At 40.2% G+C, this 72089-nt stretch overlaps 2 protein-coding genes and 1 long non-coding RNA gene across 5 annotated transcripts in view; all 3 read right to left on the minus strand.

Moving 5' to 3' along the window:
- Positions 1-1119, minus strand: part of LOC118455436 (CMP-N-acetylneuraminate-beta-galactosamide-alpha-2,3-sialyltransferase 1-like) — a 3648-nt gene extending 2529 nt beyond the window's left edge. Inside the window, exons 1-3 of the mRNA XM_087834810.1 lie at positions 663-1119; positions 380-576; positions 101-280 (exon numbers count right to left, since the gene is read on the minus strand). Of these exons, the coding sequence (XP_087690936.1) occupies positions 101-280; positions 380-576; positions 663-917 (632 nt within the window). The 5' untranslated portion in view covers positions 918-1119. The remainder of the gene's footprint in view (positions 1-100; positions 281-379; positions 577-662) is intronic.
- Positions 1120-37344: 36225 nt separating this feature from the next.
- LOC148096800 (CMP-N-acetylneuraminate-beta-galactosamide-alpha-2,3-sialyltransferase 1-like) lies at positions 37345-40459 on the minus strand. 2 transcript variants are annotated; one of them, XM_087834870.1, is made up of 7 exons: positions 40356-40459; positions 39874-40135; positions 39587-39783; positions 39308-39487; positions 38283-38328; positions 38074-38193; positions 37345-37532 (listed from the first exon to the last, which is right to left on the minus strand). In XM_087834870.1, the coding sequence occupies exons 2-7, from the start codon at positions 40126-40128 to the stop codon at positions 37353-37355; spliced, it is 978 nt and encodes a 325-aa protein (XP_087690996.1). In that variant the 5' UTR covers positions 40129-40135; positions 40356-40459; the 3' UTR covers positions 37345-37352. The 2 variants fall into 2 exon arrangements, with proteins under 2 accessions (XP_087690996.1, XP_087690997.1); XM_087834871.1 differs by having other exon boundaries at positions 39874-40451.
- A 6223-nt stretch (positions 40460-46682) lies between these two features.
- Positions 46683-49721, minus strand: LOC102795408 (uncharacterized). Of its 2 annotated transcripts, none has more exons than XR_015717089.1 (6): positions 49668-49721; positions 48440-48513; positions 48114-48232; positions 47894-48021; positions 47713-47807; positions 46683-47088 (listed from the first exon to the last, which is right to left on the minus strand). It is a non-coding gene; the product is annotated as an uncharacterized LOC102795408 (long non-coding RNA). The 2 variants fall into 2 exon arrangements; XR_015717088.1 differs by having other exon boundaries at positions 46683-47091.
- Positions 49722-72089: the final 22368 nt, after the last annotated feature.

Consider the following 72089-nt stretch of genomic DNA (forward strand, 5'->3'; position numbering starts at 1 on the left):
TATGTTTGTCTAAAACAGGTCTCTCTTGTAAATGAGACACTGAGTCTCGTTAAATAAATGTCAAATACATGTGCATGTAGCCCTGAAAAATAGAACTCACCTTCCAGTAAACCCTGTTGTAGAGGCATTAATGAGCCACTCCAAGTCCTGTATCTTAAAGGGAAACAGTACAAAATGGGTGTTGTCATCCAAATCCACAGCACTCTCTGGATACATGACACGATGAGTTGTCTTGTTTCCAACGTCTTTTTCAAAGCCTCTGGTAATACCAGTGTTCATTCTAAACAGCACAAAGGGATATATTTCACATCAGTTTGGATCTTTAGTGTAGGAGGGGACATTTAATGGTAAAGAAAATTTGCTTTAGCTTAGAAAGTACCTTATGACAACTTCATGTAAATCTATCAGCGGTCCATAATGCGATCTCCTTAAATTACCAGAATTACCCACCACAGCACAAGTCCTGCAGTGGTCATATTTGGGTTGTATAACATCTGGATTCTGTGGGAAGATCTGAAACAAGTTGGCCACCGTTGTTTCATAAACTCTGAAGCTACGGCTTTCAGCCTGCAAATCCTGTCAGACATTTAAAATAAACTTTGTTGTTAGACCAAATGAGCTGGGGGGAGTAAAAATGTCATCCTTTCCTGGTGACTACTTACCTTCCACCAGTTGAATTCATTCTGTGAGAGGTTTAAGTTTGCAGTCAAAAATGGTTGAACACTTCTATTCGATTGATCCAGAAGCAACTGCTTATCCTCTGATAAACATTTTGTGCAAGCACACAGCTTTTGGTCCACAGCATAATGAGTCAAATGGTAGCCCGTTTTGAAATACACACCAATACCAGTGTAAAACAGCAGGAAAACCAGCACCTTTGATTTTGAAATCATTCTAGATGTTTGACTGGGAAACATTAACAATCTGCAGACAGAGTGTGTGGAGATATAATCAGCAAAGTATAACAAGTTATAGTTTAGAAAGTCATCATATATAAAGCAACATTACAACACACTTAGCCATGTCTCTTTTGTGATAACATTTCTATTCACTTATAAGATAATAAAGAAAATAACATCAGCGAAGATTAAGCTGTTTTTACCGCATCATCTGGTAAAATATGATACTTTTATAAATGACTTACCCGATCTACGAGGAAATCGCTTTCTGGTTCAGTTTCATATAATACACGTACAAACGATGCGTAGACTCTATCGGTGAGAGCTTTTTCACCGTTTCACTCACAGGTAACAAGCGTGATATACTCGTTTGCTACCAGGGGACGTGATACCGTCATCTCTGATAAAGATGTGGAGAGGTGTGGTTTGCGCGGATTTCCTGACGTACCCATGTTCGCGTTTGGAAACCACCCATTTCGAAATCAGTCACACCAGGAACAAGCTTGTTTATTGCATCATAGACTACAGATTACACAATTTAAGAAAATACATTTTCTCTGTGGATCATTTGGTTTCCATACCATCTAAAGTGTGAGTAACCCTCGGATGAGCTATATTTAAATCATTTTTATTGAACAACGGGAGGGCTGTTAGTTCCGCTCTCTGTCACTTATTAATGTGGACATACCCCGATTATGATCTTCCCTGATTAGGAATCTTTTCCTTATAAATGTGACTTACACAGTAAGCCACCAAGTTCATGTATAGATAGAAGTAGCATGTTTGTTAAGAGAGGAAAATAATCTAGCAATATTTAAATAGCTTTACAGAGCTCAGGTGATGATATTACGTCTCATAAAGACATGATCCAAATTAGATTTTCTGACCGGCTGGAGCAGCATCTAATAACCACCTCGCAAAATAAAACAAAATAAAAACAAACCAACAAACACGAAAACACCAGACATCATGATACAGACTTATAATTTGCACCGATGTTTTTTCGAAATTCTATACACGAAAAGTGAGCGCGAGAGCCCTCGGTGCACCTGCTCGCTGCTGAAGTCAAAGTAAACTTTATTGTCATCTCCGCTACATACAGTCGAGTAGAGAGACGAGACGACGAGGCTCCAGTTACAGCAGTGCAAATAAACAAACAATAAATATAAGAAGAGTAAGAAAATAAATATACACTTTAGGACTCGGGGTAAAGGGATCAATAACAATTTAAAATTTAAAATTTACAGTTTGATGATTTAAAGTCTCACACACAAGCCGTCGAAAAGGGAGGGGGGCCCTGCTGCTTCCAAATAGAGCACATTTCATTTATAATGTTGTAAATCCAAGCTCATTATGTATTCATGATCTGAATCCTGGGTTGTGTCTCAGAAATGCACCTTAGACAAAGTGAATCTGTGAACTAAGGTGTAGGTGTGTTAGGTTATGTTGTGGTGATCCTCGGGTTGAGGGATGGGTGTTCCTATTGGAGTGCAAAATTAAAACCAATGGAAGATGGACAAGAAAAGTTCAAAGCCATCAGGTCCTCAGTTTAGAAAAAAGAGAAAAGAAGAGGAGGAGAAACAAAAGATACAGGTAAGCAGATGTGTGATTGGATAATGGCAGGTCATCCTGAAACAATCAGAATACTTTATTAATCTCTAAGGAAATTATGTGGGTTACAGTTGCTCCAAGAAGGAATGGTAAAAATAGCAACAGTAACAGACTAAACTCCAAACAATACATTATGTTACAGATTTTAATATTAATTAGTCATTGTCAGTTGTTGATTTGTCCTGTTCTCATTGTATGAGGAATTATGATGGCTGTTTAGCCATTTGCATACTATGCATACTCTGTCTCTCTTCATATGTGTGTGTACAACAATTTTATGTTAATGTACAATCCTTAATATGTTTTGTCTGTGTGTGTGTGTGTGTGGGGGGGGCGCGCCAGAGGGAGTGTTCGCCCAGGGCGCCAAACAGGCTAGGACCGCCACTGTCTCTCATTCTCTCCCCCTCCCTCTCCTGTTGATACTTCAATCATGAAACTGATAAATGATCAGCTGATCGCTTTTCTCTCTTGTTTGTTTATTTCCCACTTTGCCCAGAAAGAGGAAACCAGCGGATAAATAACAGTAGCACGTTTAAGCTTGATAAGCTGTTGTTAGAATGTATTTAATATTCATTTCTAGTATCAGCTGATGTTTGCTGGAGCCAAAGCCTTAAAAGCTGCTGGTCATGATATTGTTTGGATATCTGGAGAGAGGGAAACATGAAGATGAAACCAGGAGATGTCCTTACTGAATCATCAGAGCTGAACAGGTGATGGAGAAACAGGTTTACCTTTTAGGTGACACGAATGAGTTGAAGGGAAGTTATGAACTGTTTCTGAGAGACAAATAACACAAAGATCCTTTTCTAAGTAGCTGACAGCTGGTAACTGTGCAGGGGCGGGTCTAATAAAGTTTTGCCAGGGGGGCCAGGTAGGGCATTAACAGGGAAAAGGGGACAGAAAATATATTTTTCTTTCTTATTCTCATTTAAACTGTTTGGCTTTTAATAAATCATTATCTGAATCTTACAACCAAAGTCATGTTATGTCACTTTTTAAAGGTTGCCATGATAGAAAAAATATTTTGCCCTGCCATGCTGTTTATTGATGTGGTAAATGAACAGTTTATAAAAATATCACAAAATCTGTCATTTATTATTTTTAATATTCAGTAATATTCATGTCTCACCTTTAGTTTTCTCTGTCTTAATGTCAGGTTTCCACCATGTGTTGTAGATAGTTTAGGAGGTTAACTCGACCAAGCAGTCTTTTGGTTTCTGCTAAGTACGATTTAGAATACCAGAATAGGGAGGATGGTGTAGGTTTAAGTTTATTAGACTTATGCATATATACCAACAAGACAGTGTACATCATTGTCACAACAACGTTTGTTTTCATTCAAAGGCTTTATGGTTTTTCCTATAATGCCTGGTGGGCCGATCTCTAGTCAAAATGCCCGGGTCAATTTTGTGTCCCAGTCCAGCCCTGGTAGTGAGTAATTATCATTACTATAATTAATAGCCAAATTAACTGGATTTGAGGTTCCTGGGCAAAATTCTTCTTTTGGGCTCCTCATCTGATGCTTATGAAATAATAATAAAATACAAGTTAATTTAGCAATATCTAACACATCTATCTATGTGGACACAGATGTCACCTTAATGCATTTTAGACCATTTCAAATAGCTTCAGTAAAAATTAATGTTTCATACAATGATTGCCTCTTTCTCTCAGTGTGGCAAACAAAAAAGAAAACTAAATAAATAAAAATTACAATACAGGTCAGTGCTACTTTTTTCTCTTGTTTTGGATTGGGCTCAGACTATCTGAACACTACAATGACTCACTATCTCATTCCAAGATCCAAATTTGTATGGAAAGGTGGCTTTAATTTTCTTTTAGGTTTTAAGTTACTGTCTTTTTATGTTCTCTGAGGTCTTTACAGTTTGCTGTTTAAATTTGACTTTATTATGTGTGGGGTTTTTTTGTATTTTCTGAAATTACCAGTTTTCGCTCTTTAATATGTTGTGTTTTCCTTTTGTAAAGTTCACCCATGTTCAGTACATCAGATGTGGTTATAATTAATTTCCTGTTTTGTTTTATTGGTAAGTTGTCTCCTGTGTCTTGGGTCCTGTTTACCTTCCCCTGCCTTTTGAGTTTTTGCTTTAAGCAATCAGGCTCTGAGGATGATGGTACCCTGTTTTCACCACAGAGAAAGAAATCAGTCAGATTAAGTGGCTAATTCTTTTTTCTTGTGGATTTCTGCATGATTTTCTGAAAGACTATTGAATTCACATTCTCACTGCTACTGGCCAGCCCTTTGTTCCTGCGGCACCCGGTCAGCTCCTATTAAAAACGGTTCTTTTAGATTCTTAGGGCCAAAAAGACACAAGGCTCAAAGTGGTCAAACTCAAAAAATGATCTTTATTTTACATATCCGGATATGGAGACCTTTCTCATAACACACAACCCAAGGTCTGAAGCACAAAACAGGGAGGCTAGTCATTTATATAGACGTCACACACACTTTAAGTTTCGATCAAACACTCTGCTTAGTTTCACTTTTCGCCTGCAAAAGCATGTAATTTCCTGTCAGTCCTGTCGGCACAAACTGTACTAAGAGTTGGGCTTCTCTTATCCAGAAAACAATATAATAGCAGATAAGCGTTCAGATTATATTTTTAAATTCCAACAGTTTTCCCTTTTTGTCTTTTTTTAAAAGATGACATAAACCCTAATTTATCCCATTAAGTTTTACTTTCATGTGAGAATAATAGCTAAAATATAACAAAGGAAATCATATCAAAAATGAAACCTTTCAATTGCCCAACCCTTTAGGTCCTCCGACCCCTCAACGAATTGTACCCTTTCAATGTTCCCTTATCACAATGGCATAATTACCGGTATCCACCACAAATAAACCAAACAAATAAATCAATCCCTTATACAGCACCTCGCGTTTACGCTGGGCCGTGAACTATCATTGCTTCTCTTCCTACACCCCCTTTTGACCACAGAGTCACAATTTGACCCCACTTCTGACTTCCCTCAATGCTCACTATAAAACCCAATCATATATAATTAACTTTATCCCCTAAAGGTTCCATATTACTCTTTGAAAACAGTCTCTATAGAGTTAAAATTTAAAATTTACTCCTGGTTTTCACCCCCTCTAGGGGTAACATATATCCGGTCTTAACACTATTCTTGGGCAATTTACATAACATAGAAATCCTGCAAACTATTCCTAAAGTCCTTCTCATTACTCTTCATTACTTTTACGGGCGACCGTGGCTCAGGGAAGCGTATCTGTAACCGGAAGGTCGCCGGTTTGATTCCCGGGCTCTCTGTCCTTGTCGTTGTGTCCTTGGGCAAGACACTTTACCTACCGCCTACTGGTGTTGGCCAGAGGGGCCGATGGCGCGATATGGCAGCCTCGTGCCATCAGCCAGTAAAGCGCTTTGGGTGCCTTGAAAAGCGCTATATAAATCCAATCCATTATTATTTTATGCTCACATTTAACCTTAACAAGCTTTTAATCTCCTAAACAACTAATTTTCTTGAACTGTCGTGCTCTGTGCTTCTTTTGTGGTCCCCCTGTCTCTGGTTGGTTCCTGGATTCTCGCCTCCCTTCAGTCTCGCCACCCCTGTGGTCGCTGTGGTCCTGAAATCTCCTGCAAAGGAAACAAACACCTTTCCCTACAACGCCTTACTTGTCTGCTATGCGTATCAATTGTTCTCTTAATTATTCAAACTTGGTTCAACCTATCATTTTTGAGACTCTCTAATCAAAAGCATTAACCTAATTATGTGTATAAGCGTGTTAGCATTTATCCATCGGCACTCAAGGTCCTCCCTACAATATATCAGTTCAATCAGTCTTGCTGAACGACGTTTTTGACCTTCAGTTGACCGAGTGATGACTCATATCAGCACAATTGCAATGTGTGTATAAAAAAATCATTTATCTATTCATCTATTCAGTGTTACTCATTTCAGTAAACAACATTTTAACACCTTTAACACGCTTTCACGTCCCTCCAGGTGCTTCCTGTTGCTCGCTCTCTTCTCTCTTATCTGATCATCTCAAGCACGTCCTGTACTCAACTTACTTCCTGTTTTAGTCACACGTACATTTACAAGTTGTACATACAAAATGTTTTTCACCTCTACCCCAGAAACTAATCTACGTCATGTCTGTGTCCGTAAGAAAAAAAATTGTTGCAAGTGCACAAGTTTCCAAGCAAAATGTGTCTTAACTCTCACCTACAAATAAACCTTCATGTTATGTATGTCTACAAGCTTTTTGTTTTTACATTGACCCTTGTGTCACCTTTCACAATAGATCATAAGAAAATCATTATAACCGCTTATTCCACTAAAAGATCAAAGAGAAAACAAACATTCTAATCAATTAAGCTTAAGCATACAAGCAATTACTTATGAATAAATTTTATCATAGCTAAATCAAACTCCCAGAAAGTCATAACATGATCATAAAGCCCCTTATTTCAAATTAAACCCCAAATCCCTCCTTCTTGACACACCTCATGTGTCAAATAAGCTAAAACCAGCCACTAAAACTGAAAATACTGAAAATACTTCACCACCCCTTATAAAAATGAAAGGAAAAGCTTAGTCACGTCATTTTACTAAAACTCTCAGCAATTCTCCTCTAGGGTATATTTGCCCCGGGCCTCAAAACCTGTGTTTAGGAATAAAATCAGTCTAATCATCATGTTAAATCTTTTACACCACTGGCTCCATTCAAACCTGCCTAGAAACAACACCTGTGTGTTAACACTAACTTCATTTTAAAACTCACATTTCCTGTGTTATAACATGTTCTTGATACAGCATATTTTGATTTCATTTTGCTCCTCTTAATGTAACGGTAGATTCTAATTATACTTCATCAGACTTAACCAAAATATATGTGCTTTCCTTACTTGTTCCTGCTTTAAAGGAAAAAACCTTGGTCACTTCGTCAAGTGTTTGTTTTTCTATAACTGCATTTTATATGAAAAGTCTAGCAATCCCCTGTGTGACTCATAAATATTACTTTTATTTTAGTTATTTTCCTCTATAAACTTTAATTAACTTCTGCAGTGGCCTATTTTGTTAATGGCATGAGTTATATCAAAAAGTTTCTCCCCTTTAGCATTTGGCATTTTCCCAACAATACAATGTACTGCCATAATCTACACCCAGTCAATACAACAGAATTTTCTCAAAGCAAACATTAGCAACCCAAAATCAGCAGCCAAAATATTAAGTCTGCAAAGCATCCCCTTTCTCTCCCCAACCTAGTCAATTGTTTGTCCCCTTTTATTCATGCTAACCCACATTCACTCATTCACACACATTCACTCAAAAGAAAAAACAATTGTCTATCATTTTTGGTCTGGATTGGCACGCGGCAATCATTTTAAACTGGAACTCCCAGGTTCCCACAGGTGGCCTTTTCCTCAGCCAGTTGTAATCTGGAAAAGGTCACCTTATATTTGCTGTCCTGAAAAAATTTTCAGCGCTGTTAATTCAATCTTGCAGGCCTGCTTACAAAAAATGAGAAAAAAAGAGAGCTGATTATTAGCTCATCAAAACACGACACAACCTGACAGGTTTTCTCTAAGTGCACTGTTACAATTTTAAAGGGCCCAATTCTAGACATGTCCATGTTTAATAAAACTCCCTCCATTAAAATAAGAAAGCAACCCAAACTTCACTGACACAATCAACCCATCACTCAAACAACAACCCCAAAGATCTTAAACACAAAAAATTATGCTTATTAATCTATCGATATGTTATGGAGATTAGAACTTCAGGGCCACAAAGGTTTTGCCCTACTCTCACTTTAATTAATACTTACATAGTCTGAAATCAGACTTAAAATCACTCCCTCTGTTCATTTTTCCCCACATCATATCTCAGTGATTGGCCTCAGATTCCACAGTGTCCTGAGAGTCCGAGGTCAACTGACATAATTTCACCTGCTAAATACACACAAAAAATCTTGTTAAAAGCCACACAGTTTGCACACAGTAATGTCCCCCTTTAAGCGCTTTAACATACTTAGATTTAGCATAAGATATAAGCACGTTATAACAATGTGTCATCACTAAATTATAAATTTCTTGTCCAAATCTGCACTTCTGAACAGACCTGACCACCTTAATTAATTATCCTGTTACTCTACCATTATATTTCACCAAGTAATCCTCCTCAGTCACTGCAGTCACCTTCATTGAAAGCCTCAGTCACACAGCCACACAGGAAGCTTCTTTCTCACCCCTCATTTTAGCTAATTTGCATACAGAGTCATATCTCAGGAAGTTACCGTGACAAGAGAAAGGCATATTTAAATCTTACCACATCATTAAATTATTTGATTTTCATCCTAGAGTAATCACTTGTTTTGCTTAATAGACACAAGAGCACTTCCAATTCACTATTTTTAAATTACTTTTAATCACTTTTCATTTTCACCAACTTGTCTCATGTCATGGAGCTTTCCCGAGCTATTCCTCAACTTCAGGGTTTAAGTGTGTTCACACTATTTTAACACTGATAAACAGACTCACATTCTCAACATGCTGTCTAATCCTCATGAGCTCTCTTGTATTTGTAAGGTTAAGGCATTTTCTGTTTGTGTGTGTGATTTTGTATATGTTTCTTTTTTTCAGTGTTTCAGACTCCTTCACAATTTTCCCACTTAAGCAGTTTTTTCTTTCCCAAATTTGCTAACCCAAATTTTGATTTCCCACCTTAAATAACAGCATCCCTTGTCTTCCACCAGGAGTTAGAGCTCACTTGTCAGGCTTAGTGGTGCATGGCGCTGTAAACCACCAGGCCTGAATGTTTACAGTGATGTTAACCTATAACTTTCTTCCGAATGACGCATGTGGAAAATTGATCCAGGTCTGCTTTGGACCTGAAAATAACAAAACTGAGACATTTTCATTATTATCATGAGTGCTTAAACGACCAACTTCTCTCTCTCCGGCCAGAAATACCAATTTATTTCATGTATTCACCTTGATAAATGTAAGCGTGTTCTTCCTTGCGTTCATGTTATGTGGTCATGTTAATGGAGCGTAAGCTGCTTCTTCATTGCATATGTATTTTATAATCAGGTTTAACTCATGCCTCTTTGCACTGAGCTGTGGATTCAAACTATCTCAATTCTGCTTCTCCCGAGAAATAATTTCACATGTAACCCTTTGTATATGTGTGTTTTCTACTCATTAATCTAATTGTTAGTTAGTTTCTCTCTTTATTTTTGCCTCTTTGTTGTTATGTGGTGGACATTTCTAAACCTACATAAGTTCAGCCTTCAATCCAATTTTTCCATATGCATTCACTATATAATGTCCAGGTTCACCTCTTACTGTTCTCACAGTTTCCTGTGGGGCCTCGCAGATCAACACAGGCCCAAATCAGCTGTTTCTTCTCGCCATTGCTTCTCTCTTGATCTTTTCAGTCTTTTCTTTCAGGATTACTCCAAGCATGGCAAATATGAACTCAGTGTTCAGTGCTTTCACACAGTTATTTATCCCACTGTTCTTCCCAGCCTGTATTTCACAGGGCATGTTCCATCACATGGTTCCTTACATGCTGCTGCTGGAGTCGTCAGTGTTATAGTTCAGTTGCACTGTCTTTTTGCCTGCTGTTAATTCCTCAAGTACACGGTGTTCTGTCTGTCTTCTGTCTTCATCAGGAGATTGACTGTCCTTTAAGCTTCTTCTCAGGATAAGGAGACAATGAGAGGTGAAGCTGTCAAATTTTAAGCCAAAGCCTGGCCTGTTTTCATCCCAATTCTGTTAATCTATGCTTTTGCCGCTGTACTCACGTTTTCAGGTTGAGAAGAGTCCACCTGTATTGACACACTGAAGCATTTAATTAATATCATTCCTTTCATTTCTTTTCTTAAGACATCCATTGGCTTCATCTGCCTAGATTTTAACTTGTCTCTCTCTCTCTCTGGGTGCACACTTCACACACCAGCCAGTTTCCTTTTATGGGCATGCAAAGTTCCTGTCACACACACAGCCACACAGACTCATATTTTTCTGTTTCTCTCTTTCCTGTTTCTACAGACTATTCAAACTCTTGTTTTTTTTGTTTTTTTTAATAATTACAGTCTATAAACCCTCTGTAATTCTGCTAAGTCTTGATCTAAAAACAGTGCACCCTTATTTCACGCACACACACTTTTAAATATACTAAGCTCTTTGGTTTTGCAAGCATTCACATCACAGTCTTCAACGTGCTCAGCAAAGCTCTTTCAGACATCAGGACAATTAACAATTTTCCACACATATCACCAGCTCAGTTTTGTAGCATCATCCACGCAATACTTTCATCAGCATTTTACACACTTCCCTGAACTTCCTTAAAGAAATAAAATAAAATAAATCGTCTCACACACACACCATGCCCTTTTTCTCTCAACACAATGTGCACCTTTAATCATTCATCCAAATAACAATTTTACACTTCACTTATACATTCACACATTTATATATAACAAAGACTGCCACTGCCTGCCAAGATAAATGATTTCCATTACCATATCACATCTTCACTTCATCTTCAAAACCTTAGTACCAGTACACCTAACTTTTCAACCACTTTAAAAGCCTCTAAGGCCCAGGGTCGCCCACCCTACTGGTCAATCAACCCGCTTCGGGAACGCCCTCTCCAATAGCGGTCAAATTTCTAGGCCCTAATTAATTTATAACCGCTTCCCGCGGCTCGACAGGAAGCTCCACCTCCAGCGTCTAAGTATCCCACTTTGGCAATGTCTTACCTGTCAGTCACGTTGAATGGTCACGGCTGGGGCCACGCCCCTGTCGGTCGTGGAGACCTTTCTCATAACACACAACCCAAGGTCTGAAGCACAAAACAGGAAGGCTAGTCATTTATATAGACGTCACACACACTTTAAGTTTCGATCAAACACTCTGCTTAGTTTCACTTTTCGCCTGCAAAAGCATGCTCTGCAAAAGCATGCTCTGCAAAAGCATGTAATTTCCTGTCAGTCCTGTCGGCACAAACTGTACTAAGAGTTGGGCCTCTCTTATCCAGAAAACAATATAATAGCAGATAAGCGTTCAGATTATATTTTTAAATTCCAACACTCCTCACCACGACAGTAGCCCTCACAGTAGTCTTCATCTAATCTCTTGTCAAGATCCCACGTTTTCTCCACACTGCCCTAAATCTTCCGGCATCACTGCTCAGTTGACCTTAATTTGACCAAGGTTGTGGTGCCTGGCCGAGTCTCCATTAGTCCCCCCACATAAAATGAGGGTCTTCAGATCTATTCCAGCCCCTCTGCCTGAGTCCCATAGCGGCAGACCAAATCTGTCCCTGCTCCAAGAGTAAAGGTGCCTAATTCTCAGCCTGTCCCAAGTCTGACGAGAAAGGGTGCTAGACTCCAGCCTGTCCATGCAGCCAGGACTAGGACCCTCCAGCCCTCCACTGCTTTGCCTGAACTCATTGTGTCTCCTGTAACAGTCCCCTAAGACACTGTTGCTCTGTCTGGTTAGCCACCAGAGCAATCAGAGCCGGCTGTCCCAGTGAGTTTTCTGTTCCTGCTTTTAGCTCTCCTGGAGCCTTCAACTAACCTAAACTGGCTAGCTAATTCTGTTCAGTCCCAGCAACAAGAGCAACCAGAGAGGCACAAAAGGAGCATTTAGGTGCCAAGTAGCTAAAGCCTGAACTTGAGTCTTGGGTGCCATATTCCCTGAGCCCGATCTTGTGAGTCATATCTCAGCTGTTTTGTTTTCTCTCCTGTTACTGTTTGTGTATTTATCGCCTCATTCTCTCCTTAGTTATTTGTCTTGTCATACTGTTTCCTGAGTGTGCTTATACCCTGTGTTACGTCCTAGTGTATCTGGTTTCACTTAAGTTTATAACATTTGTTACTGTCTGAATAGTAAATATTTTTAATACTCCTTGAGGGTTTTTTTGTTGTTGTTGTTTTGCTTGTTTTACTATCTTGCTTCTCTTTTGAAACTGAATTTACCTTTCAGAGCCTTGTGTTGTCTTGCTGCTCAAACAACTCATCTGTCAGGCAGGCACTACCACACTTTCATTTATTGTAAGGTTTCTGTAGAAGAGGGAGTATTTCTCAATCACAACAAAACTATAACATCAAGTTGATAAATATTAATACAGATGATTTTACATATGAACCAGGGTCAGGACACTGTTCCAACTTGCCATTTTTCACATGCAGAAACATGCATTCACATAAGACGAGATAATCTGCTTCAGATGCATTCTTACTGCTCAAAATGTTCTAAGTAATTGAGGAAAGCAGGAGGAAGATTACAAGACCACTCAAAAGCTGGGAATTCAGCACTCTTACCATGCACAATTCTCTCAACAGCACATTTGTTGATGGAAGATCATTTAATACCCAATTTTACTGTGTCTGGTATTTGTAATCTCACATGCAACTCGGTTGAGTATTGTCTAAAGCTCAGAGCTACAGTGAATATGTTAAAAAGGCTTAATTAATGACCACAAAATCAAAATGAGCACATTTGAACCAGTAAACCAGACCATGAATACAGAGATGGGTGCTCCACACCAAGTGTGCCAGAATGAAATATTCATAGTTGACAGCGGGGATGAATAGCAAATAGGAGATATATATACAAACACGATACAAACATATGAACAAAAATAAGAGAAAGCCACACATTAGAGGACAACTTGCAAAGTGCTTGAAAGTAGTGCAAAAAAAAAGACTTTGGTCTGAATAGTGTCCGTGTGTGAGTGGCCTAAATAAGGGGGTTACTCAGACCGTGGCTCAGATTGGTGAGGTATGTGGGCAGGGGTGGGATGTGGATGGATAGTGTTTATTGACAGTCCAAATGGCCCAGAGGAAGAAGCTGCTTGTGAGTCTGGAGGTGTGGGACCTGATTGACCTGAGGAGCTGACTGGGGGGCATCAAGTCATGTGGTTGGCAGGATGCGAAGGGGGTGACCCTGTGACAGCCGTGGGTTTCTTGAGACAGGAGAATTTGGCAATGGCCTGATTGAGGCCAGTTGGTGAGGAAGTCTTTGATCCAGAAGCAGGTGGCAGGGGGGATCTGAAGGTGGTCCAGTATGGTTGTGAGGATGTCCGGTATTTTGGTGTTGGACAGCATCCTTACGTAGCTCTACCTGTTCTCCACATTTCGCACCGGTGTGTAATGGGCGATGGTGCTAACATACTGATACGTTCTGTAAGCAAACTGGTGGGAGTTGAGGGGGGGGGGGGGGGGGGGGGGGGTAGACAGTCTCTGATGTTCTGAGAACCTAATCGCTCAAAACACTTCCTGAAAAAATCTAAGATGGCGCCGGTGAGGTCAGCTGCCGTGCTGGATGCTCTGCCCCAACTTTTCCACTTTTTTCTATTTTCATCACTTTTTGCTATATCTGCCATAATCTTGCATGGGCATCATGCAAAACACAAAAATTCGCTACAGTAGAGACACTCTGGTTTCTATTGGTCTACAATACACAAACATTTCAAGGTTCAAGGTTCAATGTTCTTTATTTGTCACATGCATAGTTATACAAGTATAACACACAGTGAAATGTAACCTGACACGCTCCTCGACATGTGCAAAAATGGGGGTGGGGGGTTAGAGGAAGAACATTATATATATATAGTATATACATTGGGTGAATGTGCAGTAGTAGCAGCAAGCAGGTGAATTATGTACATTAATAAGAATAGACATCTATTTTACAGAATAGACAATATAAACATATTTAAAATTAAAGGAATTTGAAATGTACATTGTGCCTGGGTTTAGAGTGTCTGGAAGAGAGTCCTGTCTCAGTCAATTATAGATGATGTGAGAGGTGTGTGTGTGTTTAGGGCCCGGATGGCTTGGGGATAGAATCTCCTCTTGAGTCTCTCTGTCCTTGCCGGGATGATGCGGAACCTTCTACCAGATTGCAGAAGTTGGAACAGTTTGTTGCCAGGATGGGACGGGTCCTTCAGTATCTGCGCTGCTCTAGTCCGGCATCTCCTGGTGTAGGTGTCCTGAAGCGGGGGGAGAGCAATCCTGCAGCAGTGTTCTGCTGTACGGATCACTCTCTGGAGAGCTTTTTGGTCCTTCACACAGCTGTTCCCAAACCACGATGTCATGTTCTCTGTGAGGATGCTCTCCACAGCGCCTGTATAGAAAATCCTGAGGATCTTTGGAGAGACCCTGAACTTCCTCAGTTGTCGTAGGTGATACAGGCGCTGCCTAGCCTTTTTGGTCTAGACCTGAATGTGGGCAGCCCATGTCAGGTCTGAGGAGATGTGGACACCAAGATACTTGAAGGACTGCACCCTCTCCACTGGAGCTCCATTGATGATAATGGACTTGTAGTCTCTGTGCTGACTCCTTCTGAAGTCCACCACCATCTCTTTGGTCTTGCAGACATTCAGCTGGAGGTGGTTGTCCTGGCACCATGATGCCAGATTCTTCACTTCGTCCATGTAGGCCGCCTCATCGTTGTTGGAGATGGCACCCAACACCACTGTGTTTCAGCAAACTTCACCATGGTGTTGGAGCCATGGGTGGTCACACAGTCTGAAGTGTAGAGGGAGTAGAGCAGTGGCGAGAGGACACATCCCTGAGGTGCTCTTGTGGTGATGGTGATGCTGTTAGAGACGCATCTACCCACCCTCACCACCTGAGTTCTGCCAGTGAGGAAGTCAAACACCCATGCACACAGACAGCTGTTGAGTCCCAGATCCCTGAGCTTTGTGAACAGTCTGCAGGGCACTATTGTGTTAAACGCTGAACTGTAATCAACAAACAGCATTCTCACATAGTTACCCTGTTTCTTGTCCACGTGGCTGAGGGTGGTGTGCAGGACGTGGGCGATGGCATTCTCTGGGGATCTGTTGGGTCGGTAGGCAAACTGCAGCGGATCTGTGGTGTCTGGGATGGAGGAGGAGATGATGTTCTTCAGCAGCCTCTCAAACACCTTCATTACTACCGAGGTCAGTGCAACTGGCCGGTAATCGTTCAGGGATGAGGGTTTGCTGTTCTTGGGCACAGGGATGATGGTGGATCTTTTGAAGCATGTGGTGACCACAGACTTCGCCAGGGACTCGTTGAAGATGTAAGTGAACACACCTGCTAGCTGGTCAGCACAGCAGCGCAGCAGATGGCCGGTGATGCCGTCTGGCCCCGCCACTTTCCTTGTGTTCACTCTCCTCAATGCCGCTCGGACGTCATGCTCCGTGATGCTGGTCACCAGTCTCTCGCTGATGACGTCACTGTCCTCGGTAGCCATGTTTAACTCCAGACCCAACCTGGCCAAAGGAGATCCTGAGAGAGAACAAAGGACGCGACCCTAAGCGACGGCCTCGAGGGAAACGAGCCGGCATCAGGAACAGGCTACGGGCTCGCGCACACCACGCACCCATGCCCAGTATCCTCCTAGCCAATGTTCAATCCATCGAGAACAAGCTGGATGACCTCAGAGCCAGAACTAAGTTCCAGAGAGACATTTGGGACTGCAACCTCCCCTGCTTCACCGAGACTTGGCTGAACCCAGCGATACCAGACCACGCTGTGCAGCCGGAGGGGTTCTTTTCGGTTTACCGCATGGACAGGACAATGGAGTTGGGGAAGAAAAGAGGTGGTGGAGTGTGTTTGATGGTACACATGGTGCAACAGCACAAACATATCCGCACTTACACGCTCTTGCTCGCCCAATCTGGAACTTTTGATCGTTAAATGTCACCCTTTCTATGTCCCTCGGGAATTCACTGCAGTCATTGCCTGCACTGTTTACATTCCGCCTCACACGGACTCGGACACTGCCTTATGTGAGCTACATGAGGCTCTCACACATCAACAAACACTTCACCAAGATGCCGCACTCATTGTAATGGGAGATTTTAACAGAGTAAATCTCAAACGGACATTTCACAACCTTCACCAGCACATCAACTGCCCCACCCGGGGCACTAGGACATTAGACCACTGCTACACTCCGTTCAAGAACTGTTAGAGAGCCTGCACTGACCAGTTAGCACTGGCGTTCATGGAGATCTTCAACCTCTCCCTGGCTCTCCCTACCACGTGCTTCAAACAGTCCATCATTGTCCCTGTTCCAAAGAAACAACAGCCCGCTTGCCACAATGACTACCATCCAGTAGCACTGACTTCAATTGTAATGAAGTGTTTTGAAAGACTGATGAAAGATCACATCACTTCTTCACTTCCTGCCACCATCAACTCACTTCAGTTTGCTTACCAGACTAATCGTTCCACAGACGATGCCATATCTCACCTGCGCCACACATCTCTGAGTCACCTGGACACTGGCAGAGGGACTTATGTTAGGATGCTGTTCGTGGACTACAGTTCAGCATTCAACACAATAATTCCCTCTAAGCTTTTCACCAAGATGACGGATCTAGGACTCAGCTCATCACTGTGTCAGTGGATCCTCAACTTCCTCACAGACAGACCCCAATCAGTGACGGTGGGAAAACAAGTCTCCCCCTCCATCTCACTCAGCACTGGAGTGCCTCAGGGCTGTGTTTTAAGCCCCCTGCTGTACGTACTGTACACTTATGACTGTGTAGCCACATCAGACACCACCTCCATTGTCAAGTTTGCTGCCGACACTGTTGTTGTGGGCCTGATCTCCGACAATATCGAGACGGCCTACCTGGAGGAGATTAGGAACCTGGAGACCTGGTGCCAGGAGAACAACCTCCTCCTAAACGTCAGCAAGACTAAGGAGCTGATCGTGGACTTCACTACAAAGCAGGCGAGGAATTACAAGCCCCTCATCATCAGTGGCACGCCAGTGGAGAGAGTGGACAGTTTCCGATACCTGGGTGTCCACATCACACAGGACCTGTCATGGTCCTGTCACATCAACACCCTGGTTAAGAAAGCCCGTCAGCATCTCTTCTTCCTCAGAAGACTTAGAGACTTCCATCTGCCACTGAAGGTGCTCAAGAACTTTTACTCCTGCACCATCGAGAGCATCCTGACGGGAAACATCTGCACCTGGTTTGGGATCTGCAAAGAGTGGTGCGCTCAGCCGAACGCATCATTCAATCAGAGCTCCCTGACCTGCTGTCCATCTACACCAAGCGGTGCAAGACCAAAGCTAGGAAGATTATGATGGACCTCTCCCATCCCAACAATGGACTCTTCTCACTGTTGAGGTCTGGGAAGCGCTTCCGCTCCCTTAAGGCTAAAACAGAGAGAATGAGGAGGAGCTTCTTCCCCCAGGCTATTCGGGCCCTGAACCAGGTGTAGGACTGGACTCTCCCACACACATCACATCACTATAAGACTGGACTCTCACACACATCACATCACCACACGCACTCTGGTTTTCCTTTATGCACACTTCCTATAATTTATAATCTCTTTCTACTATTTGCACATTTTTTTTTACTGTAAATGTCTAAGTTAAATCTGTAAATTTTGTAAATACTGTAAAAGCACTGTCATTTAATGGTCGGGCATTGCATTGTGTAACGGGTGTATTAGAAAATAATTTATATTTCACCAAAGATCCATTCTGCAGTGTTATCTTGCTTTGTCAGTATTGGTTATGTATATGTGTTTATTTATATATGTTTATTTTCTGTATTTATATTTTGGGAACTTTTATTTTGTTTGTGTGACCTTTGACTTCCCGCGAAGTCACTTCCTGTAGCTGCGCGCTATTTTCCTCAGTCGCCTAGAGGCCCCGCTGAGGAGAGGTGAGCGTACGCTAGTGTTCTCAGTTACAGAGTGAATAAACACGGTTAAAGTAACTAAAAGTAATTCAAACACTGCTCGTTCCCTTTGTGCATTTTGTCTCACAGTTCTGTTTGATGTTTTAGTGTAAATTAGTTTTTCTGTCGAGTACAGCACTTTATTGTAACATGCTAGTTAGCCAATCTCAGATGAGAGCATAGGAGCATGCACGTGGCTTCACATGTGGTCCGCTATCCTTCTCTCTCCCTTGAAGGTGTTCATGCAGAAGTCCAGTAGTGAAGTGAAGTCGCTGTACTGTTTTGTTTTTATTTTAAACAGGTATGTGAGCTCCCTCTTTTATTTTTGTGTCATGTGAATTGGTTATATCTTTTGTTTGTGATTTATGTTCACTGTTTCAACTTGCTGTTAGATGCATGTAACTAAAAAAATATGTAAAATTGCCACTGGTAAATGAAGTCTCCCTAAAGTATAATTTTGTTGATGAGGTAATTGTCATTATATGTTCATGATGCAGTGCATTTTCGTTTGTTATATATGATTATAAATATATTTTAGCAGTATTGTTTGTTAATTGGATTTATTGTGATGTTGCACCTCAGTCGCCTAGAGGCCCCGCTGAGGAGAGGTGTTCATGCAGAAGTCCAGTAGTGAAGTGAAGTCGCTGTACTGTTTTGTTTTTATTTTAAACAGTTCTGGGAGAATAAATCCATCCAGCTGGCAAAGTGAGAGCTGACTCCTCTGGTCATTCGCACAACACAACGCAGAGAGCTAACGGCAATAAGAGTTTAAGGCCAGACGGGCTACAGTGGTGCCGTGACCCGGATCCACACCACTTCAGACTTGCTCATCGTGGTTCGTGGAGACGCGATCAACATCAGTTTGGTCACCAGAGGTTGCTGTAATGGACAATGTAATGTAAGCTTTGAACACAAATCCCAAGCGTTCTAGGAAACACTTGCACCTTTTTTTTTTTTTTGGACTGTTGTTTACAAGGTAAAATTAATTCTGCTGTTTGCATTGTACATATGTTAGAACAATGGATGATGAAAAAGTTTCAAGTGACGGGTTCAGCTTTGCCATGGGGAGAGGGAGGGTAATTGAGGGGTTGCCTAGTACACCAGTTCGTAGTGCAGGCTCCCCAGCTTTCTGTTCCACTCGCATACTTGGTTGCACATCTTCCAGTAGTGGTAAAGGTGAATCATTCTCAGACCCTTCAGCCACAGCAGACCCAGCATTAAATGACCTGATAACACACATAGCTCAACAGGTGGGGCAGACCATTAGGGAACAGTTGAAAAAGGAATGTGGGGAAAGGGATGACGGGGCCGCACAAGCTCAGAGCAGTGTAAGCCAGCCACCCAGCGAGCCCACTTACCTTAACCTGACTGGGGCGAAGCTAGTCCTGCAGTCAGATGTGAGAGAGCCTCCAGTCTTCAGAGGAGATGGGTCGGATAAACATACAGTCTGTGAGTGGGAGGAGCTGATGAGAATGTATGTCAAGAAGCGAGCAACACCCCTTCAGGAACAGTACCAAGAAATAATGTTCAAGTTGATGGGCAAAGCTAAGGACATTGTAAGGATAACTCTGAGAAGCACCCCATCGTTAAAACCTTGTGAGAATCCAAATGTTGTATATGACATACTGAGGCAACATTTCAGTGACATGACATATTCGTGTATGCCTATGGCCGATTTCTACAGCACAGTTCCAGTGCCAGGAGAAACTCCTGTAGAATATTGGGTCAGACTGAATAAGGCAGTTGATGCAGCAGAAGAAAGCCTGAAGAGGCTCGGACGGCACATGGAGGATCCCTGCCAGGAGGCAGCTATGATGTTTGTGAAGTACTGCCCTGATCCCACCCTTGCTGCTGTTTTCAAGTTCAAGGCACCAGATAAGTGGACAGCCAGTGAGATTCAGGAGCATGTGAATCGGTACCAGCTTGAGATGAAAGAGCGTATGCTCCCCAGGTCTAAGTGTCTCACACCAGTTAAAGCTAACATCCAGACCCCTGCAGCTGATGGTCTAGCGACATCAATGCACCCGGGAGAAACACAGGTGCAGGTGGGATCAAATGAGACAGTAAAGGCCCCTTGTAACGACAGTTGCCTGAAATTACTAATCAGCCTTTTTGACCATGCTTTGTCGCAGAATAACCAGGTTGCAGACAAGCAGCTTCCTCCAGGTCAGGCCCGACCCAGATGTTGTAGAGTATGCCAGTCCCCTGAACATTCTACCCTTGCGCATTGTAGGCAGAAACACCTATGCCTTGCATGCTTTGAGCCAAACCATATTAAGAGAAACTGCCCTCGTCGCTCACCTATTCAAAGGCACCCTGCCTCCCAACCTCATGACACCCAGCCTTTAAACTAGCTGGCCCGCATTTGGTGAGGGAATGTGTGGGCACAGATGTTGAAACCCTCGGCAGTGATGATGTTGAAAAGCATTACATTAAAGCATGTGCAGCCGCACCAGATGGTGTTAAGGTGGTAGTACAAAACACACAGAGAGTTGGCCCGTTTGACAAACTGTTTTACACTCCTGTCAGCATTAATAACAGACACCACATGCAGGGTATGCTTGACTCTGGTTCCATGGCGTGCACACTCAGTGAGCAAGCAGAACAGAGTATGCTGAGTAAGAATATACTGCCAGAACCCACTCCCCTGCCTCAAGAAATAGTGCTAGTAGGCTGTGGTGGCACACTTACCAAGCCCAAATGCATGTATGAAGTTGAAATGAAACTGTATGGAGAGACCTGTATTGTTCCCATCCTTGTAGTGCCAGGTCAACGTGATGATATAATCATTGGCACAAATGTCATCCGGTTTCTCATGCATCAGTTGAAAATAACCAATGACTATTGGCGCCTCGTATCAGGTGGCGGTTGTCCTCCAGAGTGTGAGCAATTTCTTGACCTCATGGCTAATTCATCCCGATGGAGAGGTGAAGAACTCCCAGACAAGATCGGCACAGTCAAGCTTCAGCAGTCAGTCACCTTGTTAGCAAGACAAGAGCATCTAGTCTGGGGCAAGCTGCCGAGTAATGTTTCTATGTCACCAGGGAGCACAGTGATTGTTGAAGCCACTTCATCAAAGTCCATGCCACGTAACATCATGGTTGGCCGCATCATAATGCCATTGTGGGGTGATAGGTGGGTTCCCATGAAGGTCACTAACCTGTTGGATAAACCAGTCACCCTGAAAAGAAACAGTAAGTTGGCTGACGTGTCCCCTTGTGTTGCTGTTGAGGATTTTGAAGTTTTCCAGGGCACCTGTCGACCCCAGAAATCTGTGCAGGAGGAGGAGAAGGATGATGGCCACCTCACTGATCTTAAACAGAGACTAAAACAGGTTGGGCTCAGTGAAATTGATATTGACCTGTGCCATGTTGGTCAAGGGGGGAAGGAGAAATTGGTTAAAATGCTTGAGAAGTACAATGACATTTTCTCCAAGCATACACATGACTGTGGCAAGGCCGAAGGCTTTGTACACCGCATCAGGCTCACTGATGAGAGGCCATTTCGCCTTCCTTACCGCCGAGTCCCTCCAGCACATTACCAAAAGCTGCGACAAGTTTTGTCTGAAATGGAAGAACAGGAAATCATCAGAAGGTCCGTGAGCGAGTATGCCTCTCCACTGGTGTTAGTGTGGAAAAAGGATGGTAGTTTAAGAATCTGCACTGACTTCAGATGGCTGAATGCAAGGACCCTCAAAGATGCACACCCACTGCCACACCAGTCTGACTGCCTTGCTGCATTGGGTGGAAATACCTACTTCAGCACCATGGATCTGACCTCGGGATTTTATAACATCCCTATGGCAGAGGAAGACAAGAAATACACAGCATTTACAACCCCAATGGGATTGTTTGAGTACAACAGAATGCCCCAAGGACTCTGTAACAGCCCCGCCTCATTTATGCGAATGATGCTCAGTATTTTTGGGGATCTGAACTTCAGTAGTCTGCTGTGCTATCTCGACGATCTGCTTGTATTTGCTCGGACAGAAGAGGAGGCCTTGGAGCGGCTAGAGACTGTGTTTCAGCGCTTGCGCATCCATAACCTCAAACTAAGTCCTAAGAAATGCCACTTAATGAGGTCATCAGTCAAGTTTTTGGGCCACATTATAGATGGCAATGGAGTGGCTGTGGACCCAGCAAAGGTTGAGGTCATAGCAAAGATGACAAAGGCTGAATTGATGGAGGATGATGGCTGCACCCCGTCAGTTAAGAGGATTAAGTCATTCCTGGGGATGATATTCTACTATCAGCATTTCATCCCTAGCTGCTCCTCTATGGCCAAGCCTTTGTTTGCCCTCACTGCTGGACAAAAGAGGAGAGGGAGAGTTAAAACAGGCACCAATGCTGGTGTATACAGAAAGCTGAAGCCCTCTGACTGGACAGATGAATGTGACGCAGCTCTGTCTAATCTGAAAGAGAAGCTGTTGAATTGTGTAGTCCTTACACATCCAGACTTTTCTTTGCCTTTGATATTGTCCATTGATGCTTCATTAGATGGGCTCGGTGCTGTATTGTCACAAATACCAGCTGGACAGCAGAAAGCTCGTCCAATTGCTTTTGCAAGTAAGACCCTGAGCAATTCACAGAAAAAGTACCCGGCCCACAGGCTAGAGTTTTTGGCATTGAAATGGAGTGTGTGTGAGAAGTTCAGTCACTGGCTAAGAGGTCATCCCTTTACAGTGTGGACAGATAACAACCCTCTCACCTACATCATGACAAAACCAAAGCTTGATGCTTGTGAGCAGCGTTGGGTGTCCAAGCTTGCTCCTTACACATTTGATCTGAAGCACATACCTGGTACCAAGAACGTTGTAGCTGATGCTCTCAGCAGAGACCCCTTTGCAACAACAGTCAGCCATAGGCTGATCACAGAGCAGTACAGTCACCTCCTTGCTGAATCTGAGAGTGTCAGTTCTGAGGGAATACAAAATGCATTCCGGTTGAAGGTCCAAGGTCAACGCGTGGACACACCACCTTTCCGCACCACAGGACTGCAGCCGCCCTCGTCTCAGCCTGGGTGTGATGCTATGGATGTTAAGGCAATCCTGGATTTTCACAGTGAGTGGGATCTGGCTGCTGAAACAAGGGCTGTGGAACTGTTCCAGTCAGTTCAGGACCTAGTGTTGCCAGGACAGGAGTCATTTCCTGTGTCCACACTAGAGGAACTCCAGCATAGCCAGGAACTTGATCCCAGTATTTCAAAGATCTTACCATTTGTCACAAGGAGAAGGCGACCTTCCAGGCGTGAAAGGGCAGGATTTGATGCGAAAACCATGGTGTTATTTAAACAGTGGGAAAGGCTTAGGATCCAAAATGGAGTTCTCTATCGGATCACAAAGGACCCCCTGAGTAAACAAAGGAGACATCAGTTTGTTTTGCCTGACAGTCTCAGAGCAAAGGCATTGAATGGTGTCCATGATATTGCAGGACATCAGGGGCAAGCGAAGACTTTATATCTGGCAAGACAACGGTTCTTTTGGCCGAAGATGGAGTCTGATATAAAAGAGTATGTCAAATGTTGTCAAAGATGCATCCTGGCCAAAACACCAGAACCCTCTGCTCGAGCCCCACTTGAGAGCATCAGAACCTCCGCCCCTATGGAGCTGGTGTGTTTGGATTTTTGGAGTGCGGAGGATAGTAAGCAACGCTCAGTAGATGTTCTTGTCCTTACGGATCATTTCACTAAGCTAGCCCATGCCTTCCCTTGCACAAACCAGACTGCAAAGCAGGTGGCTAAGAAACTATGGGACCATGTTTTCTGTGTGTATGGGTTTCCTGAGCGGATTCACTCCGATCAGGGGGCAAATTTTGAAAGTGAGCTCTTGGCAGAACTGCTCAAGTTCTCGGGGGTCTCCAAATCCCATACTACGGCATACCATCCCATGGGAAATGGAGGGACTGAGAGGTTTAATAGGACGCTTGGCAACATGCTTAGGTCCTTGCCCCTCAGAGAAAAGAACAAGTGGCCTCAACAAATACAGAGTCTGACATTTGCATACAATGCAACTGTACATGAGACCACGGGTTTTGCCCCATTTCAGCTCATGTTTGGCCGCATCCCGAGGCTCCCCGTTGATGTGATGTTTAAACAGGTGCTCTGTGATCCTGTAGTTGTGGATCAAAAAAGTTATGTGAAAACACTCATGTCACATCTTCATGAGGCAGCTAAGATTGCCCAGACTCATGCCATCAAGGAACAAGACAAACAGGCAAAAGGATATAACAGAAAAGTAAAGGGCACTCATCTGAAAATAGGAGACAGAGTACTCATTGCAAATAAGGGTGAAAGAGGAAAGAAGAAACTTGCTGACAAGTGGGATGCAACAGTGTACACAGTCAGAGACAGAAATCTGCAGACTCACACATACAAGTTGGAAGATGGCAGAGGCAACATAAAGGTGGTACATCGCAACCTGGTTTTAAATATCAGCTTCCTGCCAGTAGTGACCGCTGAACTGTGTGACACTGGATCAGAGGGAGGGTCATGTGCGTCAGACCAGTTAGATTCCTTGGATGAGGAGACTGCAGAGGAGAGGACCAGTGCTTGGATCAACTCAGATGATGATGAGAGTCAGGAGACCCTGAGTGAGGGACTATCAGGATTGGGCAAGACAAGTCAACAAGCTCCAGAGGTGGTTGCAGGGGATTCAACCCAGTGTTCCCTTGTAGGAGAGGACTGCCCAGACAGAGACACAGACTTGGACAGTTTGGTAGCAGAACCTGACTTAGACTTCCCGTCTGTGTTAGAGGCATTTTCAGAAACTGCACTCACTCACTCGCATCCATCAGACACAGATCGTGATGCACACACCAAGCCCCTACCAGTAGCCCCAGTGCATGTCGCTGACGCGCAGATGCCTCCAACAGATGTGTGTCATGATGTGGGTCCACGAGGACAGCCACGGGCAGGCCCGGACAATGTTGTCATGACGCGAGCCGGCCGAGTCAGTAAAAGAGTTAATCGACTCATTGAGTCCATGGTTCAGAAGCCTTTTGGCTTTAAGCGTTTGGCAAATTCAGTTAGCAGAAGGTCTCAGTCTCTTCTTACGCTGTTTTAAGTAAACCCAGGTGTTTAGAGATCTTTCTGTATTTTGATTCTAGGGGACAGTATCATTATGGCACAATTAAATAGTGTGTTTTTAAGGTATTGATGTGTGTGGATGGCCGGGAATGTGTGTGTGGTGTAAATGGCATCACACTGATCTAAGAAAGGCTGAGGCCTGATCACCCTCATGCTCTTTCTGAACCTATCTGGTAGGTGGCTTATACAGCTGAGACTAGAGCTTATAGCTCGGAGGTTTAAACCCGTGCCCAGGAGCCATAAATTCTGTAGATTTGTCGCTGTGTTCCGATTAGATTGTTCACCTGACTGTTCTGGATTTTGGTGAAATCTAGGAGGGGTGGATGTAACGGGTGTATTAGAAAATAATTTATATTTCACCAAAGATCCATTCTGCAGTGTTATCTTGCTTTGTCAGTATTGGTTATGTATATGTGTTTATTTATATATGTTTATTTTCTGTATTTATATTTTGGGAACTTTTATTTTGTTTGTGTGACCTTTGACTTCCCGCGAAGTCACTTCCTGTAGCTGCGCGCTATTTTCCTCAGTCGCCTAGAGGCCCCGCTGAGGAGAGGTGAGCGTACGCTAGTGTTCTCAGTTACAGAGTGAATAAACACGGTTAAAGTAACTAAAAGTAATTCAAACACTGCTCGTTCCCTTTGTGCATTTTGTCTCACAGTTCTGTTTGATGTTTTAGTGTAAATTAGTTTTTCTGTCGAGTACAGCACTTTATTGTAACATGCTAGTTAGCCAATCTCAGATGAGAGCATAGGAGCATGCACGTGGCTTCACATGTGGTCCGCTATCCTTCTCTCTCCCTTGAAGGTGTTCATGCAGAAGTCCAGTAGTGAAGTGAAGTCGCTGTACTGTTTTGTTTTTATTTTAAACAGGTATGTGAGCTCCCTCTTTTATTTTTGTGTCATGTGAATTGGTTATATCTTTTGTTTGTGATTTATGTTCACTGTTTCAACTTGCTGTTAGATGCATGTAACTAAAAAAATATGTAAAATTGCCACTGGTAAATGAAGTCTCCCTAAAGTATAATTTTGTTGATGAGGTAATTGTCATTATATGTTCATGATGCAGTGCATTTTCGTTTGTTATATATGATTATAAATACATTTTAGCAGTATTGTTTGTTAATTGGATTTATTGTGATGTTGCACCTCAGTCGCCTAGAGGCCCCGCTGAGGAGAGGTGTTCATGCAGAAGTCCAGTAGTGAAGTGAAGTCGCTGTACTGTTTTGTTTTTATTTTAAACAGTTCTGGGAGAATAAATCCATCCAGCTGGCAAAGTGAGAGCTGACTCCTCTGGTCATTCGCACAACACAACGCAGAGAGCTAACGGCAATAAGAGTTTAAGGCCAGACGGGCTACAATTGCACAGCTACAAGCATTTCACCTCATGTCATACTGTGTATGTTTGTGTGTGTGACAAATAAAATTTGGATTTGAATTTGACTATAGGTGTGAGGGCTATGGTCTTTAGTCATTGAGGCTGTCTATTCCAGTCTTTTTGGGGATGGGAACCTGATCCCTTTATACCTCCCAAACAAAGAATGTTTCACAGCAGATCAATTATTAACAAATCAGTCTAGGAACAGTTCCGACCAACCGTCATCTCATCTGCAACAGGATGTCCAGAGCCCTCGAGAGGAAAATGAGTCTGCTGTGAAGGTGCAATAAAACTTGGACCCCACTTTTGATCACATTCCACTTCCACATGCATACAACTGATGTCAAGAGTGAGCTTTCTATACTGAGTACAAACGTGTTACTACTATTACTAAAGTGATTTAATTAATACATAAACTAAAGAAATTTCCAGTACAAGAGTCTGCAGCCAGACTGTCCAATGTTTGCCAATGTCCCATAAAAAGGGAAAAACTGTAGCCTGCTCTTTCAGGCCAGCAGTCTTTGGTCAGACATTAGTTTGCCTCTTCTGACTCAGACTTTTTACTGTTATGCATTATGCTAATTGTTATCTGGCCAAGAACTTCCATGAAAAAGCCAAATACAAGCACTTCTTCAAAAAACAAATGGCAAGTCTAAATATTACCAGTTTACCTCACAAATGCCCTTATTGTGGTTTTTGAGTTCATACTGGGGAGACATTTGCAAAAATCATTTCACTTTATTGTTGTGAAAATATTGAATGACTGATGAATTGGTAGATACATTCATTTATTGATTCATAAATTCATTCCTCATTTAATTTCTGAGCTCTGCTTGAAATACTGCATTTGAAAATACCTGTCACAGCAGAAAACATAATCAACTTCATGTGCTGTGTTTGGTTCTATTCTGTAACTTGATAATGATCACTTACATAATGAGCAAGTTTTAAATATAATAGGTATGGCATCGACTGGGGAGCAGTACCATGGGGTTTTTTCTTTTTGTTTCCATTTTATCTTATTTTTACACTTTATTTTCTCTGTGGAATTGGCTTGAGGAACTGTCCAGTTTCATTTGTACACAAACCTTTTTTTTATTCATTTAATTATTTATTTATTTATTCATATCCAGCTAACAGAAAAAAAACTGTTAAAACCTTTATAGATTTTCAGAAAATTAAGAACTGTCAAGTTAGTCTAAAGAATGACTCAACAAACTATATTATATATATGTTAAAACACACTTTTTTTTTTTGCTTAAGAGCATTTTATTTACCCTTGTTATTCTGTTTGAGTAGGTTTGAATGGGTGATCCTTTTCACACTGATGAGTGGTTAATGAGTTCTTAAGGCCACTAAAACATGAATCCTATATTGCCCTTTACTGAACACAAGGAACATATTGGTGGGTCATAATAAAACTTTGAGATTATTCCTGTAAAAGTTGTAATATTTAAATATTTGGTGACTAAACAAATAAATGGAACATATTGGTGGGTTATTAATTTGACAAGACGTCTGCATTAATTTCATTAAAAAAGATGGGTAATCTTTCTTACATTGCAAACAATTATATACTTAAATGCGAGCAAGCTGCTGCTCACTGTAAAGTACATTGCCAAATTCAGTGATCCCACACCAAACTGATAAAATGACCATTTGCTGTGTGTGCTTCTAAAATACATAAAAAATACAAAGCCAAAAATGTCTTAATACTTTATAATATCCATATATATATATATATATATATATATATATATATATATATATATAGATTTAGATATTGATATAGATATAGATATAGATATATATAGACACAAATCCACCAATAAGTGCTCTTTGGTTTACCCTGTAGAATTTTATTTGATATGGTAGCCATGGCAGTAGTGGTAGGAAGGATATCAGATAATCAGAAAAGTGGTATTTTCCTTCATAACTAAACTTTGAGATTGTTCATGTAAAAATTGTGATATTTAAATATTTGGTGACTGTATTGAAATATTCAGGAGATAATATTACATGACATGTAGCACACTCTCTGTAGTAAGTTACTTTGCTATGAATGTAAAATGTTCCTTTCATGTAAACAGCTTTTTTTAATGAAGAAGAGTACAGCAGAGTACTTTAGCTGAACACAATACACAATGTACACACTGTATGGATCCATATATCATCCATATTTATAGATGCAGTACATAGATTTGCCTTCAAATGTCTTTCTTACTTGCCAGAAGTATTAATTCACCCATCCATCCTAACTTACATGGGGATATAAAATCCATAGGTGTATAAAATCAAGTGGACTGCTTCTATAAATTTGTGAAAGAACAGTCAGTTTCAGGAGCTCAGTGAATTCCACCGTGGTACTATGATAGGATGTATAAAGAGCTACTTGGAATGGGCTTCCATGGCCGAGCAGCTCCATCTAAACCTCACATCAACAAGTGCAATGTAAAACATCAGATGCAGTGTTGTAAAACACACTGCCACTTGCCCCTACAATAGTGGAGACGTCTTCTCCAGAGTGACAAACCATGCTTCTCTATCTGGAAATTTGATAGATGAGTCAGATCAGATGAGCTAATGCTTTTGGCAATGTAGTGCACATTTCTGCTGACCAGCTGTTTATGTCCTACATAATTTTCAAATATTTTTTTAACATAGTTACAAATATCTGATTTCTAAATGCATTTAAATGCTGCTATGTTCAAATGTTAGATCATAAAAGGTAAGCATTTTTTTTCAAATACTATAATATATTATTTCTCCCATAATCATTACAAAAAGCAATAAAGTTACATTATTACAACCCTATATAAAATGTGGCTCTGAAAGGATGCAAATGCCCATTTTAAACAAAATTTGAATTGTGTTATATCATCTTCTTCTTTAATTTTTGCTCTTCCATTATGCCCTCTTTCCATAATTTTCCATAATTTTTAATGCTGGGTATGTATGGATGGATGTATGACTGACCGCCTCTCCTTGGGTGCACTTACATAATATTCAAAGGTAACGTAAAGTCTAAGATTAGTAATGACACTGCCAAAACTGCACATATCAAATTACGTGTTTGAATTGACTCCTTATGAGACAATTATAGTTGTAAATTCAGACGTTTGGCTTCAGATCAGTAGTTTGCCTCCTGTTTCAATCATATCTTCTTCATTATGCCCTCATAAAGCTTAATTTTTTGTTGCTGAGCTAAGCGCTGGTTGATGTCATAGTCATATTTTCCAGGATGTACTCCAGTTCTTAAATTTTTGTTTTTGAGTATTCCCCAGTAGTGACTCCAGTTTCCATTACTGTCAGCTCCATAACCAAACACATCAACCTAGCGAAACAAAAAAGGTGAAAAAAGATATGAGAAAGAGGTGATGAATGATGAACGGAAAAAATGCATTTCAGAAATATTCAAAACGTCACTTTTAAAATCAAACTCGAAAACAAAGGTGGCAACTTCAACATGAAATGAACTGTTAAGCTGCTTAGCTTTGTAAAGTGTAATATATCTTGTTATGTGGTGTGAAATATTTTCACTGTCTCTGGTGACTGTTTATGCATCTGTGTCTCAGTGAGTGCTTTTCATTAAGCTAATGCTGCTTCATCTTAGCTTCTCCTGAGTAAGGGATGAGTGAGTGTTAGGAGAAAGGATATAATTGTTTTTCACCATACACTCCTTCAACAACCTCTTCTTTTCTTCTTGAGATCCATTAAGAGGTACGGATATAAATGTACGCCGGGCTGGATGTGGCCTGCGGGCCATGAGTTTGACACATGTGCTCTACCTAATCACACGACCCAAGGTGTGAAGTTTCAGGTGAGCTCGTCGTGTCGTTGTGTCAAAGATGCCAATGTTCATATTTTGGACAGAGAAGACAGATGGTTTGAAAGAGGAGTAAAAGAAGCCATTTATGTCCACTGTGAGCGACCATCTTTGGTGGTTTACGACGCCAAATGTCTGCCATCTATAATCCAGTTTTGAGATTCTTTACCAGACGCCTGAACGCCCACTCACGTCCTGGGCCATCTGACCTCAGGAAATCACACAATAGGGTGGGGCTAGGTTTCACAATGAGCTCACCCGAAACCTTGGCTCATGTGATTAGGTAGAGGAACATTAGGGCGTCGATTGTCTGTCTTGGGGGGGACACTCCTCCACCATTTGACCCTAGAACTGAAGAACCTTCTTGGATGAGAGGTGAAACGTCTTCAAGCAACTTAAAGAAATCCAGACGCTTTTCTTTCCAAGCTCCTTAGACTATTTAAAAGTGTTTCTTCCAACACTATGAGATTGCAACAAAATCCCTTGTCAATTTAAATTTTATTCTCGAAACACCATTAATTATGATGTTAGGTATGAATAATTAAGATTCTGAAACTCCAACTTCAAACTTGTTTGAAATCCTCGTGACCGTCGTGAGGGTGTCACCGTCGTTTCTCACACTGCGCATGCGCAAACACAAATGTCAGCGAAAAAGATGGTGCAGCACGGCAGTGCAGCGTGTGATCTGGACACAAGCGATGGAGGCACTTGTAGAACTTTGGAAAGCTCATCCGAGCCTCTTCGATGTGGCCTCACAAAATTATCACGACCACAACAACCGTGAAAATAGTTGGATGGACATTGCTGCTCAATCACAGCTGCCTGATCAGTGTTTTTCATTAGCAATTTAGCAAAGTTGATGGTGGTGGTGTGCGTGTTTGTGTGAGTGAAAGACAGAGAGGGAGAGCGAGCGACAGAATTTCTGTTATAACCTTCATTTTATGGACGCACAGTGTGAGCACTCGGGTCGCATCAGAGCATCGGGTCGTATAGTGTGAGACCCTGCATCGTGACCTATAAACTTTTAACCCCTGCGAGTCAATCGTACAGTTTGAGCAGGAGCTGAATCGCGCGACTGACAAAATCGCACAGTGTGAGCCCGGCATAACCCGTTTTTCTGAGGGAAAGACATCACCCTGATCCCTTCATACCTCCCAAACAAAGAATGTTTCACAGCAGATCAATTATTAACAAATCCTTATCTCTTCAGTCTAGGAACAGTTCCGACCAACCGTCATCTCATCTGCAACAGTATGTCCAGAGCCCTCGAGAGGAAAATGAGTCTGCTGTGAAGGTGCAATAAAACTTGGACCTCACTTTTGATCACATTCCACTTCCACATGCATACAACTGATGTCAAGAGTGAGCTTTCTATACTGAGTACAAAAGTGTTACTACTATTACTAAAGTAATTTAATTAATACATAAACTAAAGAAATTTCCAGTACAAGAGTCTGCAGCCAGACTGTCCAATGTTTGCCAATGTCCCATAAAAAGGGAAAAACTGTAGCCTGCTCTTTCAGGCCAGCAGTCTTTGGTCAGACATTAGTTTGCCTCTTCTGACTCAGACTTTTTACTGTTATGCATTATGTTAATTGTTATCTGGCCAAGAACTTCATGAAAAAGCCAAATACAAGCACTTCTTCAAAAAACAAATGGCAAGTCTAAATATTACCAGTTTACCTCACAAATGCCCTTATTGTGGTTTTTGAGTTCATACTGGGGAGACATTTGCAAAAATCATTTCACTTTATTGTTGTGAAAATATTGAATGACTGATGAATTGGTAGATACATTCATTTATTGATTCATAAATTCATTCCTCATTTAATTTCTGAGCTCTGCTTGAAATACTGCATTTGAAAATACCTGTCACAGCAGAAAACATAATCAACTTCATGTGCTGTGTTTGGTTCTATTCTGTAACTTGATAATGATCACTTACATAATGAGCAAGTTTTAAATATAATAGGTATGGCATCGACTGGGGAGCAGTACCATGGGGTTTTTTCTTTTTGTTTCCATTTTATCTTATTTTTACACTTTATTTTCTCTGTGGAATTGGCTTGAGGAACTGTCCAGTTTCATTTGTACACAAACCTTTTTTTTATTCATTTAATTATTTATTTATTTATTCATATCTAGCTAACAGAAAAAAAACTGTTAAAACCTTTATAGATTTTCAGAAAATTAAGAACTGTCAAGTTAGTCTAAAGAATGACTCAACAAACTATATTATATATATGTTAAAACACACTTTTTTTTTGCTTAAGAGCATTTTATTTACCCTTGTTATTCTGTTTGAGTAGGTTTGAATGGGTGATCCTTTTCACACTGATGAGTGGTTAATGAGTTCTTAAGGCCACTAAAACATGAATCCTATATTGCCCCTTACTGAACACAAGGGACATATTGGTGGGTCATAATAAAACTTTGAGATTATTCCTGTAAAAGTTGTAATATTTAAATATTTGGTGACTAAACAAATAAATGGAACATATTGGTGGGTTATTAATTTGACAAGACGTCTGCATTAATTTCATTAAAAAAGATGGGTAATCTTTGTTACATTGCAAACAATTATATACTTAAATGCGAGCAAGCTGCTGCTCACTGTAAAGTACATTGCCAAATTCAGTGATCCCACACCAAACTGATAAAATGACCATTTGCTGTGTGTGCTTGTAAAATACATAAAAAATACAAAGCCAAAAATGTCTTAATACGTTATAATATCCATATATATATATATATAGATATAGATATAGATATATATAGACACAAATTCACCAATAAGTGCTCTTTGGTTTACCCTGTAGAATTTTATTTGATATGGTAGCCATGGCAGTAGTGGTAGGAAGGATATCAGATAATCAGAAAAGTGGTATTTTCCTTCATAACTAAACTTTGAGATTGTTCATGTAAAAATTGTGATATTTAAATATTTGGTGACTGTATTGAAATATTCAGGAGATAATATTACATGACATGTAGCACACTCTCTGTAGTAAGTTACTTTGCTATGAATGTAAAATGTTCCTTTCATGTAAACAGCTTTTTTTAATGAAGAAGAGTACAGCAGAGTACTTTAGCTGAACACAATACACAATGTACACACTGTATGGATCCATATATCATCCATATTTATAGATGCAGTACATAGATTTGCCTTCAAATGTCTTTCTTACTATATTGCCAGAAGTATTAATTCACCCATCCATCCTAACTTACATGGGGATATAAAATCCATAGGTGTATAAAATCAAGTGGACTGCTTCTATAAATTTGTGAAAGAACAGTCAGTTTCAGGAGTTCAGTGAATTCCACCATGGTACTATGATAGGATGTATAAAGAGCTACTTGGAATGGGCTTCCATGGCCGAGCAGCTCCATCTAAACCTCACATCAACAAGTGCAATGTAAAACATCAGATGCAGTGTTGTAAAACACACTGCCACTTGCCCCTACAATAGTGGAGACGTCTTCTCCAGAGTGACAAACCATGCTTCTCTATCTGTAAATTTGATAGATGAGTCAGATCAGATGAGCTAATACTTTTGGCAATGTAGTGCACATTTCTGCTGACCAGCTGTTTATGTCCTACATAATTTTCAAATATTTTTTTAACATAGTTACAAATATCTGATTTCTGAATGCAGTTAAATGCTGCTATGTTCAAATGTTAGATCATAAAAGGTAAGCATTTTTTTTCAAATACTATAATATATTATTTCTCCCATAATCATTACAAAAAGCAATAAAGTTACATTATTACAACCCTATATAAAATGTGGATCTGAAAGGATGCAAATGCCCATTTTAAACAAAATTTGAATTGTGTTATATCATCTTCTTCTTTAATTTTTGCTCTTTCCATAATTTTCATAATTTTTAATGCTGGGTATGTATGGATGGATGTATGACTGACCGCCTCTCCTTGGGTGCACTTACATAATATTCAAAGGTAACGTAAAGTCTAAGATTAGTAAAGACACTGCCAAAACTGCACATATCAAATTACTTGTTTGAATTGATTCCTTATGAGACAATTATAGTTGTAAATTCAGACATTTGGCTTCAGATCAGTCGTTTGCCTCCTGTTTCAATCATATCGTCTTCATTATGAAACCAAACTCGAAACCAAAGGTGGCAACTTCAACATGAAATGAACTGTTAAGCTGCTTAGGAAAGCAAATTGTCCCTGGGTTATCTGGATACAGTTTACCTTTCTTCCTTTCTCTCTCTCTTCTCTACCAGTGTGAGTGTGTGTTTGTGTGTGTTGTACAGCCTGAGGATAGTAACCTTTGTGTTAGTAACCTGCAGCTTGCAAGCCAAGGGTTAGAATTGAGGCTTAACTGTAACCATATTAATACACATACTATATGTGTTATTTTGTCCTCTCCCAATGAGATCTGTCATATACCCATCTATTCAATTCAATTCAATTCAATTTTATTTATATAGCGCCAAATCACAACAACAGTCGCCTCAAGGAGCTATATGTTGTACAGTTGAACGTAAGTAGTAATATACCTGCACAAAAATATGTGAAGGAAAATTGGCCTAATATATATATCTATATCTATATATATATAGATATATATATAGATATATATATATTAATTACATGTATTTTTCATCTATTGTATTTACCAACATCAAGAAGCCGCAAGCAAAGAGCAACCACACCATGGTACATTTAACTAAAACATGTACCGTTGTTTATTGATCAAATGTATTTATTAAACAAATAGAAAAAAACAGCCAAAAAATACATGTTCAAAGCAACACAACGGTAGCCCAGTATCAGACAGAATTGTGAAGTCCACTCTGTAGAGTGGGCAGTCATAGTGAAGCAGTACACTTTAATTTCTACATTCAAGACGTTCTTCATATTTTTGGCCACCAGATGTCACCAGAGAGGACTATCTTGAAACGCTTCGATTAATGAACCGTTTTTTAACACAAGTTTCAATGCTTCAGAAAGCTTCGTTTGGCCATCACTAGTTCTAGTTCAAGCTATCCAAATACAATGTTCTCCTATGGCCTATTCCATTCAATTGAGAAGACTAAACATTACCACCATAATCATTTACTTATGATGCTACTCTTTACCAGCAATAAAACACACTTCTAAGATTACAATTTTAAAGATTTTAAATAATAATAAATAATAAATAATAATAATAATAATAATAATAATAATAATAATAATAATAATAATAATAATAATAATAATAATAATAAATACAATTTTAAAAATAAAGATTCTAAAATTACTTACATTTTACAACAACACATATAACTCTCAAGCAAACAAACCCTTGACTTTATTAAATTACAACCCCCCCACCCCCACCCCACCTACCCCCTCAGCTGGTCCCTTCCTGTGACATCAGAACTAAATAGGAACCTATAAATACAGGAAGTGAGACAGCACTTCCTCCTTTTGCTCCTGGAACACAGGTAAGTAAGGGGAGTTCAACCAAAATAAACTAGGCAAACTAACAGTTGGAATAAATAAAATGCTAACTTAACAAACTATCAAAGTTGAAACGTTTGTGTCTGTGTGTACCTGTTCGTCTGTGTCTATATGTCTCCACCCCTCTGGCAATATCTCAGGCCCTCAAAGGTGTGGCCCTTACCACACTCAAAGGCTTTAATTTCATCTGTACTGAACTGCATCACTTTGGTTAATTTGGCTATAGTTTTGGTGTTAACTAGCTTGCTCTTTGAGTTCTGAGAGTTTGTTATTGAAGTCTTTTGCTATATTTTGTATTGCTTTCACAATAGTAGTGAAGGAAATCTTTTCTTTCTTAGGAGATACTTTGTTTTTGTTCCACCTAGGATTTTGCTTAGAAAATCACTGAATGCACAATGCTTTTCGTTTAATGGGTTAGTACAGTCATGATTATTCAACTCCTAAGTGCTATCATCTTCATCTCACTTTCTTTTTTGGTCAGCTTCATTAGCTGTCAGTCTACTAGGTTTTATCTTTTCTGTTATCCCTTTAGCAGTTGGTGTGGTAGTGGTTGGTTTCACAGAGAAAAATACTGACAGGAGTTATTTTGTTTGACATTTTCAAGCTGTGTGTGTGTGTGTGTGTGTGTGTGTGTGTGTGTGTGTGTGTGTGTGTGTGTGTGTGCGTGTGCGTGCGTGCATGCGTGTGCGTGTGCGCGTGTATGCGTCTGTGTCTTATCTTCCAGTGACAACTAGATACTGCGCAGGACCCTCAAACTCCCAGTCCTCTGGTAGAGGACCTGAGCTTGAAAGAAAAGACTGCCTGCCTCTGTTTGTGTTTGAGTCCTTCCTACTCTGAGAGTATGACAGCTCTCCACTTGCATAATAACAATAACACAAGTTTAAGGAGATCAACCCTGTAAAGTTCTACAAATCTAAATATTTGGTGACTGTATTAGAAAATGCTGACAATATTCATTACATGAATTAAACACCCTCTATGTTATAAGCTACTTTACCACACCATTTTCCTTTTCATACAAACAGCTTACTTTAACTAAGAATAATACTGCTGTTGTCTGTCTTCTTGTAATTCTGCCAACTCTTAAGAAAATACTTCATTTCTTAAGAACCTTAGATGTTAGAAACTACTAAAGAGTATAACCCCTGGGTACTTTTTTTTTACATGGTTAATTTAAGCTATGGATTAGGGGGGAAAAACTACCAAAATGTCACATATCCAATGACTTCTTTAACGTAACCCCTTTCATGATTACTAGTCCTTCCTAAAGACTCCCAATATCAGTTTCAGTTAGGAGGGTTAGGAAATTTCTATAGTTGTAGATACACATCCATTTGGCTTTCAGTTCTTTCCCCACTGAGTGTATGGCATTCAATCACATTTTTTTCATTAGGCCTTCATAGAACTTAATTTTTTGTTGCTGAGCTAGTTGCTGGATGATGTTATACTCATAATTTCCAGGATGTACTCCAGTTCTTAACCTTTTGTTTGTGAGTTTTTCCCAGTAGTGACTCCAGTTTCCATCACTATCAGCGCCATAACCAAACACATCAACCTAGGAAGACAAAAAACGAACATATGAATGAATGGGAAACAAATGCATGAACAAAATGTCCCTTTTTTAACTAAAATCCAAACAATGGCTGCTGAAAAATGAAATGAACAGTTGGACAGCGACCTGAGCAAGCACTTAATGGAAACACCATGATTATACCATGAGTATACAATGACAAAACCTCTTATTGAGAGGTTTAGCTAAAAAGCTTTCCATGAAGGACTGTCTTCTAGATTGTAGTCTACTCAATTTAAGAAGGGGACACATCAAAAATACTTGCGACAGCTTTCACTTTAATAGGACATGTGAACTGAAATTTAACCATTCACAGTTTTTTAATCAAGTGGTACTGGTGGATAAACCTGCTCTGATCTTCACCAAAGACATTTTGAACTTTTGAAATGCACATCTATTTAGGAGAGCAATATAAGAACAAAAGAACAAATTAGCAAAGACTCAAATGGACCAGCTTGTATGACAATAAAAATCATATTTTATTTTGTACGTCTGGCACTTCAGAAACTGAAAACTTTGTACTTACCTCATCACAAATGTGAAGTGCAAGAATCAAAGCCATAAAGCCAGTGGATGGATAACGTCCCTTATTTCCAAGCCAAACCTCATGTACATATTTCATGAAAGCTGGATTTACCACCATGACCTGTTAGAAATTAGAATGAGCCTTTAAACAGCTTTTATTTTTAAATATTACCATTGCCACCAGGAAGCTTTGCCATTGACGTTACTCACCAAATCCTTGTTAGTTTTGATCTTTGATTTCACTGGCATATACGACCTGTTGGAAACATCATGACATTGAAAAATATAAAGTAGGTGTTTAACAAAAACAAAGCTAAAAAAGGCATGGTCCGTCTTGAACATGGAGAAGAATCAGAGTAATGGTTTGATACAGAAATTCACCTTATTTCACCTCACAGTACATCCATCAGCCAAATCCTTTTAATCTGCGTACATGTTGAATTCATGCACTGGCATTCTATTTTTGCATTTGATGTAAATTCTGTGCTGCCAGACAATCTAGGGGAAATCTTTTGAGATACTTTGCTGTGGTAATTTTAGCAGCTGGGAGAGAAGAAGGTAGTGTATGCTGACTGTAACATCTAAACCTAAGAGTGTTATTTTTTCTTTTAATGGGGTGGCATTGGTGGGACCAAGAAGAAAGCTGGGCAAGCTCAGATGAAATCAGAATATTTTATCTGAAACAAAATAAATTACAAAATGATTGTATGATTGAATGTATGATTTTCATGTGCCCAAATTAGTGGCTGCACAACTGCCTAAAAATGGTTTACATAAAATAACTTTTCAACAGGCATTAAGAGTCTTTATTTTTTATTTATTTTTTTTTACTTTATATTAGGTCACAATCCTAAGAACAGTACAAAAGCATACTTAAATGAACTACAGTAAGATGAGTTGTTATGAGAACACTTCATCATTCTGCATGTTGCATAAAAAATGTAGTCATAGTATGATTTCAGGATAATCAGTTTGTAGAGAGCTTAGTAAGAAGGTGCCGTCATTTGAGGTCTGTCTTCGTGGAATACATTGCAGAAAGACTTTCATCACTTTTTATTTTCATCACTGGGAACTTGATCTTTATGAGGCAGATTTTGCTATTTTATTTTTTTCTATTTTATTATTTTCATTTAATTATGTTTGTCTAAAACAGGTCTCTCTTGTAAACGAGACACTGAGTCTCGTTAAATAAATGTCAAATACATGTGCATGTAGCCCTGAAAAATAGAACTCACCTTCCAGTAAACCCTGTTGTAGAGGCATTAATGAGCCACTCCAAGTCCTGTATCTTAAAGGGAAACAGTACAAAATGGGTGTTGTCATCCAAATCCACAGCACTCTCTGGATACATGACACGATGAGTTGTCTTGTTTCCAACGTCTTTTTCAAAGCCTCTGGTAATACCAGTGTTCATTCTAAACAGCACAAAGGGATATATTTCACATCAGTTTGGATCTTTAGTGTAGGAGGGGACATTTAATGGTAAAGAAAATTTGCTTTAGCTTAGAAAGTACCTTATGACAACTTCATGTAAATCTATCAGCGGTCCATAATGCGATCTCCTTAAATTACCAGAATTACCCACCACAGCACAAGTCCTGCAGTGGTCATATTTGGGTTGTATAACATCTGGATTCTGTGGGAAGATCTGAAACAAGTTGGCCACCGTTGTTTCATAAACTCTGAAGCTACGGCTTTCAGCCTGCAAATCCTGTCAGACATTTCAAATAAACTTTGCTGTTAGACCAAATGAGCTGGGGGGGGGGAGTAAAAATGTCATCCTTTCCTGGTGACTACTTACCTTCCACCAGTTGAATTCATTCTGTGAGAGGTTTAAGTTTGCAGTCAATAATGGTTGAACACTTCTATTCGATTGATCCAGAAGCAACTGCTTATCCTCTGATAAACATTTTATGCAAGCACACAGCTTTTGGTCCACAGCATAATGAGTCAAATGGTAGCCCGTTTTGAAATACACACCAATACCAGTGTAAAACAGCAGGAAAACCAGCACCTTTGATTTTGAAATCATTCTAGATGTTTGACTGGGAAACATTAACAATCTGCAGACAGAGTGTGTGGAGATATAATCAGCAAAGTATAACAAGTTATAGTTTAGAAAGTCATCATATATAAAGCAACATTACAACACACTTAGCCATGTCTCTTTTGTGATAACATTTCTATTCACTTATAAGATAATAAAGAAAATAACATCAGCGAAGATTAAGCTGTTTTTACCGCATCATCTGGTAAAATATGATACTTTTATAAATGACTTACCCGATCTACGAGGAAATCGCTTTCTGGTTCAGTTTCATATAATACACGTACAAACGATGCGTAGACTCTATCGGTGAGAGCTTTTTCACCGTTTCACTCACAGGTAACAAGCGTGATATACTCGTTTGCAGGGGACGTGATATCGTCATCTCTGATAAAGATGTGGAGAGGCGTGGTTTGCGCGGATTTCCTGACGTACCCATGTTCGCGTTTGGAAACCTCCCATTTCGAAATCAGTCACACCAGGAACAAGCTTGTTTATTGCATCATAGACTACAGATTACACAATTTAAGAAAATACATTTTCTCTGTGGATCATTTGGTTTCCATACCATCCTTAAAGTGTGAGTAACCCTCGGATGAGCTATATTTAAATCATTTTTATTGAACAACGGGAGGGCTGTTAGTTCCGCTCTCTGTCACTTATTAATGTGGACATACCCCGATTATGATCTTCCCTGATTAGGAATCTTTTCCTTATAAATGTGACTTACACAGTAAGCCACCAAGTTCATGTATAGATAGAAGTAGCATGTTTGTTAAGGGAGGAAAATAATCTATCAATATTTAAATAGCTTTACAGAGCTCAGGTGATGATATTACGTCTCATAAAGACATGATCCAAATTATTTTCTGGCGTTCATTAATTTTATTCCCAATTGGCAGTATAATTCAGTAGTGAGCAGTACTAGCAGTAGTGAGCACAGCTGGACTGGCCATGGGACATACTGGGCATTTGCCTGGTGGGCAGATGGGGATTTTTCGTTTCGTTTTGCTTTGTTTTTTGTAACGGTATAAACAATGACAGGTGGTGGATTGGCCAGATGTTGGCAGATGTGTAAAAAGAACTCAGTTGTTTGGCGGTTTCTATGGCGGAGCTTCCACAGTTTCAGTAACATTAGCAAGTGATGGAGGCCAGCAGGTGGATCAGGGATAAGGGAGGCAGGAGGAGGAGAGACATGAGGCGCCGCCGGTCCGAGGGGCAGGTGAGAAGTTGGTCTGAGTGGGTCAGATATAAACCAAGTTTAGTTGTAGTTTATTTTCCTTGTGCTAACGTTTTACAGTCAGTTAAAATAACTCGTACTGCTACCAGCTAGCATGATGGAGTTTTTATACTGCTAGACAGGTGCTATGATATTACTAATAGTGAACTATTCACAGTTAGTTATTAGAGTTGCCAACCGTCCTGTAAAAACGGAATCATCATGTATTGAGAGAAAATATTAATATTACTTCTCTCATTCTCTCCCCCTCCCTCTCCTGTTGATACTTCAATCATGAAACTGATAAATGATCAGCTGATCGCTTTTCTCTCTTGTTTGTTTATTGCCCACTTTGCCCAGAAAGGGGAAACCAGCAGATAAATAACAGTAGCACGTTTAAGCTTGATAAGCTGTTGTTAGAATGTATTTAATATTAATTTCTAGTATCAGCTGATGTTTGCTGGAGCCAAAGCCTTAAAAGCTGCTGGTCATGATATTGTTTGGATATCTGGAGAGAGGGAAACATGAAGATGAAACCAGGAGATGTCTTTACTGAATCATCAGAGCTGAACAGGTGATGGAGAAACAGGTTTACCTTTTAGGTGACACGAATGAGTTGAAGGGAAGTTATGAACTGTTTCTGAGAGACAAATAACTATTCTAAGTAGCTGACAGCTGGTAACTGTGCAGGGGCGGGTCTAGGAAAGTTTTGCCAGGGGGGCCAGGTAGGGCATTAACAGGGAAAGGGAGGCAGAATTTTTTTTTTTTCTTATTCTCATTTAAACTGTTTGGCTTTTAATAAATCATTATCTGAATCTTACAACCAAAGTCATGTTATGTCACTTTTTAAAGGTTGCCATGATAGAAAAAATATTTTGCCCTGCCATGCTGTTTATTGATGTGGTAAATGAATAGTTTATGAAAATATCACAAAATCTGTCACTTATTATTTTTAATATTCAGTAATGGTCATGTCTCACCTTTAGTCATCTCTGTCTTAATGTCAGGTTTCCACCATGTGTTGTAGATAGTTTAGGAGGTTAACTCGACCAAGCAGTCTTTTGGTTTCTGCTAAGTACGATTTAGAATACCAGAATATGGAGGAGGGTGTAGGTTTAAGTTTATTAGACTTATGCATATATACCAACAAGACAGTGTACATCATTGTCACAACAATGTTTGTTTTCATTCAAAGGCTTTATGGTTTTTCCTATAATGCCTGGTGGGCCGATCTCTAGTCAAAATGCCCGGGTCAATTTTTTGTCCCAGTCCAGCCCTGGTAGTGAGTAATTATCATTACTATAATTAATAGCCAAATTAACTGAATTTGAGGTTCCTGGGCAAAATTCTTCTTTTGGGCTCCTCATCTGATGCTTATGAAATAATAATAAAATACAAGTTAATTTAGCAATATCTAACACATCTATCTATGTGGACACAGATGTCACTTTAATGCATTTTAGACCATTTCAAATAGCTTCAGTAAAAATTGATGTTTCATACAATGATTGCCTCTTTCTCTCAGTATGGCAAACAAAAAAGGTCAGAATACTAAATAAATAAAAATTATAATACAGGTCAGTGCTACTTTTTTCTCTTGTTTTGGATTGGGCTCAGACTATCTGAACACTACAATGACTCACTATCTCATTCCAAGATCCAAATTTGTATGGAAAGGTGGCTTTAATTTTCTTTTAGGTTTTAAGTTACTGTATTTATATGTTCTCTGAGGTCTTTACAGTTTGCTGTTTAAATTTGACTTTATTATGTGTGGGGGTTTTTTGTATTTTCTGAAATTACCAGTTTTCGCTCTTTAATATGTTGTGTTTTCCTTTTGTAAAGTTCACCCATGTTCAGTACATCAGATGTGGTTATAATTAATTTCCTGTTTTGTTTTATTGGTAAGTTGTCTCCTGTGTCTTGGGTCCTGTTTACCTTCCCCTGCCTTTTGAGTTTTTGCTTTAAGCAATCAGGCTCTGAGGATGATGGTACCCTGTTTTCACCACAGAGAAAGAAATCAGTCAGATTAAGTGGCTAATTCTTTTTTCTTGTGGATTTCTGCATGATTTTCTGAAAGACTATTGAATTCACATTCTCACTGCTACTGGCCAGCCCTTTGTTCCTGCGGCACCCGGTCAGCTCCTATTAAAAACGGTTCTTTTAGATTCTTAGGGCCAAAAAGACACAAGGCTCAAAGTGGTCAAACTCAAAAAATGATCTTTATTTTACATATCCGGATATGGAGACCTTTCTCATAACACACAACCCAAGGTTTGAAGCACAAAACAGGAAGGCTAGTCATTTATATAGACGTCACACACACTTTAAGTTTCGATCAAACACTCTGCTTAATTTCACTTTTCGCCTGCAAAAGCATGTAATTTCCTGTCAGTCCTGTCGGCACAAACTGTACTAAGAGTTGGGCCTCTCTTATCCAGAAAACAATATAATAGCAGATAAGCGTTCAGATTATATTTTTAAATTCCAACAGTTTCCCCTTTTTGTCTTTTTTTAAAAGATGACATAAACCCTAATTTATCCCATTAAGTTTACTTTCATGTGAGAATAATAGCTAAAATATAACAAAGGAAATCATATCAAAAATGAAACCTTTCAATTGCCCAACCCTTTAGGTCCCCCAACCCCTCAACGAGTTGTACCCTTTCAATGTTCCCTTATCACAATGGCATAATTACTGGTATCCACAACAAATAAACCAAACAAATAAATCAAGCCCTTATACAGCACCTCGCGTTTACGCTGGGCCGTGAACTATCATTGCTTCTCTTCCTACATCCCCTTTTGACCACAGAGTCACAATTTGACCCCACTTCTGACTTCCCTCAATGCTCACTATAAAACCCAATCATATATAATTAACTTTATCCCCTAAAGGTTCCATATTACTCTTTGAAAACAGTCTCTATAGAGTTAAAATTTAAAATTTACTCCTGGTTTTCACCCCCTCTAGGGGTAACATATATCCGGTCTTAACACTATTCTTGGGCAATTTACATAACATAGAAATCCTGCAAACTATTCCTAAAGTCCTTCTCATTACTCTTCATTACTTTTACGGGCGACCGTGGCTCAGGGGGTTGGGAAGCGTATCTGTAACCGGAAGGTCGCCGGTTTGATTCCCGGGCTCTCTGTCCTGGTCGTTGTGTCCTTGGGCAAGACACTTTACCTACCGCCTACTGGTGTTGGCCAGAGGGGCCGATGGCGCAATATGGCAGCCTCGCGCCATCAGCCAGTAAAGCGCTTTGGGTGCCTTGAAAAGCGCTATATAAATCCAATCCATTATTATTTTATGCTCACATTTAACCTTAACAAGCTTTTAATCTCCTAAACAACAAATTTTCTTGAACTGTCGTGCTCTGTGCTTCTTTTGTGGTCCCCCTGTCTCTGGTTGGTTCCTGGATTCTCGCCTCCCTTCAGTCTCGCCACCCCTGTGGTCGCTGTGGTCCCGAAATCTCCTGCAAAGGAAACAAACACCTTTCCCTACAACGCCTTACTTGTCTGCTATGCGTATCAATTGTTCTCTTAATTATTCAAACTTGGTTCAACCTATCATTTTCGAGACTCTCTAATCAAAAGCATTAACCTAATTATGTGTATAAGCGTGTTAGCATTTATCCATCGGCACTCAAGGTCCTCCCTACAATATATCAGTTCAATCAGTCTTGCTGAACGACGTTTTTGACCTTCAGTTGACCGAGTGATGACTCATATCAGCACAATTGCAATGTGTGTATAAAAAAATCATTTATCTATTCATCTATTCAGTGTTACTCATTTCAGTGAACAACATTTTAACACCTTTAACACACTTAAAGCGCCGCTTTCACGTCCCTCCAGGTGCTTCCTGTTGCTCGCTCTCTTCTCTCTTATCTGATCATCTCAAGCACGTCCTGTACTCAACTTACTTCCTGTTTTAGTCACACGTACATTTACAAGTTGTACATACAAAATGTTTTTCACCTCTACCCCAGAAACTAATCTACGTCATGTCTGTGTCCCTAAGAAAAAAAATTGTTGCAAGTGCACAAGTTTCCAAGCAAAATGTGTCTTAACTCTCACCTACAAATAAACCTTCATGTTATGTATGTCTACAAGCTTTTTGTTTTTACATTGACCCTTGTGTCACCTTTCAGCTGCGGCCGCAAGGTGGTTGGTGCCTGCCGTGGTGGTAATCCCCGAACCAAATGGTGGACACCAGAGGTGAAGGGAGCCACCAGGCTGAAGAAGGAGTCCTATCGGGCTTGGTTAGCCTGTGGGACTCCGGAGGCAGCCGACAGGTATCGACAGGCCAAGCGGAATGCGGCTCGGGCAGTGGCTGAAGCAAAAACTCGGGTGTGGGAGGAGTTCGGAGAGGCCATGGAAAAAGACTTTCGGACTGCCTCGAAGAGGTTCTGGCAAACCGTCAGGCGTCTCAGGAGGGGAAAGCGGTGCTCTACCTGCACTGTGTATAGTGCTGGTGGAGCGCTGCTGACGTCGACTGAGAAAATTGTCAGGCGGTGGAAGGAATACTTCACTGCAAAAACCCACCTCCTTAATACTAGATAAATACACTTATTTTTGGTGAAGTTTTGCTTAAAACAAGTGAAATTATCTGCCAGTGGGGTAAGTGTTTTTTTCTTATTAAGATTTCTTGAAATAAGAACAATATCCAGATTTAAATAAAGCTAAAAATAAGTATTTTACACTTATTCCAGGCAACAAATCAGAACATTGAAACTTAAAATAAGCTTTAACCACTTATTCTAGGGAACAATTAGATAGTTAAATCTTAAAATAAGCCTTACACACTTATTCCAAGCAACCAATCATGGCAATTGAAACCTAAAATAAGATTTAACCACTTGTTCTAAGCAAAATGTTGAAGAAATTAAATCTGAAAATAGGCATAAAACACTTATTCTAAGGAACAAATCAAGGCAAATAATCTAAAAACTAGTACATTAAATCATTTTAAAGATCTTAAAATAAGTTAAAAAATAATAGATTGTAGTCTAAATCTTCTTAAATTCAGTGAAATAATCTGCCAGTGCAGTAAGATAATTACACTTGATAAGAATTCTCAAGAAGATAAGAAAGATAAAGCCAAATTAAAGCAGGCAAAGTATACTGTGTACATGACCTTTATTGGAAACAAACTCTCCAAACAGTAACAAATATTTCAGTGAATCATAGTACACAAAAATTTAAAGACACATTGTAAGTGTAACATTGTTATTTTGTGTTCCTTTTAGAAGTGCTAAACCAGTTAGCTACTCAACATATAAAATGTAATAAAAAGAGCATTTGCAATTTTAAACACAATTTGCAGAACAGAAGTGTTTAAAGAAAAAAGTACTTTGTATTACATTAATAAGAATAAAAAAAAAGAATTCAAGTGTAAATTGCAACTTCAAAGCTATCAGGCCCAAACCTTCCAACACAGACCTAAGTTACATCTTGCTCAAACAGCTCTACGTTTCAATAAACATTCCTACAGCCTGCCATGACTTTTTTGTATGAGCCTGTGGTGTCTTGCTCATGGATTTTGTCCTTTAACACTTCAGTCTAAATGACAGACAGAAGCATTGCCACACATTTAGGATAGGTGAGATGAAGGGTGTAGTAGTATGCCATAAGATACAGCAAACCTTCTCCAAGGTCATCTGTGGTCAAATGTGGTGATGAGAGTGGTTCCAACTGCAATAAGACAGCGGGACCCTTCAAAGAGCAGAACGGGGCTGACGCTGGATCTTCTGTTGGCAAAAGAAAAACAAAGACAAAAATTGTACAATGTACGGAGAAACTCCAAAGCTATCAGGGTAGTTCAAGTATGTATTAGACTTAGACTTCACTTTATTGATCCCTTTGGGGTGCACCCTTCGGGTGATACATGAATGATGACAACCATAGATCAGATGTGCTACAGACCATATTAATGTTATTTTTCTTTAGATTGACAAATACTGTATAGAAAAAAAAAAAAAAATATATATATATATATATATATATATATATATATATATATATATATATATTTATTCATGCCATTGAAAAATGTAATAAATTCTGCCTCATCACCGTTAGGATTATGTCTTTACACACTTTAGGAAATGACAAAGATACTGCACCTGTGATAGTTAAATATGTAATTATTTCCATTTTGTTTTTAATTTCTTTATGATTTTCTTTATTATTTTTATTGAAATTTTTTTTATCTCAGTGTTTGTGCCATTTCAGATTTCTGCACACCTTTTCCAAATATAAACTACATTGTTGGAGGACTTGGCATGGATAAAAAGGCCATATGCCAAATAAACTGTTAAAGTGAAGGCTTTATGGGCATTATTTGATAACAAATATGAAGAAACACAGACCTGAAGGACATCAATCAGTGCTTCACTGGCATGTCCCATCTTCTTGGGTGGTGCAACTTGAGATGGGAAGAAAGTTGGTAGTGTCCTGAACAGGGCTATGAACAGAACAGGAAAGAAAGAACTAAATCAAATTTCAGTTCAATATTCAATATTATTGCCATAATTGTAATCTTTCACTTACAACTGTTGTCACCAGAACTGCTCCTTGGTGGCAAAAGCATGTTTGATCCACCACTTGAATCTGCATCATAATCTTCTCCCTGGTCACATGGTGAGATGTCCATGAGACGCCTTTTCTTTAGTCTCATCCTAAATAAGAAAACGAAAATAGTTATATTACAGGAGTCCTAAACAAAATGTGTCGTGCTAAGTGTTTTTAAATCAAAAGCGGCAAAACTTGCCTCTTTGTGAACTTGAGCCCACAACTGTTTCCTCCTCATAAAATTTTCAGGCCCTGGAAGCAGGTCCCTTAAATCGTCCCTACTGAGGGTGTGGAGCAAGACCTCATCTATGTCTGCAGCTGTAAATAAAAGTCAGTAACTTTCAGAAATGTAAAAGTTGTACAACAATTCCAAATTGTCATTTTGTCAAATACATTTAAATGTAATTTAAATATTTTATTGATCTGACAACATAAAACTGATTCTATGTACGATCACTGTCAGTGTGTGCAACACAAAATTCATTTAGACATTAATTTGCATAAATATGCATATGCTTGGCCTACCATTTAGAACCGAAAGGCTGCAATCATCCAAACCCTCCATGATTTACTGGTGTAGCTTTTGTCAGAACTTTTCCCTGAGGAAAGAAAAACATATGTTTGGGTCAAAAAGAAAAACTGAGTCTAGACACCACCTGCCATGGATCCAAAGTCTATGCAATCAGACACATGGATAAGGTGCAAAAGACAGACCAAGTAGAGCCTGTGTTAATTCAATGGTTAAGTCTTATAAAATTGCTTACTTAAAATTTATGACAAGGCTATTCCAAACTAGTTTTCAAACTAAAACTAATAGTGCCCAACTGCTTGTCAAATCATTCAACAAATGACCACAGCTCAGATTAGGCCACTTCATCCATAAGAAAAAAAATGTTACCTCGGTTCAGCAAGGTTAAAGTGACCTGATTGATATTAATAGTTTACAACATAAATAACTGGAAGCAAGTTCACATCTTCTCCAACTTAAAAGTTTATATGATTAATCATAATCTGTCGGAAATGAGGCTTAAAGTAAATCTATAGGTAAAGATGTCTTTCATAAATGTGCATTATTTTTATTCCCTTGTGTTATCTTTAATTTCATTACCCAAACTGGACTTGCAAAAAATAGTAAAATAATAAAATTTGAATAAACTCATGTTGGTTAAATGTAATTTTGGTCATAAAACAGTTAACTCTTGATGACTTAAGTAAATCCTCATTTAAGTTAAATATAGATCTGTCCAACACCCCTGTCTTTTTCCATAACAAAATACAGCATTGTAAAGTTATGAGCCCGATTGCGAGATTTGTCTCAAACCAGTATCGGTCCTCCCAAGTTGCACACACAAACACACCAAGCACAGTGCAGACAGAGAGCACGCGGCTTAAGAAGGAAAAAAAAACACCGCAGCTTTTCATTTTCCGTGGGTGGGAAACACAAAACGGACTTTTGCAAAGGCGGATATCAACTGTAGTTCTTTTGTCATATAGCTATGTTAAGTATATTGAACACGAAGCTAAATTTACCTAACTAGCACCATTAATAATTTTAAACTATCACTGCATGCTAACAATTCAGCATACTGAATGAACTAAGCTAGCTAGCTGGCTAGCAGTTTTGGCTAACTACCCATTGGTAGTGAACTGATAATACTGCCTAGGTAAAACTTAATATTTGACCACGACTGATGTTACTACAGTAAGTCAAAGCTAAAAGAACCCGAAATGTTTGTAAGCAAAAGTTAATTACCTCAACAGAATCCAGTCCGAACCTGCTCCCTCGTGTCCTCCGATTCAAACAGTGAGATAATGGACAGAGCCACTTGGGGGCAGCCAGGGGGGAGGTAGTGTTACACATTTTCGTCTGTGTAAAGCTTGTAAAACGTGAACATAACATGCATAATGAACCTGCATTCGAAAAACAAATTTTAACAAATAACCCATCAATTACTATGACTGTTGTAGTCGTCTTTACAATTACATTACTACACAAGTTAAATGCAGACTTGGTATAAACCACCCCTTCAAACTTGGTATTGACCTCTACTACTCTGCCCGCCAAGAACTTCTTTCAGGTCTTTTCCCCAAACAAGATGGCGTGTTGGAGGTGTGGGATTTGTTTTGTTTTTGTTGCCTTAACAGTAAAGTCTCTTTTGAGCCATATTAATACAATTCATAGCAGTAGTCCAGACTTTTGTGTGATATGTGGGATGGTTGTACGGAGGAATACAGGAACCTAATCTAGTGCTAATACATTATTTAACTTTTTAATATGAACTAGACTATGGAACACCAAAGTGTTAAAACGTGTCATTTAATTTTTATTTTACATTGTGTATTTTTATAATATTTTATTAAATATTTATTTCACTACGATTCTTTTTTGTAATAATAGAAACATTTTGAGACACTTTAATTTTAAGCACCTGTTTAAGCAGCAGCCAATGAGCGTTCAGGTCCCACCCTGATTGCCTGAATAAGAAATTCAGTTGTTAAATGACCTCAAATAAATACACCATTATGAAAAACCCCATTATGAAACAAAAACAGACTTTGGGAAAAAGAGATTTTGGAATATAAATTCATCGAATTTAATAAAATGTCTCAAAAAATGTTCTATAATTCATAAAAAAAATTTTAATGCTACTTTAGCTTCAAGTGACAACAGATTAAAACAATCCCCTGGACAAATGCTTATATTGATCAAGATTTTGCCATTCTTTTATCAAATTTATTTTGGATTTAATTGAAATTGTTAAAATACTTTTTGCCCCAGTTGTGTCTTTACAAACTGTGTCCAAACTAAAAAAATGATAGAAGATTACATGCTGCATCTTCCCTCTCAGATTATTGCCCTGGGACCTGTAATTTGTCATACGTGTATGAAATAGAGTCTAAACGCAGTTTTTTTAAAAAAACAATGGTCAGCCAAATTAAACTTTAAGAATGTGTGCAAGTCTCTTGTAAACCACAATCAGCTGCTGGAGTGTTGTCAAAGTGAAGCAGGAACTGAGCATCCAATATTTGTAAATGAGAAAGGACTAGGTCCTGTATCAGAGGTTGCTAATATGGAGTTTTTGGTGATTGAAGATGCTATACATTATGCCGTTAGAGTAAAGTGGCTTATTTTACATGGTAACAAATACATCTGTGACACGTCTCAGGTCTAAATATACCTTCCAATGATTGACTTTCTTATTTCAAGGAAAAAGGTGAATGTTTCTTATTTTAAGATAATTTTTTGTTTTACACTCTATCTAAAAGCTATTTTTGCTTGAAATAAAGGTGAAATGGTTCATTTTTAGATTTACAGACTAAATAAGAAAAAAAAGGAATATATACTTAAAACAAGTCTAATCATCTAACACATGAGACTGGAAACTAGTTTGTAATGTTCAAAACAAGATGGACAAGATAATCTGGCTAAATTTAAGACAATAAATCTTGTTAAGCTACAAGAAATTTGCAGTGTTCGAGGACCTCCTTAATCCCACTGACGCGTCTTCCGAGGAGGAAGCAGAGTCTGGGGATGAGGGGAATGACCCGCCAATTTCTGGGGGCGAGGTCACTGAGGCAGTTAAACAACTCCTTGGTGGCAGAGCCCCTGGTGTTGATGAGGTCCGCCCCGAGTTCCTGAAGGCTCTGGACGTTGTAGGGCTGTCCTGGCTGACACGCCTCTGCAATGTTGCGTGGAGATCAGGGGCAGTACCCGTGGATTGGCAGACCGGGGTGGTGGTCCCCATCTTTAAGAAGGGGGACCGGAGGGTGTGTTCCAACTACAGGGGGATCACACTCCTCAGCCTCCCCGGGAAAGTCTATGCCAGGGTGCTGGAAAGGAGAGTTCGTCCGCTAGTCGAACCTCTGATGCAGGAGGAACAATGCGGTTTTCGTCCTGGTCGCGGAACACTGGACCAGCTCTTCATCCTCTCGAGGATACTTGAGGGTGCATGGGAGTTTGCCCAACCAGTCTACATGTGTTTTGTGGACTTGGAGAAGGCATTCGACCGTGTCCCTCGGGGTGTCCTGTGGGAGGTGTTGCGGGAGTATGAGGTGTCTGGCCCATTCCTACGGGCCATTCGATCCCTATACAACCGTTGCAAGAGCTTGGTTCGCATTGCCGGCAATAAGTCGGACTCGTTCCCGGTGGGTGATGGGCTCCGCCAGGGCTGCCCTTTGTCACCGGTTCTGTTCATAATTTTTATGGACAGGATTTCTAGGCGCAGCCAAGTGGCGGAGGGCTTTCGCTTTGGTGGCCTCAGGATCTCATCTCTGATCTTTGCGGATGATGTGGTTCTGTTGGCTTCATCGGGTGAGGGCCTCCAGCTCGCACTGGAGCGGTTCGCAGCCGAGTGTGAAGCAGCGGGAATGAGGATCAGCACCTCCAAATCTGAGGCCATGGTTCTCAGCCGGAAAAGGGTGGAGTGCCCACTCCGGGTCGGGGATGAGGTCCTGCCCCAAGTGGAGGAGTTCAAGTATCTCGGGGTCTTGTTCGCGAGTGATGGGAGAAGGGAGCCGGAGATCGACAGACGGATTGGGGCTGCGGCTGCAGTAATGCAGACGCTGCACCGGTCCGTCGTGGTGAAGAGGGAGCTGAGTGTAAAAGCGAAGCTCTCAATTTACCGGTCGATCTACGTCCCTACCCTCACCTATGGCCACGAGCTGTGGGTAGTGACCGAAAGGACGAGATCGCGGATACAAGCGGCGGAAATGAGCTTCCTCCGAAGGGTGGCTGGCATCTCCCTTAGAGATAGGGTGAGAAGTTCGGCTATCCGGGAGGGGCTCAGAGTAGAGCCGCTGCTGCTCCACATCGAAAGGAGCCAGCTGAGGTGGTTTGGGCATCTGACAAGGATGCCCCCTGGGCGCCTCCTGGGTGAGGTGTTCCAGGCATGTCCCACCGGGAGGAGGCCCCGGGGCAGACCCAGGACACGCTGGAGAGATTATATCTCTCGGCTGGCCTGGGAACGCCTTGGTGTTCCCCCGGATGAGCTGGAGGAGGTGGCTGGGGAGAGGGAGGTCTGGGCCTCTTTGCTTAGGCTGCTGCCCCCGCGACCCGGCCCCGGATAAAGCGGATGAAGATGGATGGATGGATGGATGGACATTTATATATAACAAAGACTGCCACTGCCTGCCAAGATAAATGATTTCCATTACCATATCACATCTTCACTTCATCTTCAAAACCTTAGTACCAGTACACCTAACTTTTCAACCACTTTAAAAGCCTCTAAGGCCCAGGGTCGCCCACCCTACTGGTCAATCAACCCGCTTCGGGAACGCCCTCTCCAATAGCGGTCAAATTTCTAGGCCCTAATTAATTTATAACCGCTTCCCGCGGCTCGACAGGAAGCTCCACCTCCAGCGTCTAAGTATCCCACTTTGGCAATGTCTTACCTGTCAGTCACGTTGAATGGTCACGGCTGGGGCCACGCCCCTGTCGGTCGTGGAGACCTTTCTCATAACACACAACCCAAGGTCTGAAGCACAAAACAGGAAGGCTAGTCATTTATATAGACGTCACACACACTTTAAGTTTCGATCAAACACTCTGCTTAGTTTCACTTTTCGCCTGCAAAGGCATGCTCTGCAAAAGCATGCTCTGCAAAAGCATGTAATTTCCTGTCAGTCCTGTCGGCACAAACTGTACTAAGAGTTGGGCCTCTCTTATCCAGAAAACAATATAATAGCAGATAAGCTTTCAGATTATATTTTTAAATTCCAACACTCCTCACCACGACAGTAGCCCTCACAGTAGTCCTCATCTAATCTCTTGTCAAGATCCCACGTTTTCTCCACACTGCCCTAAATCTTCCGGCATCACTGCTCAGTTGACCTTAATTTGACCAAGGTTGTGGTGCCTGGCCGAGTCTCCATTAGTCCCCCCACATAAAATGAGGGTCTTCAGATCTATTCCAGCCCCTCTGCCTGAGTCCCATAGCGGCAGACCAAATCTGTCCCTGCTCCAAGAGTAAAGGTGCCTAATTCTCAGCCTGTCCCAAGTCTGACGAGAAAGGGTGCTAGACTCCAGCCTGTCCATGCAGCCAGGACTAGGACCCTCCAGCCCTCCACTGCTTTGCCTGAACTCATTGTGTCTCCTGTAACAGTCCCCTAAGACACTGTTGCTCTGTCTGGTTAGCCACCAGAGCAATCAGAGCCGGCTGTCCCAGTGAGTTTTCTGTTCCTGCTTTTAGCTCTCCTGGAGCCTTCAACTAACCTAAACTGGCTAGCTAATTCTGTTCAGTCCCAGCAACAAGAGCAACCAGAGAGGCACAAAAGGAGCATTTAGGTGCCAAGTAGCTAAAGCCTGAACTTGAGTCTTGGGTGCCATATTCCCTGAGCCCGATCTTGTGAGTCATATCTCAGCTGTTTTGTTTTCTCTCCTGTTACTGTTTGTGTATTTATCGCCTCATTCTCTCCTTAGTTATTTGTCTTGTCATACTGTTTCCTGAGTGTGCTTATACCCTGTGTTACGTCCTAGTGTATCTGGTTTCACTTAAGTTTATAACATTTGTTACTGTCTGAATAGTAAATATTTTTAATACTCCTTGAGGGTTTTTTTGTTGTTGTTGTTTTGCTTGTTTTACTATCTTGCTTCTCTTTTGAAACTGAATTTACCTTTCAGAGCCTTGTGTTGTCTTGCTGCTCAAACAACTCATCTGTCAGGCAGGCACTACCACACTTTCATTTATTGTAAGGTTTCTGTAGAAGAGGGAGTATTTCTCAATCACAACAAAACTATAACATCAAGTTGATAAATATTAATACAGATGATTTTACATATGAACCAGGGTCAGGACACTGTTCCAACTTGCCATTTTTCACATGCATTCACATAAGACGAGATAATCTGCTTCAGATGCATTCTTACTGCTCAAAATGTTCTAAGTAATTGACGAAAGCAGGAGGAAGATTACAAGACCACTCAAAAGCTGGGAATTCAGCACTCTTACCATGCACAATTCTCACAACAGCACATTTGTTGATGGAAGATCATTTAATACCCAATTTTACTGTGTCTGGTATTTGTAATCTCACATGCAACTCGGTTGAGTATTGTCTAAAGCTCAGAGCTACAGTGAATATGTTAAAAAGGCTTAATTAATGACCACAAAATCAAAATGAGCACATTTGAACCAGTAAACCAGACCATGAATACAGAGATGGGTGCTCCACACCAAGTGTGCCAGAATGAAATATTCATAGTTGACAGCGGGGATGAATAGCAAATAGGAGATATATATACAAACACGATACAAACATATGAACAAAAATAAGAGAAAGCCACACATTAGAGGACAACTTGCAAAGTGCTTGAAAGTAGTGCAAAAAAAAAGACTTTGGTCTGAATAGTGTCCGTGTGTGAGTGGCCTAAATAAGGGGGTTACTCAGACCGTGGCTCAGATTGGTGAGGTATGTGGGCAGGGGTGGGATGTGGATGGATAGTGTTTATTGACAGTCCAAATGGCCCAGAGGAAGAAGCTGCTTGTGAGTCTGGAGGTGTGGGACCTGATTGACCTGAGGAGCCGACTGGGGGGCATCAAGTCATGTGGTTGGCAGGATGCGAAGGGGGTGACCCTGTGACAGCCGTGGGTTTCTTGAGACAGGAGAATTTGGCAATGGCCTGATTGAGGCCAGTTGGTGAGGAAGTCTTTGATCCAGAAGCAGGTGGCAGGGGGGATCTGAAGGTGGTCCAGTATGGTTGTGAGGATGTCCGGTATTTTGGTGTTGGACAGCATCCTTACGTAGCTCTACCTGTTCTCCACATTTCGCACCGGTGTGTAATGGGCGATGGTGCTAACATACTGATACGTTCTGCAAGCAAACTGGTGGGAGTTGAGGGGGGGTAGACAGTCTCTGATGTTCTGAGAACCTAATCGCTCAAAACACTTCATGAAAAAATCTAAGATGGCGCCGGTGAGGTCGGCTGCCGTGCTGGATGCTCTGCCCCAACTTTTCCACTTTTTTCTATTTTCATCACTTTTTGCTATATCTGCCATAATCTTGCATGGGCATCATGCAAAACACAAAAATTCGCTACAGTAGAGACACTCTGGTTTCTATTGGTCTACAATACACAAACATTTCAAGGTTCAAGGTTCAATGTTCTTTATTTGTCACATGCATAGTTATACAAGTATAACACACAGTGAAATGTAACCTGACACGCTCCTCGACATGTGCAAAAATGGGGGTGGGGGGTTAGAGGAAGAACATTATATATATATAGTATATACATTGGGTGAATGTGCAGTAGTAGCAGCAAGCAGGTGAATTATGTACATTAATAAGAATAGACATCTATTTTACAGAATAGACAATATAAACATATTTAAAATTAAAGAAATTTGAAATGTACATTGTGCCTGGGTTTAGAGTGTCTGGAAGAGAGTCCTGTCTCAGTCAATTATAGATGATGTGAGAGGTGTGTGTGTGTTTAGGGCCCGGATGGCTTGGGGATAGAATCTCCTCTTGAGTCTCTCTGTCCTTGCCGGGATGATGCAGAACCTTCTACCAGATTGCAGAAGTTGGAACAGTTTGTTGCCAGGATGGGACGGGTCCTTCAGTATCTGCGCTGCTCTAGTCCGGCATCTCCTGGTGTAGGTGTCCTGAAGCGGGGGGAGAGCAATCCTGCAGCAGTGTTCTGCTGTACGGATCACTCTCTGGAGAGCTTTTTGGTCCTTCACACAGCTGTTCCCAAACCACGATGTCATGTTCTCTGTGAGGATGCTCTCCACAGCGCCTGTATAGAAAATCCTGAGGATCTTTGGAGAGACCCTGAACTTCCTCAGTTGTCGTAGGTGATACAGGCGCTGCCTAGCCTTTTTGGTCTGGACCTGAATGTGGGCAGCCCATGTCAGGTCTGAGGAGATGTGGACACCAAGATACTTGAAGGACTGCACCCTCTCCACTGGAGCTCCATTGATGATAATGGACTTGTAGTCTCTGTGCTGACTCCTTCTGAAGTCCACCACCATCTCTTTGGTCTTGCAGACGTTCAGCTGGAGGTGGTTGTCCTGGCACCATGATGCCAGATTCTTCACTTCGTCCATGTAGGCCGCCTCATCGTTGTTGGAGATGGCACCCAACACCACTGTGTTTCAGCAAACTTCACAATGGTGTTGGAGCCATGGGTGGTCACACAGTCTGAAGTGTAGAGGGAGTAGAGCAGTGGCGAGAGGACACATCCCTGAGGTGCTCCTGTGGTGATGGTGATGCTGTTAGAGACGCATCTACCCACCCTCACCACCTGAGTTCTGCCAGTGAGGAAGTCAAACACCCATGCACACAGACAGCTGTTGAGTCCCAGATCCCTGAGCTTTGTGAACAGTCTGCAGGGCACTATTGTGTTAAACGCTGAACTGTAATCAACAAACAGCATTCTCACATAGTTACCCTGTTTCTTGTCCACGTGGCTGAGGGTGGTGTGCAGGACGTGGGCGATGGCATTCTCTGGGGATCTGTTGGGTCGGTAGGCAAACTGCAGCAGATCTGTGGTGTCTGGGATGGAGGAGGAGATGATGTTCTTCAGCAGCCTCTCAAACACCTTCATTACTACCGAGGTCAGTGCAACTGGCCGGTAATCGTTCAGGGATGAGGGTTTGCTGTTCTTGGGCACAGGGATGATGGTGGATCTTTTGAAGCATGTGGTGACCACAGACTTCGCCAGGGACTCGTTGAAGATGTAAGTGAACACACCTGCTAGCTGGTCAGCACAGCAGCGCAGCAGATGGCCGGTGATGCCGTCTGGCCCCGCCACTTTCCTTGTGTTCACTCTCCTCAATGCCGCTCGGACGTCATGCTCCGTGATGCTGGTCACCAGTCTCTCGCTGATGACGTCACTGTCCTCGGTAGCCATGTTTAACTCCGGACCCAACCTGGCCAAAGGAGATCCTGAGAGAGAACAAAGGACGCGACCCTAAGCGACGGCCTCGAGGGAAACGAGCCGGCATCAGGAACAGGCTACGGGCTCGCGCACACCACGCACCCATGCCCAGTATCCTCCTAGCCAATGTTCAATCCATCGAGAACAAGCTGGATGACCTCAGAGCCAGAACTAAGTTCCAGAGAGACATTTGGGACTGCAACCTCCCCTGCTTCACCGAGACTTGGCTGAACCCAGCGATACCAGACCACGCTGTGCAGCCGGAGGGGTTCTTTTCGGTTTACCGCATGGACAGGACAATGGAGTTGGGGAAGAAAAGAGGTGGTGGAGTGTGTTTGATGGTACACATGGTGCAACAGCACAAACATATCCGCACTTACACGCTCTTGCTCGCCCAATCTGGAACTTTTGATCGTTAAATGTCACCCTTTCTATGTCCCTCGGGAATTCACTGCAGTCATTGCCTGCACTGTTTACATTCCGCCTCACACGGACTCGGACACTGCCTTATGTGAGCTACATGAGGCTCTCACACATCAACAAACACTTCACCAAGATGCCGCACTCATTGTAATGGGAGATTTTAACAGAGTAAATCTCAAACGGACATTTCACAACCTTCACCAGCACATCAACTGCCCCACCCGGGGCACTAGGACATTAGACCACTGCTACACTCCGTTCAAGAACTGTTAGAGAGCCTGCACTGACCAGTTAGCACTGGTGTTCACGGAGATCTTCAACCTCTCCCTGGCTCTCCCTCCCACGTGCTTCAAACAGTCCATCATTGTCCCTGTTCCAAAGAAACAACAGCCCGCTTGCCACAATGACTACCATCCAGTAGCACTGACTTCAATTGTAATGAAGTGTTTTGAAAGACTGATGAAAGATCACATCACTTCTTCACTTCCTGCCACCATCAACTCACTTCAGTTTGCTTACCGGACTAATCGTTCCACAGACGATGCCATATCTCACCTGCGCCACACATCCCTGAGTCACCTGGACACTGGCAGAGGGACTTATGTTAGGATGCTGTTCGTGGACTACAGTTCAGCATTCAACACAATAATTCCCTCTAAGCTTTTCACCAAGTTGACGGATCTAGGACTCAGCTCATCACTGTGTCAGTGGATCCTCAACTTCCTCACAGACAGACCCCAATCAGTGACGGTGGGAAAACAAGTCTCCCCCTCCATCTCACTCAGCACTGGAGTGCCTCAGGGCTGTGTTTTAAGCCCCCTGCTGTACGTACTGTACACTTATGACTGTGTAGCCACATCAGACACCACCTCCATTGTCAAGTTTGCTGCCGACACTGTTGTTGTGGGCCTGATCTCCGACAATATCGAGACGGCCTACCTGGAGGAGATTAGGAACCTGGAGACCTGGTGCCAGGAGAACAACCTCCTCCTAAACGTCAGCAAGACTAAGGAGCTGATCGTGGACTTCACTACAAAGCAGGCGAGGAATTACAAGCCCCTCATCATCAGTGGCACGCCAGTGGAGAGAGTGGACAGTTTCCGATACCTGGGTGTCCACATCACACAGGACCTGTCATGGTCCTGTCACATCAACACCCTGGTTAAGAAAGCCCGTCAGCATCTCTTCTTCCTCAGAAGACTTAGAGACTTCCATCTGCCACTGAAGGTGCTCAAGAAGTTTTACTCCTGCACCATCGAGAGCATCCTGACGGAAAACATCTGCACCTGGTTTGGGATCTGCAAAGAGTGGTGCGCTCAGCCGAACGCATCATTCAATCAGAGCTCCCTGACCTGCTGTCCATCTACACCAAGCGGTGCAAGACCAAAGCTAGGAAGATTATGATGGACCTCTCCCATCCCAACAATGGACTCTTCTCACTGTTGAGGTCTGGGAAGCGCTTCCGCTCCCTTAAGGCTAAAACAGAGAGAATGAGGAGGAGCTTCTTCCCCCAGGCTATTCGGGCCCTGAACCAGGTGTAGGACTGGACTCTCCCACACACATCACATCACTATAAGACTGGACTCTCACACACATCACATCACCACACGCACTCTGGTTTTCCTTCATGCACACTTCCTATAATTTATAATCTCTTTCTACTATTTGCACTTTTTTTTTTACTGTAAATGTCTAAGTTAAATCTGTAAATTTTGTAAATACTGTAAAAGCACTGTCATTTAATGGTCGGGCATTGCATTGCACAGCTACAAGCATTTCACCTCATGTCATACTGTGTATGGTTGTGTGTGTGACAAATAAAATTTGGATTTGAATTTGACTATAGGTGTGAGGGCTATGGTCTTTAGTCATTGAGGCTGTCTATTCCAGTCTTTTGGGGGATGGGAACCTGATCCCTTTATACCTCCCAAACAAAGAATGTTTCACAGCAGATCAATTATTAACAAATCAGTCTAGGAACAGTTCCGACCAACCGTCATCTCATCTGCAACAGGATGTCCAGAGCCCTCGAGAGGAAAATGAGTCTGCTGTGAAGGTGCAATAAAACTTGGACCCCACTTTTGATCACATTCCACTTCCACATGCATACAACTGATGTCAAGAGTGAGCTTTCTATACTGAGTACAAAAGTGTTACTACTATTACTAAAGTGATTTAATTAATACATAAACTAAAGAAATTTCCAGTACAAGAGTCTGCAGCCAGACTGTCCAATGTTTGCCAATGTCCCATAAAAAGGGAAAAACTGTAGCCTGCTCTTTCAGGCCAGCAGTCTTTGGTCAGACATTAGTTTGCCTCTTCTGACTCAGACTTTTTATTGTTATGCATTGTGTTAATTGTTATCTGGCCAAGAACTTCCATGAAAAAGCCAAATACAAGCACTTCTTCAAAAAGCAAATGGCAAGTCTAAATATTACCAGTTTACCTCACAAATGCCCTTATTGTGGTTTTTGAGTTCATACTGGGGAGACATTTGCAAAAATCATTTCACTTTATTGTTGTGAAAATATTGAATGACTGATGAATTGGTAGATACATTCATTTATTGATTCATAAATTCATTCCTCGTTTAATTTCTGAGCTCTGCTTGAAATACTGCATTTGAAAATACCTGTCACAACAGAAAACATAATCAACTTCATGTGCTCTATTTGGTTCTATTCTGTAACTTGATAATGATCACTTACATAATGAGCAAGTTTTAAATATAATAGGTATGGCATCGACTGGGGAGCAGTACCATGGGGTTTTTTCTTTCTGTTTCCATTTTATCTTATTTTTACACTTTATTTTCTCTGTGGAATTGGCTTGAGGAACTGTCCAGTTTCATTTGTACACAAACCTTTTTTTTATTCATTTAATTATTTATTTATTTATTCATATTCAGCTAACAGAAAAAAAACTGTTAAAACCTTTATAGATTTTCAGAAAATTAAGAACTGTCAAGTTAGTCTAAAGAATGACTCAACAAACTATATTATATATATGTTAAAACACACTTTTTTTTTTTGCTTAAGAGCATTTTATTTACCCTTGTTATTCTGTTTGAGTAGGTTTGAATGGGTGATCCTTTTCACACTGATGAGTGGTTAATGAGTTCTTAAGGCCACTAAAACATGAATCCTATATTGCCCTTTACTGAACACAAGGAACATATTGGTGGGTCATAATAAAACTTTGAGATTATTCCTATAAAAGTTGTAATATTTAAATATTTGGTGACTAAACAAATAAATGGAACATATTGGTGGGTTATTAATTTGACAAGACGTCTGCATTAATTTCATTAAAAAAGATGGGTAATCTTTCTTACATTGCAAACAATTATATACTTAAATGCGAGCAAGCTGCTGCTCACTGTAAAGTACATTGCCAAATTCAGTGATCCCACACCAAACTGATAAAATGACCATTTGCTGTGTGTGCTTCTAAAATACATAAAAAATACAAAGCCAAAAATGTCTTAATACTTTATAATATCCATATAGATATATATATATATATATCTATATGGATATAGATATAGATATATATAGACACAAATTCACCAATAAGTGCTCTTTGGTTTACCCTGTAGAATTTTATTTGATATGGTAGCCATGGCAGTAGTGGTAGGAAGGATATCAGATAATCAGAAAAGTGGTATTTTCCTTCATAACTAAACTTTGAGATTGTTCATGTAAAAATTGTGATATTTAAATATTTGGTTACTGTATTGAAATATTCAGGAGATAATATTACATGACATGTAGCACACTCTCTGTAGTAAGTTACTTTGCTATGAATGTAAAATGTTCCTTTCATGTAAACAGCTTTTTTTTAATGAAGAAGAGTACAGCAGAGTACTTTAGCTGAACACAATGTACACACTGTATGGATCCATATATCATCCATATTTATAGATGCAGTACATAGATTTGCCTTCAAATGTCTTTCTTACTTGCCAGAAGTATTAATTCACCCATCCATCCTAACTTACATGGGGATATAAAATCCATAGGTGTATAAAATCAAGTGGACTGCTTCTATAAATTTGTGAAAGAACAGTCGGTTTCAGGAGCTCAGTGAATTCCACCGTGGTACTATGATAGGATGTATAAAGAGCTACTTGGAATGGGCTTCCATGGCCGAGCAGCTCCATCTAAACCTCACATCAACAAGTGCAATGTAAAACATCAGATGCAGTGTTGTAAAACACACTGCCACTTGCCCCTACAATAGTGGAGACGTCTTCTCCAGAGTGACAAACCATGCTTCTCTATCTGGAAATTTGATAGATGAGTCAGATCAGATGAGCTAATGCTTTTGGAAATGTAGTGCACATTTCTGCTGACCAGCTGTTTATGTCCTACATAATTTTCAAATATTTTTTTAACATAGTTACAAATATCTGATTTCTAAATGCATTTAAATGCTGCTATGTTCAAATGTTAGATCATAAAAGGTAAGCATTTTTTTTTCAAATACTATAATATATTATTTCTCCCATAATCATTACAAAAAGCAATAAAGTTACATTATTACAACCCTATATAAAATGTGGATCTGAAAGGATGCAAATGCCCATTTTAAACAAAATTTGAATTGTGTTATATCATCTTCTTCTTTAATTTTTGCTCTTCCATTATGCCATCTTTCCATAATTTTCCATAATTTTTAATGCTGGGTATGTATGGATGGATGTATGACTGACCGCCTCTCCTTGGGTGCACTTACATAATATTCAAAGGTAACGTAAAGTCTAAGATTAGTAATGACACTGCCAAAACTGCACATATCAAATTACTTGTTTGAACTGACTCCTTATGAGACAATTATAGTTGTAAATTCAGACGTTTGGCTTCAGATCAGTAGTTTGCCTCCTGTTTCAATCATATCTTCTTCATTATGCCCTCATAAAGCTTAATTTTTTGTTGCTGAGCTAAGCGCTGGTTGATGTCATAGTCATATTTTCCAGGATGTACTCCAGTTCTTAAATTTTTGTTTTTGAGTATTCCCCAGTAGTGACTCCAGTTTCCATTACTGTCAGCTCCATAACCAAACACATCAACCTAGCGAAACAAAAAAGGTGAAAAAAGATATGAGAAAGAGGTGATGAATGATGAATGGAAAAAATGCATTTCAGAAATATTCAAAGCGTCACTTTTAAAATCAAACTCGAAACCAAAGGTGGCAACTTCAACATGAAATGAACTGTTAAGCTGCTTAGCTTTGTAAAGTGTAATATATCTTGTTATGTGGTGTGAAATATTTTCACTGTCTCTGGTGACTGTTTATGCATCTGTGTCTCAGTGAGTGCTTTTCATTAAGCTAATGCTGCTTCATCTTAGCTTCTCCTGAGTAAGGGATGAGTGAGTGTTAGGAGAAAGGATATAATTGTTTTTCACCATACACTCCTTCAACAACCTCTTCTTTTCTTCTTGAGATCCATTAAGAGGTACGGATATAAATGTACGCCGGGCTGGATGTGGCCTGCGGGCCATGAGTTTGACACATGTGCTCTACCTAATCACACGACCCAAGGTGTGAAGTTTCAGGTGAGCTCGTCGTGTCGTTGTGTCAAAGATGCCAATGTTCATATTTTGGACAGAGAAGACAGATGGTTTGAAAGAGGAGTAAAAGAAGCCATTTATGTCCACTGTGAGCGACCATCTTTGGTGGTTTACGACGCCAAATGTCTGCCATCTATAATCCAGTTTTGAGATTCTTTACCAGACGCCTGAACGCCCACTCACGTCCTGGGCCATCTGACCTCAGGAAATCACACAATAGGGTGGGGCTAGGTTTCACAATGAGCTCACCCGAAACCTTGGCTCATGTGATTAGGTAGAGGAACATTAGGGCGTCGATTGTCTGTCTTGGGGGGGACACTCCTCCACCATTTGACCCTAGAACTGAAGAACCTTCTTGGATGAGAGGTGAAACGTCTTCAAGCAACTTACAGAAATCCAGACGCTTTTCTTTCCAAGCTCCTTACACTATTTAAAAGTGTTTCTTCCAACACTATGAGATTGCAACAAAATCCCTTGTCAATTTAAATTTTATTCTCGAAACACCATTAATTATGATGTTAGGTATGAATAATTAAGATTCTGAAACTCCAACTTCAAACTTGTTTGAAATCCTCGCGACCGTCGTGAGGGTGTCACCGTCGTTTCTCACACTGCGCATGCGCAAACACAAATGTCAGCGAAAAAGATGGCGCAGCACGGCAGTGCAGCGTGTGATCTGGACACAAGCGATGGAGGCACTTGTAGAACTTTGGAAAGCTCATCCGAGCCTCTTCGATGTGGCCTCACAAAATTATCACGACCACAACAACCGTGAAAATAGTTGGATGGACATTGCTGCTCAATCACAGCTGCCTGATCAGTGTTTTTCATTAGCAATTTAGCAAAGTTGATGGCGGTGGTGTGCGTGTTTGTGTGAGTGAAAGACAGAGAGGGAGAGCGAGCGACAGAATTTCTGTTATAACCTTCATTTTATGGACGCACAGTGTGAGCACTCGGGTCGCATCAGAGCATCGGGTCGTATAGTGTGAGACCCTGCATCGTGACCTACAAACTTTTAACCCCTGCGAGTCAATCGTACAGTTTGAGCAGGAGCTGAATCGCGCGACTGACAAAATCGCACAGTGTGAGCCCGGCATAACCCGTTTTGCTGAGGGAAAGACATCACCCTGATCCCTTCATACCTCCCAAACAAAGAATGTTTCACAGCAGATCAATTATTAACAAATCCTTATCTCTTCAGTCTAGGAACAGTTCCGACCAACCGTCATCTCATCTGCAACAGGATGTCCAGAGCCCTCGAGAGGAAAATGAGTCTGCTGTGAAGGTGCAATAAAACTTGGACCTGACTTTTGATCACATTCCACTTCCACATGCATACAACTGATGTCAAGAGTGAGCTTTCTATACTGAGTACAAAAGTGTTACTACTATTACTAAAGTGATTTAATTAATACATAAACTAAAGAAATTTCCAGTACAAGAGTCTGCAGCCAGACTGTCCAATGTTTGCCAATGTCCCATAAAAAGGGAAAAACTGTAGCCTGCTCTTTCAGGCCAGCAGTCTTTGGTCAGACATTAGTTTGCCTCTTCTGACTCAGACTTTTTACTGTTATGCATTATGTTAATTGTTATCTGGCCAAGAACTTCCATGAAAAAGCCAAATACAAGCACTTCTTCAAAAAAACAAATGGCAAGTCTAAATATTACCAGTTTACCTCACAAATGCCCTTATTGTGGTTTTTGAGTTCATACTGGGGAGACATTTGCAAAAATCATTTCACTTTATTGTTGTGAAAATATTGAATGACTGATGAATTGGTAGATACATTCATTTATTGATTCATAAGTTCATTCCTCATTTAATTTCTGAGCTCTGCTTGAAATACTGCATTTGAAAATACCTGTCACAGCAGAAAACATAATCAACTTCATGTGCTGTGTTTGGTTCTATTCTGTAACTTGATAATGATCACTTACATAATGAGCAAGTTTTAAATATAATAGGTATGGCATCGACTGGGGAGCAGTACCATGGGGTTTTTTGTTTTTGTTTCCATTTTATCTCATTTTTACACTTTATTTTCTCTGTGGAATTGGCTTGAGGAACTGTCCAGTTTCATTTGTACACAAACCTTTTTTTTATTCATTTAATTATTTATTTATTTATTCATATCTAGCTAACAGAAAAAAAACTGTTAAAACCTTTATAGATTTTCAGAAAATTAAGAACCGTCAAGTTAGTCTAAAGAATGACTCAACAAACTATATTATATATATGTTAAAACACACTTTTTTTTTTTGCTTAAGAGCATTTTATTTACCCTTGTTATTCTGTTTGAGTAGGTTTGAATGGGTGATCCTTTTCACACTGATGAGTGGTTAATGAGTTCTTAAGGCCACTAAAACATGAATCCTATATTGCCCTTTACTGAACACAAGGGACATATTGGTGGGTCATAATAAAACTTTGAGATTATTCCTGTAAAAGTTGTAATATTTAAATATTTGGTGACTAAACAAATAAATGGAACATATTGGTGGGTTATTAATTTGACAAGACGTCTGCATTAATTTCATTAAAAAAGATGGGTAATCTTTGTTACATTGCAAACAATTATATACTTAAATGCGAGCAAGCTGCTGCTCACTGTAAAGTACATTTCCAAATTCAGTGATCCCACACCAAACTGATAAAATGACCATTTGCTGTGTGTGCTTCTAAAATACATAAAAAATACAAAGCCAAAAGTGTCTTAATACTTTATAATATCCATATATATATATATATATATATATATATATATATATATATATATATATATATATAGATATATAGATAGATAGATAGATAGATAGATAGATAGATAGATAGATATAGATATAGATATATATAGACACAAATTCACCAATAAGTGCTCTTTGGTTTACCATGTAGAATTTTATTTGATATGGTAGCCATGGCAGTAGTGGTAGGAAGGATATCAGATAATCAGAAAAGTGGTATTTTCCTTCATAACTAAACTTTGAGATTGTTCATGTAAAAATTGTGATATTTAAATATTTGGTGACTGTATTGAAATATTCAGGAGATAATATTACATGACATGTAGCACACTCTCTGTAGTAAGTTACTTTGCTATGAATGTAAAATGTTCCTTTCATGTAAACAGCTTTTTTTAATGAAGAAGAGTACAGCAGAGTACTTTAGCTGAACACAATACACAATGTACACACTGTATGGATCCATATATCATCCATATTTATAGATGCAGTACATAGATTTGCCTTCAAATGTCTTTCTTACTTGCCAGAAGTATTAATTCACCCATCCATCCTAACTTACATGGGGATATAAAATCCATAGGTGTATAAAATCACGTGGACTGCTTCTATAAATTTGTGAAAGAACAGTCGGTTTCAGGAGCTCAGTGAATTCCACCGTGGTACTATGATAGGATGTATAAAGAGCTACTTGGAATGGGCTTCCATGGCCGAGCAGCTCCATCTAAACCTCACATCAACAAGTGCAATGTAAAACATCAGATGCAGTGTTGTAAAACACACCGCCACTTGCCCCTACAATAGTGGAGACGTCTTCTCCAGAGTGACAAACCATGCTTCTCTATCTGGAAATTTGATAGATGAGTCAGATCAGATGAGCTAATACTTTTGGCAATGTAGTGCACATTTCTGCTGACCAGCTGTTTATGTCCTACATAATTTTCAAATATTTTTTTAACATAGTTACAAATATCTGATTTCCGAATGCAGTTAAATGCTGCTATGTTCAAATGTTAGATCATAAAAGGTAAGCATTTTTTTTCAAATACTATAATATATTATTTCTCCCATAATCATTACAAAAAGCAATAAAGTTACATTATTACAACCCTATATAAAATGTGGATCTGGAAGGATGCAAATGCCCATTTTAAACAAAATTTGAATTGTGTTATATCATCTTCTTCTTTAATTTTTGCTCTTCCATTATGCCCTCTTTCCATAATTTTCCATAATTTTTAATGCTGGGTATGTATGGATGGATGTATGACTGACCGCCTCTCCTTGGGTGCACTTACATAATATTCAAAGGTAACGTAAAGTCTAAGATTAGTAATGACACTGCCAAAACTGCACATATCAAATTACTTGTTTGAACTGACTCCTTATGAGACAATTATAGTTGTAAATTCAGACGTTTGGCTTCAGATCAGTAGTTTGCCTCCTGTTTCAATCATATCTTCTTCATTATGCCCTCATAAAGCTTAATTTTTTGTTGCTGAGCTAAGCGCTGGTTGATGTCATAGTCATATTTTCCAGGATGTACTCCAGTTCTTAAATTTTTGTTTTTGAGTATTCCCCAGTAGTGACTCCAGTTTCCATTACTGTCAGCTCCATAACCAAACACATCAACCTAGCGAAACAAAAAAGGTGAAAAAAGATATGAGAAAGAGGTGATGAATGATGAATGGAAAAAATGCATTTCAGAAATATTCAAAGCGTCACTTTTAAAATCAAACTCGAAACCAAAGGTGGCAACTTCAACATGAAATGAACTGTTAAGCTGCTTAGCTTTGTAAAGTGTAATATATCTTGTTATGTGGTGTGAAATATTTTCACTGTCTCTGGTGACTGTTTATGCATCTGTGTCTCAGTGAGTGCTTTTCATTAAGCTAATGCTGCTTCATCTTAGCTTCTCCTGAGTAAGGGATGAGTGAGTGTTAGGAGAAAGGATATAATTGTTTTTCACCATACACTCCTTCAACAACCTCTTCTTTTCTTCTTGAGATCCATTAAGAGGTACGGATATAAATGTACGCCGGGCTGGATGTGGCCTGCGGGCCATGAGTTTGACACATGTGCTCTACCTAATCACACGACCCAAGGTGTGAAGTTTCAGGTGAGCTCGTCGTGTCGTTGTGTCAAAGATGCCAATGTTCATATTTTGGACAGAGAAGACAGATGGTTTGAAAGAGGAGAAAAAGAAGCCATTTATGTCCACTGTGAGCGACCATCTTTGGTGGTTTACGATGCCAAATGTCTGCCATCTATAATCCAGTTTTGAGATTCTTTACCAGACGCCTGAACGCCCACTCACGTCCTGGGCCATCTGACCTCAGGAAATCACACAATAGGGTGGGGCTAGGTTTCACAATGAGCTCACCCGAAACCTTGGCTCATGTGATTAGGTAGAGGAACATTAGGGCGTCGATTGTCTGTCTTGGGGGGGACACTCCTCCACCATTTGACCCTAGAACTGAAGAACCTTCTTGGATGAGAGGTGAAACGTCTTCAAGCAACTTAAAGAAATCCAGACGCTTTTCTTTCCAAGCTCCTTAGACTAATTAAAAGTGTTTCTTCCAACACTATGAGATTGCAACAAAATCCCTTGTCAATTTAAATTTTATTCTCGAAACACCATTAATTATGATGTTAGGTATGAATAATTAAGACTCTGAAACTCCAACTTCAAACTTGTTTGAAATCCTCGCGACCGTCGTGAGGGTGTCACCGTCGTTTCTCACACTGCGCATGCGCAAACACAAATGTCAGCGAAAAAGATGGTGCAGCACGGCAGTGCAGCGTGTGATCTGGACACAAGCGATGGAGGCACTTGTAGAACTTTGGAAAGCTCATCCGAGCCTCTTCGATGTGGCCTCACAAAATTATCACGACCACAACAACCGTGAAAATAGTTGGATGGACATTGCTGCTCAATCACAGCTGCCTGATCAGTGTTTTTCATTAGCAATTTAGCAAAGTTGATGGCGGTGGTGTGCGTGTTTGTGTGAGTGAAAGACAGAGAGGGAGAGCGAGCGACAGAATTTCTGTTATAACCTTCATTTTATGGACGCACAGTGTGAGCACTCGGGTCGCATCAGAGCATCAGGTCGTATAGTGTGAGACCCTGCATCGTGACCTACAAACTTTTAACCCCTGCGAGTCAATCGTACAGTTTGAGCAGGAGCTGAATCGCGCGACTGACAAAATCGCACAGTGTGAGCCCGGCATAACCCGTTTTGCTGAGGGAAAGACATCACCCTGATCCCTTCATACCTCCCAAACAAAGAATGTTTCACAGCAGATCAATTATTAACAAATCCTTATCTCTTCAGTCTAGGAACAGTTCCGACCAACCGTCATCTCATCTGCAACAGGATGTCCAGAGCCCTCGAGAGGAAAATGAGTCTGCTGTGAAGGTGCAATAAAACTTGGACCTCACTTTTGATCACATTCCACTTCCACATGCATACAACTGATGTCAAGAGTGAGCTTTCTATACTGAGTACAAAAGTGTTACTACTATTACTAAAGTGATTTAATTAATACATAAACTAAAGAAATTTCCAGTACAAGAGTCTGCAGCCAGACTGTCCAATGTTTGCCAATGTCCCATAAAAAGGGAAAAACTGTAGCCTGCTCTTTCAGGCCAGCAGTCTTTGGTCAGACATTAGTTTGCCTCTTCTGACTCAGACTTTTTACTGTTATGCATTATGTTAATTGTTATCTGGCCAAGAACTTCCATGAAAAAGCCAAATACAAGCACTTCTTCAAAAAAACAAATGGCAAGTCTAAATATTACCAGTTTACCTCACAAATGCCCTTATTGTGGTTTTTGAGTTCATACTGGGGAGACATTTGCAAAAATCATTTCACTTTATTGTTGTGAAAATATTGAATGACTGATGAATTGGTAGATACATTCATTTATTGATTCATAAATTCATTCCTCATTTAATTTCTGAGCTCTGCTTGAAATACTGCATTTGAAAATACCTGTCACAGCAGAAAACATAATCAACTTCATGTGCTGTGTTTGGTTCTATTCTGTAACTTGATAATGATCACTTACATAATGAGCAAGTTTTAAATATAATAGGTATGGCATCGACTGGGGAGCAGGACCATGGGGTTTTTTGTTTTTGTTTCCATTTTATCTCATTTTTACACTTTATTTTCTCTGTGGAATTGGCTTGAGGAACTGTCCAGTTTCATTTGTACACAAACCTTTTTTTTATTCATTTAATTATTTATTTATTTATTCATATCTAGCTAACAGAAAAAAAAACTGTTAAAACCTTTATAGATTTTCAGAAAATTAAGAACTGTCAAGTTAGTCTAAAGAATGACTCAACAAACTATATTATATATATGTTAAAACACACTTTTTTTTTTTTGCTTAAGAGCATTTTATTTACCCTTGTTATTCTGTTTGAGTAGGTTTGAATGGGTGATCCTTTTCACACTGATGAGTGGTTAATGAGTTCTTAAGGCCACTAAAACATGAATCCTATATTGCCCTTTACTGAACACAAGGGACATATTGGTGGGTCATAATAAAACTTTGAGATTATTCCTGTAAAAGTTGTAATATTTAAATATTTGGTGACTAAACAAATAAATGGAACATATTGGTGGGTTATTAATTTGACAAGACGTCTGCATTAATTTCATTAAAAAAGATGGGTAATCTTTGTTACATTGCAAACAATTATATACTTAAATGCGAGCAAGCTGCTGCTCACTGTAAAGTACATTGCCAAATTCAGTGATCCCACACCAAACTGATAAAATGACCATTTGCTGTGTGTGCTTCTAAAATACATAAAAAATACAAAGCCAAAAATGTCTTAATACTTTATAATATCCATATATATATATATATATATATATATATATATATATATATATATATATATACATATGGATATAGATATAGATATATATAGACACAAATTCAACAATAAGTGCTCTTTGGTTTACCCTGTAGAATTTTATTTGATATGGTAGCCATGGCAGTAGTGGTAGGAAGGATATCAGATAATCAGAAAAGTGGTATTTTCCTTCATAACTAAACTTTGAGATTGTTCATGTAAAAATTGTGATATTTAAATATTTGGTGACTGTATTGAAATATTCAGGAGATAATATTACATGACATGTAGCACACTCTCTGTAGTAAGTTACTTTGCTATGAATGTAAAATGTTCCTTTCATGTAAACAGCTTTTTTTAATGAAGAAGAGTACAGCAGAGTACTTTAGCTGAACACAATACACAATGTACACACTGTATGGATCCATATATCATCCATATTTATAGATGCAGTACATAGATTTGCCTTCAAATGTCTTTCTTACTTGCCAGAAGTATTAATTCACCCATCCATCCTAACTTACATGGGGATATAAAATCCATAGGTGTATAAAATCACGTGGACTGCTTCTATAAATTTGTGAAAGAACAGTCAGTTTCAGGAGTTCAGTGAATTCCACCGTGGTACTATGATAGGATGTATAAAGAGCTACTTGGAATGGGCTTCCATGGCCGAGCAG

This window comes from Neolamprologus brichardi, chromosome 22 (assembly GCF_056152115.1).
Source record: "Neolamprologus brichardi isolate AB-2024 chromosome 22, ASM5615211v1, whole genome shotgun sequence".
NCBI lineage: Eukaryota > Metazoa > Chordata > Actinopteri > Cichliformes > Cichlidae > Neolamprologus > Neolamprologus brichardi.

Excerpts from the sequence above, each read along its gene's own strand:
- LOC148096800 (XM_087834870.1), bottom strand. The coding sequence starts at position 40,128 with ATGTTTCCCAGTCAAACATCTAGAATGATTTCAAAATCAAAGGTGCTG. Across the intron at positions 38,329-39,307 it reads ACAACAGGGTTTACTGGAAG|GTCGTATATGCCAGTGAAAT; the intron begins GTGAGTTCTATT and ends TGTTTCCAACAG. Across the intron at positions 37,533-38,073 it reads CACTTCACATTTGTGATGAG|GTTGATGTGTTTGGTTATGG; the intron begins GTAAGTACAAAG and ends TTGTCTTCCTAG.